This window comes from Podarcis pityusensis (assembly GCF_964106645.2).
Source record: "Podarcis pityusensis genome assembly, chromosome: 11".
NCBI lineage: Eukaryota > Metazoa > Chordata > Lepidosauria > Squamata > Lacertidae > Podarcis > Podarcis pityusensis.
This window is the reverse complement of record NC_138036.1, coordinates 35862658-35934746: the sequence shown is the minus strand read 5'-3', so window position 1 is coordinate 35934746 and position 72089 is coordinate 35862658.

The following is a 72089-nucleotide window of genomic DNA, read 5'->3' as shown; positions in this document are numbered from 1 at the left end:
TTTTTAGATAAGGTAAAGAAAGGTAAATGAGTATGCCAAAATCAAACAGCAGGCCACCCATTTATTTGTATTTAAGAAGGTTTCCGGGTTATTATATAAAGATTTACACTGCACTGCTTTTATAATTTTGGAGTAAATAATGGGAGAGAAACTACACAACCACGGTTAAAGAGGAAGAAATGGCTTAGGTTGCAATCATGTGAGTGCTTATGGGGAAAAGCTCCAATAAATGATCAATCACTTTCGTGTCACTTCCAAAAAATCAGCTCCCATGGTTGGACTTGCTTCTGTGTAATTATGGATAGGATAGGGGGAAATAAAAGTCATGGCATCAATTATCTTGGTAATCATAAGTTTCCTGAAAACATGCCAGAATCAACCAAAAAGTTGGTCATGCAGGAGGAAATTTATTGCACTTTTGCATGAACACTAACTCATAGAGTAATTATGTGTCTTTGCGGGCAGGGAAGTCCTTAACTCACAGGAGGTTTGAGACCCATCGGCTACCCTCACGTGGATTAGGCAACCTGTTAAAGCCATTCCCAGGGTGTGGCTGCTGTTACATGCTGTCAGCTTCTAGGAGTCACAGGTGGGAGCTGAATGGAGGGTGGGGACCAGAGGTGGACAAACAGCCCCAGAAGGAGCACAGTGTGTCCCCCACCAGAGGCACTACCCCTCCCCTAACACCCCAACCCCCACAAACATGCCCATTCATTGTTTTTAATGGAGCTACAGGTTTATGTTATTGACTGAGGCCAGCAGAGGCAACTGGTGTCTGGAGAGGCAACCAGGAAGAGGACCATTCCAACGAGACTGTCTGTGGGCACACAACACCCTGATTAGTCCATATTATGAGATTGGCTGGCCTCCCTGCCATTCTCTTAGGCTGGTCCACCAGAGCACCCAGACAACTTTTCCCCATGCACTACTATCAGTGACCACTGAAGTGTTTCCTCTTAAAACCAGCTCTTTTCTTGAAGCAGCATAGCACCTATTTGCTGTTTTCAACATCTGGGTATACATGATAGTTTCTGAGGTGTAAGGCAATACATGTGTTTCGTTATTTATCTGTTCGAAGCGTTTATATCTTACCTGCCCAAGGCTCAAGTCAGCTTTCAAACAGTTCATAAACATTAAAAGTAACATTAATAGCAATAATAAATAAATACCATAGAATCAACAGTGGCAGAAACACAGAGCCTCAAATAATGCCCACACAGCAGCCCCAGGCCTTTCGGAGGATGTACATTGTGCATTGTCTCTGAAAAGCTAAACAAACAGACCTGTTTCAAGCTCCACCCATGGAGTCATTCCACAGCCTGTGAGCACCTATGGTAAAGATCCTTACCACAGATAGCATTTCAAGCAGTCTGGACACATGGAGCAAGATGCAAAGATTATCTGGGCTCATATAAGGAGAGGTGGTATCTGAGGGAATGGGGGTCGCAGGCCATGAAGAGCTTTAACAGTAAGAGCCATGTGGAAATGTCACCAGGCTGCCCTACTCTTCCTAAACGAGCCTTCGGCCCTGAGGTGAGGTGGAAAATGCTGTCCCATTACTAGTGTTGAAGTAAGATTCAATTGTCAGCCTGGCTGGCCTTTGTAAAAGTCCACTTACCCTCTTTTAGGGGTGCGGCGGCTTTGCAGAACGGCCAGCGCCTCTCTTCCTGCTGACGATGCAGGACTGTGTGTCAGGGTCTGATCCTTGCTAGTGCACGAGCTCCGACTCTTGCTCCCGGCTTGAAATCCTGCTCTGTGACAGCCTGCTGAATTGGCAAATGGCAGGCTGGCTCGGAGGGCTGGGCTATCCAGGGGTGGACTTGAAGGAACAATGAGGCTTCCTTCAGGTCCACTCCTGGGGGGAATTTAAAACAGCCCGCTTCAGCCCCCGACACCCAGCTCTTCTTTGTCAGATCAAGATTGCTGGACTTCGTTGGATCAAGTTCAGCGCAAGACCGGGGGATTTTTCTGGATAGCAAGCATGGGATCTACGAGTGCGGCCAGCGTTGGAAGTAAAATTCAGCTGTCAGCCTGGTTGGCCTTTGTACAAGGATTTGGGGAGAAGTGCTTTCTTGTCCATTGCCTCAGGTGGCAAAATGTCTTGGGCAGGTCCTGCACTTTACAAAACATGAAAAGAATTAATTCCATGTTCTACATATATCTTGTCTTCTTCTTTCTAGATAAGATTAGCATTAAGTGTCTAATAATCACGAGAGAGACTGTACAACAAACACACAAATTGCTTGGATACAAAATAACTAGCAGATGCGAGCTGAAACAAGCTGAGGCCAAATGTGCACAATTGACTCTGTGTTAGTCCTTGATCCACCTACACAGCCACAACACCTCCTGCCAATTATTTGACTTAAGGTTTTAATCATCTCTTCTCCTCTTTGCTGTCCTTCATATTGACATGAATAGCTTTCACAGATGCCTGTGCAGTGGGCATTATTAACATTCAACAGTGTATTATCAACATCACTGCTGCATCTTTGAATTTTTGGGCATTCACACATATGCGTGGGATTGCCAGCATTTGCATGCTTGACAGCCACCAAATCTGAGACATTAATAGTCACACACACACACACAGACACCAGGTTCTGAATTTGTTCTACAAACAAGATAGAAAAGGTAATTTAAGTAACTTCAAAGCTACCTAGGCCAATTTGTGTGTGGTACATGCTCCCCCCAGCCCCCCAGTAAAGATTGCTTATTACTTGTACAATCTCCATTTAATTTTTGGTTGTTCTGGCATCCTGTTGCAATCTGTGCTCAGCTTCCAGACTGTGTTGTAGGAAAATGGGTGTTTTGCCAACCTAGTGTTCCTTAGCACTAGCACTAAACGCTTTGTGGGGATCATGAATAATTTTGGAAATCCCCATCTGAGTTGTTGACACAATCAGCACCTTTCAGTTCCATCTGATTTTTTTTTAAGTATATCTGAAGTTGTACGGTACATTGTTTAGGTATTTAGCCATTTCTGAGAACACCCTGCGTTATACTGCAGAAGGATAGCACATGCTGTGTGCAAAAATAAATAAATAAATCACACATTTTCCTCACTTGAATAAAAAGAAAGCGGGTGACTACAACTCCCATCAGCCAAAGCCAAAGCCATCATGGATTATGCAATGTTAGAAGTTCAAAGTTGAAAACATGTTGAAAGCATGAGAGGATACACTGAAACACTGGGTGTATTCCAGCCAAAGTTAATAACTTTTAAATCTCATTTATTTCATGGGAGACATTTGGGAACATGCTGAACTGACTTTCTGAGATGAATGGGACTTTATGCTGCTTAACATTGGCTGGATTGAGCCCACAATATCAGGAAATGAAAACTGAAAATAATTATAAGAAAGATATGCCAACACAGATGTAGTCTTTAAAGGAGGTCTTTTCATGTTTTGACTTATGCTGCTCCATACACCCACTCACCCCAGCTGATTTTGTCACACTTTTCAAGAGGGTTTCTAAACCAGAACTTAATTAATGTTTAATAAGACCACCATTTTTACTTATACTCTGCCATTAGCTATCTAAACTGACTGTACCTCATTAGGCTGAAATCTTGTGGATCAAAACCAGCTTTAAAAATGTAAAAAAAGTAAATCTCAAAGAAAACATGCACCATTAATAATCAGTAGATTACATTCAACCAACAAAATTATTATAATATTTTATTTTAAAAAGCCAAATTTGGTTGCAGTTGACAGTTAAATCTCAGTGTACTTCTGGTGTATAGTTAAAGGGACTGTAAAAATAGTGTTTTAATGGGACTGACAGACATACATTCTTCCAACTGCAAAGAATAGACATGCTGCTTACTCAAGACCCAATAATATCCTAAGCCAGCTTCGGATGAATCATACATTCAATTTAAACAGAGACACCATTTTACAAATGGGAAAGAATTCAGTGCCCTGATTTCCTACTGATCAAAACTTCACTGCTTTTTGTCAGAGGAAGACAGGGGATCCAAATAAAAGAAACACACATAAAAGTAAATCAGGCAGAGAGAATACATAAAACAACCGGTATTTTACCTGAGCATGGTTCCTCAAAATGGATTAAGGGATCAGGTCACCCATTGCCTGAAGACAATTTCTTAAAACTGAATTACTCTGGAACTTCTGTTGGTAAATGTCCTCCTGGTGGAGCTTTCTTAAAATGGGAAGCCTATCTGATTATGCCCTCTGGACAGCTGCATAAAAGTCACTGAAAGTTTAAAATACTGCTACCCTACTACTAGAAGAATAGGCTATTTACAAGTCAGTCTTTGACCAAAGGCCAAATCCCCATCTACCACTGCAGTGTAGTTCTTTAAACCTTAGGCTGGCATGTTGCTGTGTTCCCAGGCTTAAAATATCTTGCTTTGAACTGAAGAGCTAAAGTATGCAATGCACAGCCTTCCTGGAGAAATCCAAATGTGAGTTGCTTCTCCTACAAAGTCTTTTGCATTATGCACCTGGGGCATAGTGCACATGAATAAAAAAACCCCCTCCACATGGCTCCCCCCCCCCGCCCAACCTCATATATTTTTAAATCGTTCCACTTAGCAAGAACAGAAAGATTGCTTGTGAAGATCTTTGGTAAAATAGATTTTTTAAAAAATAAAAAAATTGGCATTTTATTGCTTTAGGAGTAAACAAGATACGGAGTCGTGCCTGATTGTTTATCTGAAATATTACGCCAGCTCTGCCTTGGGCTAATTCACAGATTAGACCCCACCAGAGAGCCTCTGTTTCTGCAAGCATTATGTCTCTTAAGTGGTCCTTAGGATTCCCTGTCAACGACAGAGTCCCAGCATTCATAAGCACTGGCAGATTGCTTAGGAAAGAAGATAAAAAGAAGCGTCATTAGATGGTGAGAGACAAGACATCAGGAGGTGCAATCGTTTCAATAAGCAGGTCATTTTTCATAAAATTCACAGTGTGAGAAGCTTAACAACGCTTAAATGAAAAAACCCTACAAAATGAACGCACATTACTGTAGAACTGTTCATATACCTACTGTACAGATTGAAAGTAAACTTCAGAGGCATTGCTATGGAAGATGGGAATTTTCAGAGGCTTTGAGAGGCTGGGTCTCTTCAGATAAATACCCCCTCCCCCGTTGCCCCAAACAGTTCCATGTGCTGGGCAATCACCTGCAGTCTGTCAAGTACTGCAAGCAAATAGGCTCCATCTCCAGGCCATTCTTCTTCAGTGGTGTGTGAAGATGTTAGCTGGAGAAGAAATTTGGGCACTGGGGTGAAGGATCAGGGAAGAGAAGAGTCATCGGACAATCTGCTGCTGCACTTTTAATGTCAGCACCACATGGGGATCATCTATCTTGGGTGTGGCCTCCCGCAGTTTGGTCAAACTCATGCTGGTAGCTTCGAGAACACTGTCCAACCATCTCATCCTCCATCATCCCCTTCTCCTTGTGCCCTCAATCTTTCAATCATCAATCATCAGGGTCTTTTCCAGGAAGTCTTATCTTCTCATGAAGTGGCCAAAGTATTGGAGCCTCAACTTCACGATCTGTCCTTCCAGTGAGCACTCAGGGCTGATTTCCTTAAGAATGGATAGGTTTGATCTTCTTGCAGTCCATGGGACTCTCAAGAGTCTCCTCCAGCACCATAATTCAAAAGCATCAATTTTTCGGTGATCAGCCTTCTTTATGGTCCAGCTCTCACTTCCATACGTCACTACCGGGAAAACCATAGCTTTAACTATACGGACCTTTGTCGGCAAGGTGATGTCTCTGCTTTTTAAGATGCTGTCTAGGTTTGTCATTGCTTTTCTCCCAAGAAGCAGGCGTCTTTTAATTTCGTGACTGCTGTCACCATCTGCAGTGATCATGGAGCCCAATAGAAGTATACTGTCCAAATTAAGGGAAGCAATTGTACCACTCTATTTTCCCTTGGTTAGACCTCAGCTGGAGTACTGTGTCCAGATCTGTGTGCCACAATTTAAGAAGGGTATTGATGAGCTGGAAAGTGTGCAGAGGAGGGCAACCAAGATGATCAAGGTTTTGGAAACCAAGTCTTATAAGGAACTGTTGAGGGAGTTGGGAATGTTTAGCCTGGGAAAGATGAGATAGAAGATGGAGCAAGCTTGTCTTCTCTGGCTTCAAAGGGCAGGACCCAAACCAATGGATTCAATTTACAAGAATGGAGATTCTGACTAATCAGGAAGAACTTTCTGACAGTAGGAGCTATATGGCAGTGGAACAGGCTCCAGTGAGACGTGGTAGACTCTCTGTCTTTGAAGGTTTTTAAGCAGAGGTTGGGTGGCCACCTGTCATGTATGATCTAGTAGAGATTCCTGTATTGCAGGGGGTTAGACTATATGACTCTCAGCGTCTCTTCCAACTCTACAATTCTATGAATCTATGTTAAAATGTAAATTAAATTAAAGATATTTGTGAAAATAACACAGCAATGCACTTATATTCGGAGAAATTGCTTGAAAAATGCATACGTTAATCAAAACAGCATACAAAAATTGTTCCTGTTAGGAGAAATTCATAGTAAAATGCTGAAGAATTTTATTGAGCATTTTTTTTTAAAAAAACCTTTTTGCAAATTGTTGCAGAAATGTGAAAAACTGCAGAGCCACTGTGGGCAGAGTGGATGAAAAGAGAGGGGCACATCTGCCACCCTGCATTCATTGGAAGGAGGGTGGGATGAAAAGGCAGCTACACAAATAAATCCTTAACTGGCTTTACCTCAACAAAGAAATACTGATTTTCAGGAGTGGCTGGTATGGTAGCAACACAGAATTGACCTCTCGCACCAGTGTCACTGCCTCTTATGAGGACAGTGTAGGGGATGGGGCAGGGCGATGGTGAGGTTAAACAAAGGTGGTGGAGAGGTTAGGGTGGTGAAGGCTCCTGCTGCTATGACCCCTTCCATTGCTTCTGCTTTGTCCTGCTCCCATACTACCCTCCTAAACAGCTGTGGCACCACCCCAGGGGCTGCTCTTGCTTTTTAAACCTTGGCTGCGCAGTTAGCATTTATACTACACAAACATGCTCTCTCTCTCTCTCTCTCTCTCTCTCTCTTATTATTTATTTAGTGTACAGAGCATGCATATTCACTTGGTGTTGCTTGCAAACATGGTACAAATGACTGCACCAACATATGTCTCTATTTAAACATGTGTATTTACAATGATATTGTACCTTGAAATAATCTTATATTTATGTGTTATGCTGTTGTACTGTATGCTGCCTCTGAATCAGAAATATGCACACATGGGGGTAGGCTGCCAGAGTGCCGCTGCATGCGTCTATATCTATATCATCTATATCTATATTTCTGCTGCCTGAGTATAAGCATAGCTGCCCAAGAGGTGTCTGGCACTTTTAATTTGGAGGGGCCCAATCAGCTGCTTTTACAGGAATGGCCAAAATCCACCCAAACCAACGAGTATTTCAGTCAAAGCTAAATCCAGAAATCCAGTGTTAAGAATCATGTGCACAGCACCTTGTGCATGCATTGTGTTCACTCTGGTAGGGGGGCAGAGATGTGAACTGTTGCCTCCACGCACTCTTCAGCCATGATAGATCAAGACCAATGTGTTTCTAAAACTCATGCTGAGCCCACATGGAAATGATAGATTATACTTAAATCAACCAATTAAGGTTATGTACACATTGTTGGCTTAAAATGCAGCTAGGTTGTTCTTTTTCTCAATTCAGATTGAACCTGGTTTGGGGGGAAATGCCTCAAAATGCAGTATTCCATAAGAAATGACAGGATACATATGGGATACAGATTGTGGCTAATGTTGTGCATATACTGCTTCCCAAACCAGTTCTGGGAGCCCACTGGATGCGGAGTAAATGGGAGTGTGTACACAGCCTAAAATGTGCTGCAGTGGGATTTAAGCATGTATCTGAGATTCTTTGTAAATGAGGGTTTGGTTTAGAAATGAGAACAGTGTCTTTTATTAGAGCACTTTTCTTTTGTTGAGCTAAAGAATGTCTTTATAAACAGATGCAATTTCAGCTTGAAGATTCCATAAAATGAAAAAATGTCTCAAGATTCTGCTATCTGCCTCGATAGTTAATTACATTTGACATGGAAGCATGTGGATTTTAATCATTTGAACTTGGCCCTTATAGAGTGAGTCGTTAACTTGTTGGCAATCATGGTTTTGTCACACAACTAAGAAAATTCAAACAGTTTTCTTTGAAGAAATATGTAGGAGGGAATAGCAATCTTTTGGGTGTTGCCATATAATATCTTTCAGTGAATTAATAATACTTTGGACTTGTACAGCCTCTGCTACTGGTGGTTCTGAAATAAGGAAAAGAATGACAGATTCAAGATTTTAACTGAGATACCCATGAGAATTCAACAGGCGCCATAAAAAAGAGACAAGAAAGTGAGAAGATATTTTTCAGGGTTTTTTTTTTTTTTTTTTGCATCTCAGTGAAAATAGAAGTTCTCTAGGGGACTTCTCTGCAACTTGCCAAGGAGCTGAGATTTAGTCATCCTAACCTAATGACAGCCATCAATGGAACTTGGTATCTTTCAGCTGTCAGCTTGAAGAAAGAGCCAAAAGTGAAAATGGAAAGAGAGTCTTTTTTATGTTATTTTATTTTTAGGTTGTTGGGTTATAGTTATCTGACAATTATCATTTTACAGAAAATAACAACTTGATGCCAAAACAAAATTGCCACAGTGATGTACTGCTGCCATGTTCATTCCTAAGGGGGGGGGGATATGTATAATGGCATAAAAGCAATATAGTAAGAATTTAGATGTCAGTTCCAAAGATGTATGGGGGGGACGACGACTTGATTTCCTGGGTGTTGTACACTTATAGCATTTTTAACCTCCAAAACTGTGATTTTAATTTAGCTCATGTGTTAATATGCAGATATCTGGGGCTGCCCTTGATTTCTGTGTGAAATGACAGTTCCTTGAGAACGCAGCAATATAACAGAGGTTTCCTGTGGAGTGGGGTGCATATTATTTTCATCCCAAAGCTGCACACAATTCAAGGTGCTGATTTAAATCCCCGTCTGCAATCCTAAACATACTCATGTGGGAGAAAGCAGCATTGAACTCAGTGGGACTTACTTCTGAGCAAACCTGGAGAGGATTACACTGCAAACAGCCTGAAGCCTAGACCCAGTCGTATACTCAAATGTCATGCCATGGGTGCTGAAACAAGGAAAAGGAACCTCCAAGTCACAGGTGGGGAACCTCAGGCCCAGGAACTAAATGGGGTCTTCCTGGCCTCTCCAATCCTCTGGACTCTCTCCAGGATGCCCCCCCTCACTGGCTCAGCTTCAGCACCCTGCTGGAGTGCTTCCAATTGGTTAGAATGTGTCACGTCCTCTTCAGCTGCAATGATGCCTCTTGTTTCTCTACCACTTGTAGTCTGCTGTACAAAGAAGAGAGTCACATTTGTTCCTCTGCCCACATTTTGTCTCTAGCCATGCTTCTGGAAGGTTGCTCACAAAAGAGTGTTATCCTCAGGCTGAAAACGTTCCCCCACCTCTAAGCTCTAAGTATCATATATGCTTTTTTGCTAACAGTATCTGGAGAGCGCAGATCATAGTGCTTTGTTTGAAACTGCCTAGCCTCCTTTTCTTCTTTCCTGCTATGCGAATACCCCCAGTATCCGAAGTATGGTAGGCACAGGATCTAGAGCCTTCTCAGATGTGTTGCTCCATCCATGAAAAATTAGTCAGCAAGGACCACCTGGCCATCTCTTCCTTCTTCTTTTGCAACATGATGATGCTCTTCTAAATCTTCAGTCTCAGGCTATATTTCCCCATACTTTGCCTGGGCTCTGAAATCTTCGAAGGAGGCCCTTCTCTCAGTCCCGTCACCCTCATAGGCACAGTTGGTGGGGACACAGGAGAGCATCTTCTCAGTGGCTTCTCACTGAATCTGGAACTCCCTAGAGAAGCTAGACAGGTTCCCTCCTTGTTGTCCTTCTGCCAGCAAACAGGTGAAGACCGTTTTAGTATAACAGATTTTTGTGAACTTTTTTAAAAAAGGAAAAAGCTTTTAATGATGCTGTGCTGTTTTTACTATCTGTATTTTAATAGAGTCATTTTTATATTTTAATTCTATTATAGCTTAATTACTTTTTGACTATTACCTTTTATATGTTTTTATCTTTTTGTGTTTTCTGTGTGTTGCTTTAATTTATGTAAGCCACCTTGAGTCCCGGTCTGGAAAAATGGTGGGATATAAATAAATATGATGATGATGATGATGATGATACCCTTCCAAAGTTAAGTTGATCAGGTTTTGCTTTTGTAGGTTATTGTTTGTGTGTTATGGTTGTTATGGGTTGGATTTTAGATATGTTTTTATTATTTGATTTTTTTGCATGCTGTTTATATATTATAAACTACTTTAGGTATAAGTGCAATGAAAAGCAACTCTTTATTTATTGTCTTTTTAGTCCACCCTGGCCATCTCTTAATGTTCAGTGAGTGTAATATTTAGACAAATATAATTACACATGGGGAGGAACCCAAGTGAAATACACAGAGCAACCCAATCCTCTGCAAGTGAAATATGAAGACATACCAAAATCCATCCATGGGCTTGGCAGCTTCTCAAGTGTACTCAGACTACACAAATGTGTAAACTCCTCTGGTGTACTGATGTAGCCTGATGACAGCTTCATGCAGTGATGGAGCCTGATGACAGCATCAACGTCTGCGAGCTGCATGCACAGAGAAACTTAACGCAGCTTAAGAAGATGTAATAATACAACCTGGGTGCTTTATTAAAATAATTAAAAATATTTTAATTATTATCATTTATTATTGTTTATTAAAAGTCTATACTGCCCTTCATCCAAGGATCACAGGGTAGTTTACAATATAAAAACACAAAATACATAATAACAAACAAAAACAACAGGTGATGATGGCTATGTACCACCTCTGAGTACTAGTTGCTGCGGTGTATAAAAGGAGAAGGTTATTGCACTCATTCCCCATTCGTGGGCTTCCCATAGGCATCTGATTCATCGCGATGAGTATAGAATGCTGGACTAGAAAGGCCTTTGGTCTGATCCCCCAGGGCTCTGACGTTCTTTGGCTTCTGGACCTATGTAAGTAAAAACAACAGCCCTTTTAACAGCCCCTTCAGGTTTTGAGAGTCTTAAAATAGCCATTTAGAAATCTAGTGTGGACATAACCAGTGGTGGACCTACATTTTGGGGGCCCTGAAGCTTGAACTGTTACGGGGGCCCCTTCACAACCAGCAATGAGGTCTGGGTAACCACTGTTATCTTCTTCAGTAGGGTCGTTCCATGACAGATCACCACAAATTTTCTGGGACTTTATATTTTTGGTATCCACTTAAGTACTTTTGTGAACTCCTCTAGGGTCTTGACCTCTAGCACAAAGGGAGAAAAATACATTTGCCACATAATGGCTAACTTACCATGGCACTCCACCTTTACAACACCCATGGGCATAGCCAAGGGGGTAGGCGTGGGGGACAGCTGCCCCACTTAGATCAAGTAAAGCAATAGAAATACTTAACTAATTGACCAATCATGTCAGCTTGGCCCTCCGCAGCAAAAATCCTGGCTACACCCATGACTGTGCTACCGACTCTCAGACTTTAGGGTTGTTGAAACATATACAACAAAAAATTAATCAGTTTGAGTTGTGCAACTCAAATTGGGTCTACAAGAACCAAAAATTTTAAGCAATGAAAACTAAAGTCACTTTTGGGGCCCCACAGGGATTAGGGGCCCTCAAGCCAAGCTTCATCATTTTCATAGTAGATCTGCCCCCGGACATAACAGTGGAATCTGAACCTAGAAATATGAATTTCAAACCTTTCTGAGGCACAACCAAGCAGCATTCTGTTCATCTCAATGTTCAAACTATTTCCACATCCCACAATATTTTCCAAACCAGCAGTATTTCTAAATATAAGTTTAATGTATTTGTATTTAGAGTAGGAAAATGCAAATCATATTCATATAACAGAGGAAGCCCCTTTTTCTTCCAAAAACATTGAATAGCTTATAGGCAAAGAAAAGCACTTAATCCATTTTAATATTGAGGCATGTTGGAAAAACAAAATAGATAAGAGTATTCTTACAGGTCTCTAATTAAAATTTATGCTACTCCTAATTTCTTTGTTTATAATTTATTTAATGTCACTGCTTTTTAACAGATGTCATAATTCAGACAATTTCTATAAACAGGAATAATCAACCATTTCAAATTGGTCCATATTCTGGACCAGCTGGCTTTATGTACACATGTGTTTTACTGGAAATTACAGCACACATTCTGTGGTATGTAGAAACAAATGATCAGTTTGAGCTTATGAGTCACCATTTCCATTTTACAAGTTAAAATATTTTATTTCCCTGTAATAATTGGGCTGTGCCCAAATACAAAAGCTAGATAAATGGTTACCAAAATGTGCACCAAAGGCAGAGATGCAAAAATGAGGCTACATTTTCCTGGTAATAGATTCTAAAGTTTGATGACACACAGAAATAAATATTTATTGTTACGTACTAGTTTTCAGCATTTTTATTTTTAAAATTTCTATGCCGCCTCCCCAGCTTTAATACCTGCTCTAGAAGAGTAGTGAAAATTATAAACAAATTAAATAAGCACCTAAGGACATTGGGACATGCCAACCTATAGGCAGCAAAAACAAGCAAAGGCATATAAAAGCATGTGTTATATTTTGCTTTGTTTTTATCCACTACCTTCTACCCTCAAAGCATCAATATATTCTTACATCAGAGTTTACTGGGTGGGCTCATTGCACAAGAGCTCAGACCCCAACTTGAATAAAATTAGGGGGGGCAGGTAAGACTTGCATAAGCAGTCACAATATCAAAGGTAAAGGACCCCTGGATGGTTAAGTCTAGTCAAAGGCAACTATGGGGTTGTGGCACTCATCTCGCTTCAGGCCAAGGGAGCTGGCGTTTGTCCGCAGACAGCTTTCTGGGTCATGTGGCCAGCATGACTAAACCGTTTCTGGCACAATGGGACACTGTGACAGAAACTAGAGCACATGGAAACGCCGTTTACCCTCCTGCCACAGCGGTACCTATTTATCTACTTGCACTGGTGTGCTTTTGAACTGCTAGGTTGGCAGGAGCTGGGACAGAGCAATGGGAGCTCACCCCATCGCTGGGATTCGAACCGCCGACTGTCTGATCAGCAAGCACAAGAGACTCAGTGGTTTAGACCACAGTGCCACCCCCGCCCTTGCATAATCAATCACAAGATCAATCACATAAACAATCACAAGGCACACACATCATTTGAATGGCAAATGACCACCAACAATTTTGGGGCAGCAGCCCCCTCATATTTTTTACTGGTCCTATGGTTCCCACACCTCTGTGGCAATTTATTTTAGATAAAATATGTATGCAAAGTGGCTTACAGTGGAAAACCTACAAAAACAACAATAAAAATTGAATTAATAATAATAATAATAATAATAATAAAACCAACTATAAATATTATCTTTTTTTCAAAATGATATTTATTAAGAATTTTAAAGTTACAGAAAAAACAAAAAAAAGAAAAAGAGAAAGAAAAAACAGAAGAAAAACAAACCACAATCAAACAATAACAAAGCATGTAACACAACACAATCAAAAAACAAAAATAACATTTAAAAAACAAGTCCAATATTCTCAAATCCTTAACTGTCATTACCTTCTTTCTTTGACCTCCTCAGTCCTCCCTTTTTTGTATCCTAGTTGTTAATTGTCACAGCAAATCCTTTCCATTTTTCATAATATTCTGTCATTCATTACCTTAATCTATTTTAATTAGAATTAAGAGCCCCCACAACCCCAAACATCTCACGGCCCATTGCCAGACTTGAAAAGTCCAAACATCCCTGAATAGGGGGGGTCTATCCAACCCCCCATTTCCAAACCAAACCAAACTTTATCTTTCCAAATCTGGCTTTTCCCAAGTTCATTTGTCAGATCCAAGAGCTCATGTTCCTGCTGGGCCACATCTCCTTCCATCTCTGGCGCCCGAGGTTCAGCAACATCCTCTTCCCTCATCTGATCTGTCAGAGCACACTCCTGATTTGATTCCTGGGTGGGCTCTACATAGTTTCCCACTACCTGTCCAAAATTTCTGATCGCAGCAGTCATCAAGTCCGTCCTCTCATGTAGCTGTTCCAGTAGGGCACTTGTTTTGCAGAAAGCACACACCAGGGCTTCTGGATACATTGTTCTGCAAGGTCAGAAGTCTATTCCCACGATCGTAATCTGTTGCAGCTGCAGAGCTCCCCGATTCAGATTTAGTAACAGTTTCACAGGCTACCTCTAGGGGAAGAACTTCTATTTGTTCTTTTCTTTTAAAGGCAACAAAGTTTCCTTTTTCAGATATTTTGTCAATATTTGTTCCTTTAAAATGTGAAGGAGAACAATGGAATCACTATGTTTCTCTTCTTTTAACTATCTGTCAAAGGCGTTTGTCTCTGGTCAATGAGCTTCCCAATGAACGTCAGTCCTGACACCCCGCTCCCAGGATCAAGACGGTGGAAAATTACTTTGCTTTACACTCTCTTCTGCAGGTTTAAACAGTCCGGAAAAAATCCCCCCTCTTCTCCTGCTTCCGAAGGGGGTTCAACAATTTTAAATGATGAAAGTTAATCCTTTGCAAGCGATTTTCTGAACTCTAGTTTGCCATGTCTTTGCTTTAATCTATCTACAAGAAACGGAAGGCTGACTTCCTGTTTAGACCTTCCCGTTTCAATGCCAAACTGAGCTGAATTTCTTAGTCCAATTTTCCTTTCTACTCGCAGGTCATTATTTATAGTCCAATTGTCCGAAATTAAAGTACTCACGGGTGATTGTTTTAAAAGCCAAACTGTCCCAGGAAAAAGGCAGCGCTCTCCGGCAACGGCTGTGCGGCTTCACTCCACGGAAGAAGCAGTTGACTCTCAGCACCGCGCCAGTTCCCCCTCTTCGCTCCGGAGCCCGTAAGCGGGTTCCTTTACGGGTTGGGGGGGCACTAAAGGTGCCCGCCGAGTCCCATGGTCACAGGCTTCATCCGCCTGTGATTTTTGAAAGGGTCCCCGCTTCGCCGTAGCGGGAAAGACCCGTTTCCCGTGGAGCTGGTCCCTCTGAATCAGAGGGAGTCCGCCATTACCGATGGCGCCACCCCGGAAGTCCAACTATAAATATTATCAACCAATGCCCCACACAGCCCCTTTATAGCAGAAGTGGACAACCTTTTTCAAGCCAAGAGCCACATTGACCCACGGTTGACCCTCTGGGGGCCGTATATCATAGCAGGTGTGATCAAACTGTAAGCATGGGTATGGCCAAAGTAGCAGTGGGTATGGGGGTCTAGGAAATAATTTCAATGATGAGATGATATAGGAATTTTTGAAGCCCACCTGCAAGCAAAGAGTAACGACTTACCAATTCCAAGGTTTTGGTGGGAAGGAAGCCATCCCATGGCCTCAGGGTCACAAATGTAACAGCTCTGCTTCTAGTGGTAGACATTCATCTTGCCCAAATAGATAATGAATGAAACAGGTCTGATTTGGTGAATGAAGATGGCAGGAAGGTTGAGAATAGGGAGAGATCATCTTTAAGGTAGAGCTTTATAGATTTAAACTAACACCTTGGATTGGGCCTGGAAGCATACCAACAGCCAAAAAACTCCTCACCTCCTACTGTTGTGCCTGAAATTTTGCACCAGGTTGAAGCTTCTGTATCATAACAAGGGCAGCCCCACGTAAAGCGCATTGCAACAGTCAATTTTGGAAGTGGAAAAAAAAACCCCTGGATTAGCTTGGCCTGTCCTCCAAGACAGGATGGAGACTGTGCAGCAGATGGAATTGACAGAAGGGTGCTCTAGAGACCCCAGCAACCTACTTATCAAAAAGCAAGGCAGAGTTCAGGATGTTACCATGGCAGCAAACCTGCATTGATGGGGTAACAATTGCCCATCAGTTGTTGGAATATTTAACCCTCCAGGACACAGGAATTTCGTGCTAGCATAAACAGGCCTTTTATGTATATATCTGTAGGGTAGCCGTTCTGTTAAGCCTTCTGTTGTATTTCAGAGCATGATGTGATGGCATCGTAGGTTTCACAGTATGGAAATAAATTAAGACTGTACTTAACAAAGTGTAGACTTAACTTCTTGCAATCCTGAAGCTATTTAAACTGCAGTCCTGTTATGGGGTACTCTAAATTTAAGAAGAGACCATCACTGAATAGCTTCAAATATCACATTCTTTATTAGTTTGTCCTTTTGCTCCTAGGAGCCTTCTATTCAAATATTTGTTAAGTATATCTTACTGTTTGTTTACAGGTTCCCTTTTCTTTTCCTGAGCTTTCCAAACTCTTTAGTAACCTTCACTATTTAAATATTGGACTTAGGCCAGCCCAAGGTCACAGAGGTCAAAACAGGGTTATAGATAATTTCCACCCTTGTTTCTACCAGCCAGCGTGTGGGAACTCAATTCAAAAGAATGATCTCAGTTACTATGCCATGGTTGCTCCCAGTGACTAGAGGCCTCCTTCCACCCTGCCATTTCAGAAACTGAATGCTTACGCATCTAACAATCAGCCCCAGAATGCAGGAAACTTCAGAGATGAATGTGAAGTGCTTCTGAACCAATCTTTCCACCTTATATTTACTTATTCTCCTCAACTCCTCCCCCCAACTCAAATCTTTGTATAAGTGCTTTTATATATATCATCATACCTTTGCATAGCTATTACGTACACTTTTGTCAAATAAAAATATATATTTATAATTAATACATCAATGGTATCTCTCTGCTGCCCCATAAGCAAGCCACTTTGGGAGAAACACATAATGATAACAAATTCACTTTCTTTGCTTACCTGGGAGAGTAACTCATCAAACTGCAGCAGACATCAAGTAATGTGATAGCCCCACTTTTATGGGATGTGATGGATTTATTCTAAACTCTACATTTTCCTACCACTTAGAAATCACAGGTTTTTACCACTAGATGCCATCCCTCTGTATATTTTCCAATGGGTTGCACAGATCTAGCTACTCAATTCTACACAACTCCATCTACTAAAGGAGATCCACACACAGAATGAGGTGGGGTTTTTGTTTTTTGTTTGCCATGTATCCAGTGAGGATACAGATCTACATTGAACTGGCTGGAAGGGTCTTCAGATGTGCATAGACAGACATAAGGGTTGCCACTTGTTACATGAAACTACTTATCCACAACTAGAGGTGAACTGGAACCATGGCTTTTGAATTCTGACCATTCCTGATATAATGGAAGAGATTAATATGATCACTTCCAAAGCTGGTATTTTGCCAACCTCTCAGGTACCACTGAAGGACATGTTCCAGTATTAAGTACACACCTGCAACTGGGACTCATAGGAAAATTGCAACTCTACTGATTAAATAGGTACAGATGGCGAATATGTAATTGGATTAAAATTAACCAAGAGATAGTTTAATTTTCACTGAAGCTCTTTCCTCTGCCAGCTTATTAAAGAATAGGGATGTTAGGTGAGGGCTTGCTTGAGATGCCATGATTCAGCCTGCATATTAACACAATCGAGGCCACTTAAATACTCAGAAAGATAAAAGATCTTTTTGTGAGTGTGTTTCCCAGACACCAAAGTAAACAGAGGAAAATATTGAAATGGCTATCTAAAATAACACAACCCTGTTAATTAAATAAATAGTCTATGAATCTGCAGAGGAAAAGAACCTTGCACCCAATGAAGCTATTTTCTGTTTTAAAAAACAGAGAACTTTCAAAAATAAAACTCTATAAATAAAAAACCCTGCTGCCATGATTTTTAAACATTTCAGAGAAATTCTGCTGCACTCAACAGCTATATTCTCTGATACATAGCTGGACAGTTATATTACTTATTGGTTTAAATTACACATAAGAGAACACTCATTTATGAGTGCCACAGGACTGCTGATTGAGTCACAGCTCCCTATTTCTAGAAGTTATCCTGAGCAAGACCTACTGAAATGATTTAAATGCTCTTGCGCAACTCTCATTCATTGTACCAGGGCTTTCTCAGGAGAACTTCCCAGAGAGTTATTCCTCAGGTAGCTATTGTTCACTGTCAATATATATTCTGGAACAGATCTCTTTTTGCCCCCCCCTTTTTTAAAAAAGGCAATTCCTCAACAAGTGGCCCTCCTGCATTCTTCTCTAGCCTTGTAATGCCGTGTCTTTTGACCACGACACTTTTAATATAGTAGCCTGTAATTACAACCACTGTCAAAAGGAGTTTCTGCAGGAAGCCTTCCTCTCTCCCCACAGGGAGAACTCTGAAATGCACAGGTTTCTATCACATTTCCCCTCTTATTCTTTTCCTTTTTTAAAAAAGCAGGAAATTTCTATGACATTCAGGTCAGCGCCGAGGAGATTCTGAATGGCGAATGAACAAGCCAGCCTGGTTCCAAGGCTATAAAGAATAGCTGACACCTGGTGAGGTTTTTTTTTAAAAATAGTAGTAGTAGTAATAATAATAATAATAATAATACAGCAGTTATGTAGAAGCTGCAACAATCTACAAATTACTACAAGGTGCTGCATCATTTGTGGTCTTGATACCTCTCCATTTAGTCCCCCATTTCCCCCCCCCCCCAGTGTGGCGGTTTCTCCAGATGACAGCGGTCACAATCCAGCCAGCGCAGCTGCTGCACAATCTCTATTCATTCAGTGGGGCTGCCGCGTAAGCCCGATTGAAGTGGCCTGGGGTAGCAAGGCTTGGTGGACTGCACCCTATGTGAACATTTTCCCTACCAGAGAATAAATGTTTTCTTTTTCTTCTCCTCAGGGTGACTATTGTCTCTGGTTGCTTCTATAGATAGTGAGTCATTAATTAAAGGCAGATTCTTTGTACAGGGCCTGTTTCAAGGCTGACGCTTATTCCTCCTTGTTCTCCTTTACCAAATGATTTCCCCCCTCCTCCCCAGGATTCCAGCCTTTCAAGGATTTTCTCTCTCCTTTTTTTTTTTTTTAAAAAGCATTTTTCGTCAATCTCCATTCTGCCACAAGTATTCATCTTATGAGACAGGAAAGTGAAAGGCTAGGTTAAGAAAAACACAACCACCTCCAAAGTGCTAAAACTGCAATAAACCCATCACCTCTAACAACAGCGGAGCATGAAAAGATAAAAAACAGCCTGCCAAGAATGTAGTAACCACCCATTCACTTTTAAATGCTCTCCACACTTCAATGCACAGACCTAATTACTTTTCTGCATTCCCAAATCCACTTTGCCGCACTGCAATCAGAAACCTGGCGTTAAAATATTTTAGACTCTAAGGATCAAGACTAATTATGGGCCTAAGCAGCACCTTTTGGTTTTCTTTCTCCCTCCACCTCTTATTCTCTTCTTTGGGCTACTTTAAAGCACACTCCACTGGAAAGAAAGGCTGCCCAGTCCCAGTTGGGGGTGAAGTAAAGAGAGAAAAAACAAAAAGCAACTCAGTTCAATTCAGTAAGCTTCAATGAGGCTAGTATATTTAATGTGAGCTCTGGGTTAGCCTACAGAATGCAATATTCTCAACAAAAAAAGATGTGTTTAAGGTCGGGCCAGGCCCCATAAGGCTGTTGTTGGTGTTTAAGCAGTACACCAAGGTATTTAGCTCTAAGGGTTTCTAAACATTCCAGCTGAGAAGAAAACCACAGCTTTACAGTAGCTGCTTAAAGGTTTGGGGGGCTGGGAACGTTCCCTCCCCCTTGTATTGAAAGGTCAATAAACAGTAGGAAAGATCATGTCAAAACAAAGATGAAGCCACTTATTATGGAGTATAGTGATAGCTAATGGCACTATTAGGGTAACTAATCCCATGTATTAAATGACATATTTGTTTAAATAATATTATGATTCTTAGAACATCCAAGTGAGAGACATTTTTCATTTTGAGCAAGATAAAAAAATCTATTTGTGACAGAGGTGCACTAAAAATATAGAAATATTAGCTCATTACTCCCAATAAGTGGTCATCTCTATGTTGTATCCTGAATGCATTTTTTTCCTGCATGGATGTTATTCATCTATTTTATTAAAATGCTCAAATCTCTTCTTCCTAGTGTAAAAACACTACACAGGGCAGGTTAAGTTGTATAATGTTACAGTTTCCCGAAAGTATATAAAACCATTTCAAAAAGGATACAGGATAAGCAGTTAAAAACAAGAACATGGAAACCTTGAAGAATAACAAAGTCTTCAGAAACAGATGAAAAGCAGCAAGAGAGGGAAGCAACTGTACTTTGTGGGTGTGGCAAGGTCTGGGAGGCAGTACGCCTCTGAATGCCAGGTGCTGGGAACTGCAAGTGGGGAGAGTGCTGTTGAACTTGTAGGCTTCCCATAGGCAGCTGGATGGCTACTGTGAGAACAATATACCGAACTAAATGAGCCTGTGTCCTGATGTTCTTATGGGTTCAGCCATTGTGAAGGCCCTCTCTCCCTTGCCCACCCTCCATGCTTCCACCCTAGGCAGGACACAGAGAAGTATCTCTCCTTCTCATCTTATGGAGGAGGTAAGATGGTCTAGAAATAGGTGATCCCTAAAGTTTCTTGGACCAAAGCCCTTTAGTGCTTTAAAGAGTACTCCCCAACATTTTGAATTGTGCTTGGAAGTAAATTGGTAACCAGTGCCACTGTTGCAAGATCCATTTAATGGGATTCCATGGGCAAGCAGCCACCAGCATCTTTGCAGCTGTATTCTGGAACAATTGAAGCTTCTTTATGCAGATTGCACTGCCGAATTCCAACCAGGATATAACTAAGGCACCCATGTGGGGCTCAGGAACCCAGTTATGTCACCCCTTGCCTGCAGAACTGGCAACTCCTCAACCTTTTTCAAATACCCTCCCTTGTGGAGTGTTCCCTCAGCCTCCTCTCTTCTCCCTTCTTGGAAGTCCTCCAGACAGTTGCTGCCGTCGCCATTGGTCTCTGAGCTGCCCCCCCTGCCCCAAAGAGAGGTGCCTCCTCACACTGCCCCACAGGGGTCTGGGACTTGTCTGTTCATTCCCAACAGCAAGGGCTGGTGGACCGGCTGGCTGAACTTGCCCGCTTGCTTGCTTGCTTTCTTACTCCGAGGTCGCCTCAGCTTTGGGCAACCAGCACCCCCTGGCCAGCCCCAAAGGCGCCATTCACCTGGGGAACTTGTAGGCAGGGTTGCTGCAACAAACAGCCATGTAGGCCTTTGGGAGGCAGAGACACAAGAGGGCATCAGAGGAGGGAGGGAAAGAGGGACAGAGGCCAGTGTTGTTCGCGGCATCCCTGACCATCACTCAAGGCACCCCAGGGTGCCACAGCACACGGGTTGAAAACCAATGGTCTAAGTAATAGGGCACAGCTGGTGGCCCAGGCGCTGCTGACCAAAGCTATAGCTGCCACCTGGTCATACAAGTGTAAGTAGAATCCAGGAGCACTCCACAGAATGTGCACCCCAAACAGTCTGAATCCCTATTCCAGAGTCTTGACTCCTTCCTGAACAGGAGTACCTGTGACTTGTCTAGATTAAGCCTCAGTTTGTTAGCTATCCCCCAACTCATTACTGCTTACAGGAACTAGCTCACAATAGCTCCCTTGGTATTAGATGAAAATAAGAAGCAGAGTTAGTTACCACCTTTATAATGATGATAGCATGCCCCAAATCCTCCAGTGGCATGTGGCAGGGTTGGGTAAAGTTGCAGCAACCCCCTCCCAGCAGTACTGTTCTTACCATGGAGTAGGGTATGGTACTGGCAAGGTCAGGGGAGCACCTGCAGGTGTGCACCTGTGGAGCCACCTCTGCTGCCTTGGAGCTCCCCTGACACCACCATCACCTCACCCTGTCCCATCAGCATATCGGAAAAGGACAATGCTGCAAAGAGAACACTCCTGTCTGCCCTGCTTATGTGGCACTGCTGTCCAAATCCCGGATGACCTCTCCACAAAACTACTTTGGATTATTAAGTTTCCCTGGAGTTCTGTTCTTAAAAGGCTTTCATTCGCACACAATTATAGCTGTGAAATGTGCGTGACTATTTTTGCCTCTGAGAAGTCCTTTTTGCTCCACAAATATAATAAAATAAAATAAAAGGGTACCTTTTCTCCAATGGGAAGTTCAAGTTCTATAAAACTAGTTCTATAGGAAAATGGCACACAGGGTATGGAAGGATGAGGACTCGGTTTGAATTCTTGCGGTCTTCCTCGGATTGGATCCAATTAGCCTAATTTGGACGTGAGTTTTTCAAACTTGTGCAGTGCTAGCCTCAAGCTTTAATGGGATCTGGGGTCATCTTGATGAGCTAACAGCCATCAGCCATATTCTGATTTCACTTTCTGTAGTAAATTTAGAGGGACTTCAAATGTTATGCCCACATGGGACTGTGATAGGTGTGATTTGCCACTGGAAAGTCAGAAAAGATACATTTATTTCAGACTTTCTGTCACACAGACACAGTATTGATTTATGCACCGAGAAAGAGAGATGTAAATGCCCCAGCAAAATTGGGGAAAAGATGGGGGTGGGAATAGATTGTAGCTTGCAACTTCTACTAAGAGTTAAAACAATAACGTATCCTACATGGTAATATGGTGGTTTAAAAATAATAAGGGAGTTAGCATGGAGCATGCACATTGGCCTGCAACTACCAATTAAAGCTCCTTGTTAGACAGGTAATTTATTCCACTCAGCGGCATCAAATATCACACAAAAAGGGGGCAAAACAGTAATTATCTTCATGGAATTCAAAGGCTTGAAAGCCAATAATTCCAAAGAAATAAAAACAGAGTGCTTTTCATAGAATATGCTTCATCTTAAGGACTGTAATACAAGCCAGGCCCTAGCTGTGACCCTTTACACTTCAAGGTGAAAAAGTAGGTTAAAGAAAGTGAAGGCAATAATCATGGGGCTTTTCTACATAAAACAGTCTGTGAGTTGAGGTCAAAGATCAAACACGCAGGGCACTACCTGAGTCACACAAAGATCTGATGCACAATAGAAATGAAGGGCTCGATTGACAAGAAAGGCCATTAAGGCTAATCAATTAGAAAACCATTGGGTAAATAAGGCACCAAAATACATTTTAACTCTGATTTCAAAACTCTGGTCAAGCTAAAATAAAGTTCTCCCTTCCATAAACAGTCAATGTGAATAAGAAACTTTCATCAAAGTCAGTTTAAACATTTTCATCTCATCTTTGCCTGCACACCAGCCAGTTATATCTTTCACACCATGTGAAAGAAGCTTTAAGCAGAACATTTTTTTGAAGTGGCTACTTTTACATATGCTTGCAAAGATGTCCTTATCTGAGGGTTGCATTCTGTTCCCTCTTTTTTTTTTAAAACATCTTTGTCTCATTCCATTTTTGGAGCTGTAGCAACTTAGATCCTCGTCTTGAGCATATGTGAGTTACAGGGGCTGATTTCAAGGAAAATTACATATTCCTTTTTAGCTACAGGTTTGTATGTATTTGAACCATCACAACTTATCTGCAGCGTACAAGCTGAGCATCTTGATCATGTGAGCTGAGAACATGCAACATTTCATCTCACAAGGTCAAGGCCTTGGTTCACAGATCCAGCATTTATATTTATTACCTGTTTATTTCATTAATTGTTTTAATCTCACAGGGCAGGGATGCAGTGGCATGCATTTTCCCTTTTAATTTAAAAATAAAATATAGAGAGAGGTATGTAAACCATGCTGGTAGGATGCTTTCTGGCATCTTGGTGAAACTTCATGACTGGGTCTCCTCATTACACAGACCCAGCACAGACCCCCGCCATGCACTTGGATGAAAGCCAACAGTCTGGCATTAGGAAAAGTAAAAAAGTGAAAGAAGTTCACAACAATATTCCTGGCTTTGTAAGCTGAGAGGAGGCATAAGGAATCTTGCTCTTGAACATTGTATGCAGACTAGAAAAATCATGATAATATACTTGCCCATATTTAACTGTGTTGGATGGATTATTCTGCCAGATCCAAAGCTCTGCTGGCCCATAGTGGCCAGAGCAGAGATAGGGCCGGGGGCTGGAGATTGGCATTTCACCTTGATGCCAATTAAGGGGAATTAACTATGCCAACACTGGGGCTGGCATATTTCAGGGCCTTTTGTGGTGGGGAATCATGTACTGGAAACAAGAGGCCTTAGGATTTTGTGGATCCACAGCCTTATCTGACATACTCCATTTTGGGGCTTGCCACTGGCAGAGCATGGCTAATGGAAAAACAGCAACAGGGAAGCTTTCATCCACCATAACAAAGATATCTTATTTGGTAGAACTTCTTCTCTGCCTTCAGAGAGGTAGGACTGGATAGCTCAGTTGGTTAGAGTGTGGTGCTGAAAATGCCAAGGTTGCAAGTTCAATCACTGTAAGGGATAGCTGCATATTCCTGTATTGCAGGTGTTGGACGAGAAGATTCTCAGGATCTCTTCCAACTCTATAATTCTATACCTCTATACCCAACTGCCCCTCATCTGCCCTCCCCAGGAGCTTCAGTTTGCTCTCTAAAATAGACATGCATGGACCCTAGACTCTAGCTTGATGCTTGCTTGCAAAATCTATCACTGAGTTCATTGCCACTTACAGGGGCAACAGAGCCAAAGACTGCACACTTCTGCACACAGTTGACACTGGGGTCAGGAAACTGGCATGTCAAATCGCCCCTTGCTTTGTTTCAATCACTTGATTTTGGTGGCCTGCAATGCAGGTTTCAAGCTGTACAAGCAATTCTACTTGGCCTCTGACCAGCATATTGCAAGCTGGATCTAAGCCTGCGAAAACACACACATAGAAAAGGCTTCACGGTAAGAGCTCGGTCTGTTTATTTTTCCAATCCAAAACATTTCAGTGATCCATAGTGAAATCAGAAGAACATAACAGGAGCCTGCTGGATCAAGCCTATGGCCCATCTAGTCCAGCATCCTGTTCCCATTCCCAGATGTCTGTGGGAAACTCTTAATTAGAGCGATGACTGGCTGCACAGGATGCTTTTGTCTTTTCTACTAGTACACAGGGATGCTGGGCATGGGTGCCCGTAGGGGTGGGGAAAGGGGCGCATTTACCCCTCCCAGATTCCTAAATGTATTTCTTTATTTACACACCCACTCTTCCCCAGTTAGTCAACAAGATGTTTAGAGCAATCTATGAGGCCACTCCTACTGAGAGTGGCTGTCAGACATGGACTCTCTGCAGTCTTCTGGAGGTGAGCAGCACAGAGGAATGCTGCCTTATCTGATCTGCTAATGCTGCTTCTGAACATGTTACAAGATTTGGAAAACCCAGAAATATAATGTCCATTGTTGCTGGTATTAACATTAACATTGTATTAATACAAACAAAGAGACTGTGGTGCCTTTATGAGATAAGGTGAGGAGCTTTGGGGTCCTGCTGGACCCAGTCCTACTTGTTGAAGAGCAGTTGGGGCCAATGTTTGCTTATTCATTCCATGTCCAGAATGGAAATTGACTCAGTGAATACAATCAGTATTTGTTGCTCTTGCCTTCAGTCCACAAATGATACATAATTTATTACACCCCTCCCCCAATTGTTCTGTGTTTACTTTGCACTGAAATGAATGTGGCAGAGTAGTATCATGATGATGTATGTTATGTAAATTATGTAAGTTAGGTAATTTAGGTTGCCATATTTCTAAAATGGAAAATCTGGTGTTCTTGAGCTTTTTGTGGAAAGTTATTGAGGTTTTTCTTTGTGTGTGTGTGTGAAAAATGACACTTCCGACAGGGCTTGCCATATGCCCAGGTTTTCCCAGATGTATTTTTTGAAGGACAAAATTCTGGACAGATGGAAGCCCTAGGTAATTTCACTACAGCAGAAGATGAACTGCAGTGGATCAAAAACAGTGCTGCATGCAACCAAAACAGGAAAAAATAGAAACTGATGTCATCTTACATCCCTGCTATTACAGAAAGCAGGAAGGCAACTGAGGAAGAGAGAGTAGCAGTGACAACAGCAGCACAGCCAATGAGTAGATCCATACTTACCTTTGGTGCATTGCTGGAGACATTCACAGGATTCTTAAGTGACACCACGAAAGAAAAATTATTTGGGCCAGTGACAAGTCAGAAAATAGCAATCATCTTCAGAACCACATATAGTGAATAGCATTTCTGGGGTGGGGGTGGGGGGAGAGGATGAAAGGTGTGTATAAGTATGAATATGAGAATCTAATGATGAGCAGAATCTCAGCCTAACGTAGGTCCAAGGAACTCACCTTCCCTCCTACCCAGCAAGAGGAAGAGTGAAGGGTCCTTTGAAGCTTTGTCAGCCCCTTCATTACTTTCTTTCTGCCCCCAAAGAGAGCGACAATAATAAATGCAGCAGCAACTTCTGATTTCCCAGCATGTAGGGGTAGGTGCGTTTTCTGCTTCTATACTTTTACCAAATACCAGAAAAGCTAGGAAACCCACACAAGGATGCTTGAGCTGACTGTATTTTAAACAAAAGGAGAGTGTGGGAAATGCAGAAATAGGGATTCATTGATTCATATTTTTAAATGTTGAGTTTTCTCAATTAAGCTCACCTTGCAATAAACATGGCCATTTACAGGATCTCTTCTGTAGCTCCTGTATCAAGTGTGTAAGCTTGAGGGCTCCCTGTGAGGTAATTATCACGCTGTGATGAACTAATCTAGCACACGCTACTACACCTGCTTCATTCTGCTAACAAATAGGCATCTGACTCCTAAAGACTGCCTGACCCGACTTACTGTATCTTCCCCATCAGCAGAAAGACTCATATCATCACTGGGCCAAAGGTGAATTGCCTAGAGACAAAGTTGGAATGAATTTTTTGCAGACCCATTTTGCTAGATATTCAAACCACTTCATTCCGAAGAGTGGAGACTTTTAACGATGTCACATTTATATATGTTTAGAAGACTGAGGAAGGTGCTCTCTGCTGATCTGCTCGAGATGAATGCATCAAAATAGACAATCCAGAATAAAAGAATTTTGGGTGAGTGTCCCCCCCCCATCTCCTCTCAGATGTTTTCCTCAACAAGATTATTACTTCAAGAGGAAAAAAATTATGGAAGTTGACACTTGTGGTGACACCCTTTAGCTTTGCTAGCACTTCTGAAGTTGAATATACCAGCTGTATGCTGATGCTTACATACACACATGGTTATCTACAAATTCAAAAGTTCACCTTCATATCCAGGGATCAGCTAAAGGGGAAGCTCAAAAAAAATACAGTCAAGTACACAGATTGGGTTTCTCATTCCTGAAACAGCCAAGATGTTTTCAGTGGTTTCCAGTTTTCCCATTTGAAATGTTGCTTCATATTTATAGTTTTCTTAATCCCTACAGCAAAACAGGCTAATATTCATTCAAAACCCAATAACAATTAAAACCCCCAATAACAATTAAAACCTGCAATGAGCAACTGCTCCAGCTTTGTTTATTGCAGACATAAATAATCATACTCCAATGAACATGTTAGCATCTATGATCTCTTCCCTGAATTAAGGTTGCCTGGAGACTGCTTGCTTTGGCTACTGTAAATATGACATGAATTATGTCCAGGAAATGGTGTCTTACATGCTGGGTTTGAAGTAAATTATTTTCTTCTAATATACCTACACAACTGTCACAAGGAATTACACTGCAGATTTAGTGATGTTAAGTGTCAATTGTAATTTGGTGACAGCCATTTTATTGGCTATGCATATTGCTCTGCCAGGACCCGCTTCTCAGTATGGAGGCCACCGTATCATTAAAAACCAGTGATCCTTCACTGATGACATAATTTGACTGGCAGAGATAGGAGCAGTGAGGGGCTTGCTTCCACCTGCACAGAGTCTGCTGCGTGTCAGAGATGAATTTGCCTTCAAATTAGAAACAGCACAGCAGACTAGTGGCTGTGATTTTGCTTGATTTCTTTTAAGGAGTTTCTCTGGAACGGTTACTGAGCAGCTGATAGGAGCCTGCTTTAATATGTCAAACATATATATTGTGCAGCCTGTAAACATTTCAAATATTTTTAGCCACATGGCATAAAGTGAGTTATCTGTGAAATAGTTTCAGCTGAATTGAGCCACATATCTCTCCCCCTCCCTTCTTCTGCACACTCATCTTTCCATCCCTCCTTTTGTCTGTAACTCTACCTCTGCCATAGGTTCAGGGTATTAAATTTATCTGTTAAAATGGGAAAAACATAAAAACCAGTGTTTCAACAGATAAGATAAATCATGCAAGCTGTGTAAAAATTTACAGTAAGAGCAAACCCATAATCGTACATTCTGAAAATTTTATAAACTGACAATTCAAGTTATGTGTTTTATGCTAATACACAGAATAGCAGGATCTAATAAACTCTGATATACTCATAAATAGTGAAAAACCGGAATAGTTGGAAACACACATACACACACACACACGGATGCGCTGGGCCTATGCAAAAGGAAATAGATTCCAAGACGTTCTTAGCAAATTTAAATCAATACAACAGTATTCCATTTTCAGTATTTAAATTAAATTTTTTGCTGCAAGGCACAGTCAGGAACAAAGCAAAGTACCTTAAAAGAAAGTGTTTCCCTAGTAATTTCACCTCATTTCACACCTATTTGGCAGGTTCTTTTGGCAATTGGTTTCATTGAATATGCTGACAACAGTGCACCTACCAGAGCTGTCCCCCTACATAAGGTGTATTTCGCCTAGATTTATTCTGTTAACTATTAAACACAGAAAATAACTGCCCCTCCACATTCCCAATCTATATTTGCACTCTCCTTTTTGCCACTGCTTGTTCAACTTAAAAAAACCCTTTTCTGAACAATAAACAGCATAAATTATTCAGCCAATTTCAGTCCAGTGGCATAAATCATATTCTAGCCAACATGCTACTTATGACAAATGCTTTGTCTAAGAGAAACATACCACTGAAGGTTTAATCAGAAGCCCTAAACATTTCAGTTTCATTCTTGGCAAGGAGCAGTAAGTATTTTTGTGCTACATCTTCCAAGAGTTTGGTGAAAATGTTCATCTTTCCCATGAGAATATTGAGGCCATTTTTATTCACTCTTGGATAGATGACATTAATAAAAGAATGTTCTAAAGAAAAATTCAAACTGGCCAATCTTTTCAGTTCCTGAAAGCTGGTTTTCAGATCTCCTCAGGATATTGGATGTGGTACACTCAGAATTTCAATCCGAAAAAATAAGCTGGCCATTCCCCTACTGTAGTTTCCTTGGTGGTATAACGTATTCCAGATATTTTTACTGATCACGTCCAAGCAGTTTTGTAACTGTTAGATTACATCAGATGGAGATGGTGATGATGGTGGTGGTGGTGGTCAAGGAGACACTTAGCAACACACACAATATCAGAAACTAATAACAACCCTAGATGAAGGCACACAACTCTCTTTGTCAGGATGCCCTGAAACACCACCATGGAAAGAGCACTGTGTCCTACTCTGTCGCCATTTACTGCACTCGCCTGGAAACATTAAATGTCTGGAACGGCAATCATGCTGTTCGCATCACTACAAAACCAAAAGTAACTACAGTGGTACCTCGGGTTACATATGCTTCAGGTTACAGACTCCACTAACCCAGAATAGTGCTTCAGGTTAAGAACTTTGCTTCAGGATAAGAACAGAAATCGTGCTCCGGCGGCACGGCGGCAGTGGGAGGCCCCATTAGCTAAAGTGGTGCTTCAGGTTAAGAACAGTTTCAGGTTAAGAACGGACCTCCGGAACGAATTAAGTACTTAACCCGAGGTACCACTGTACAACAATGGCTCTTCCCAAGGACCATCTATCAAGGACTAGTTCCACTGCGGCATGATTTCAGCTGTGACACAGATGCGGCAAATCTGCAACGATACTTGATGATCTGATATAGTTGATAGTCTTTACTTGGACTTTGTTATTTTAACTCATTCTACAAGCTTATTTTATGGTTTCAAATTTCCTCAGTCATTGTAATTGTTCTCTCTGTTTCAACATGTTATAAAGTGAAATAATAACTAATGTGGCATTGGTTGGTCATTGTTTGTACCCACAGGGCTTTTCTACTAAAAAACTACAGCATACTTTTCAGTTCTAAATTCTTGATGAGGTTTTGATGCTCTTAGACATTTTAGCAAGTTCGTTTTTAAAATGGTAATTTTAGACATTTTTTCCTGCTCTGCTGTTTCATTTAGTGTTTTGATTCTTAAAAAAAATGTTTTATGTGCTTCATTGTGTTTGCTTTGAATTGTAAACTGCATTATAAACTATCCTGGGATAAACATTTATGAAGGATACAACTGCTTCATATAAAATACATAAAATGGAAATAATATAAATGGATATAATATATATATGTTTATGTGTGTATATGTGTATGTGTCTGTCTATCTATCTATCATCTATTTATCTATCCATCTATCTATCTATCTTATCCATCATCTATCTGTCATCTGTCTGTCTGTCTATCATCTATCTAGTTATTCCATAAGGCTTTGAAAAAACCTCAAAATGTGGACTGCTTTGATAACTTTATATATTAATTATTTAACAAAATACCAAAATATTTCAGACAGTGGATAATTTGTAAAATATTCAAAGAAATATTGAAATTCTTTTGAAATAAAGGTGAACTGAGCCTAGTTTACTTTGAGTATTAGGCTAAGAATCAGTATGGCTAAGCTATTATTATTATTTTTACCTGTGTACATGACCTGGAAAGTATGCATGATATGCAGCAATATATAAAGGCCTTAAAATAAGTTAATCCTTCATTTGAAGCTGCTGCTTTTGCATATGTATGTGCTTTAAAAAATAACAGCTTAGAATGCAGGTAGAGAAAGAAGAATGCAAGCCATCATTCAGTCTGTGAACTTATGAGAAGCCAAAACCTAAGACAAATATACTGTGGAAACCAATGTTAGCTTTGCAGAAAAAGAGAAGGCAACTTTCTGAAATGGAAGATTGAACTGTTGCTAAAGCTACAATTGAAATCCATCTTCCTTTTATTGAGGTGAAATGCTGTGTCTTTTAAAATTTCAGCCTAGCACAAACACCAGAAATATTTAATCACTTGCCAAAGTGTCAAAGAGACAGAAGATCTGATCCATCAATGGCAAGTTCTCAGGAAAAGAAAAACATACCCTTCCAAGGGCTTCACAACAGATTACAGAAATAAGAAATATATGTATTCTGGTTAAATTATGGATTTGTATATGTCATGGAATTCAAGAAGGATGCTGTAGTGAATGTAGACGAATCTGAGAATTTCAGACACAAATGCCCCCTTCCAAATAATTTGCACAAGCTAAGTGACTGATAGCTTATAAATAGTCAGAATTTTGATGGGCAAGATAATTTATACTTTATTGGGGGGGGGGGGAGACTCTATAATTTGTGAAAGTAAGTCAACAGACAACCAAAAGTAACTTATGTTGTGGTAACAATTGTGGTAATTTACACCCGGCAACTATTTTAGTTCCTTGTGCAGAAATCCAAAGAGTCTCTCTCCCACTAATTAATAGCAATTAGAGTATAGGAAGGATGCTTTTGCACAGTTCCTATTCATTTCAGTCAAGCTGGTGCTGCAGCATTTCCTAATAGGCAGTGTCCCATGGGCCAAATTTGCCCATATCTCTCTTTAGTGCCTTCAAAGGCACCCGGAATGCACTGCCTGAAGTGAGCTTTCATGGCAGAGCCACTTCTCTATAAGAACATTTGAAGCTCCAGGAAAGCCACTGTTCCTTATTTTGATGTGCAACCTAGGTGAGTCAACTTTAAAGTTGTCCTACTTACAGCCACAACCACAAGCACTTTCATTTCTCAATTATTAATGACAGTATTACTTAGCATTTATATATCACTGCAGAATGTCGCAAGGTTTATTACACATCATCTCAGCAAATTTACCACACTATAGTGAGGGTGGGGTGCATAGTATAATTACGTCCATTTTTAATGGCGGCCGGGGGGGGGCAGATTTGAAGTAGTTGAATGCATGGTGGCTTGCATATGGAAAAAGGGTGAGTTGTGACTGGGCGACATCTGAACTTCCAACTCACAGTTCATACCCACAGGTGGGGAACATTTTTTCTGGGCAGCTTTCTGAGGGGCACAAGCCAGTGGTGGGTGGGCCAAAGGGGGAAGTGAGTCCAGCAACTAATGTAAATTTTACCTTTGTACACACACACAGCCCTCTCTAACCTCCATATTGAAAAGCAAGAGGCCTTAAGAGTTGAAGGAGATATTTCAGCCAGACAGAAACACTCACCATGTGAAGCAGGGCCAGTGAGGGGAGTGACCTGGAGTGGATGTGTGTTTGCCTGGGGAGAGTTCTGAGGGCCATACAGAGAGGTCTTGAGGGGCACATTTGGCCCCTGGGCTTGAGGTTACACACCCTTACATTACACTATGCCAGCTCTGATTGAACTGTGAGCACTTTTTTGTATTCTTTGAGAGTCAAGGAAGACACACCAAAACGTGTTAGTTAAGTAATTACTTTCATATGAATGTCAGGCAAGTAGCAGGTTTTTTTTCCTATTAAAAGTTTCACTTGGTTATCCATACCCTCCAACATGCTGCAGAGGAAAATCGGGATGTGCATCTTTCAGGGCTGCGCTCCCAGGCAGGTCATGTGACTCGCACAACAACGTGGCCCTGCAAAATGAGCATCTTTGGGGGCCCTGCTCTTGATGGAGTCAGGTGACTTGTGTGAGAGCACAGCCCCCCAAATTTGCAAATTTCAGGGTTGCATTCTGGCAGGAGCGAAAATGGGACAGCCAAGGATCTAATCAGAAGCGAGGGTGGCTTCTGTAATTCTGGGATGTCCTGCTCAAAGTGGGACAGTTGAGGGGTATGGGTTCTCTTGAATTGTACCCCAAGCATTGCACTGGTGTTTCATGAGATGGCTTGTCCATGGCTCCATCCAAGCAATATATTTAGGGCATATGGAATCAGGCTCCTAGATACATATCCCTAAGTGTATAGGGAGTCTCATACACAAATAAAAATACTGTATTTGTGATTCCATGTTCAAGCTGCATATAAAAGAAGAAGAAGCTATCTTGGTGTTTATCAGCTGTGGAGACCTAGGACTAGCAAGCTGGATTTTGTCTCTCTGAATCTCCTCATTCTGCCAAACATGATTGCGGTTTATTTGACAGAACAATGCACGCACAGCCCTGCTATGGTGGCTATTTGTGTTTACTCACAGTTGCAGCCTTTAATTGTAACAATAGTTAAACTTATAGTTAGTAATGAGGATTTCAGTATCTTAGAGGGTTTTCCTAATAAAAATCTGGAGTTTGTTAAACTGTACTTACTTCAATAAAAGTGGTTTGGCATGTACTCTGCACTGTAATACTCATTCACTTTGAGGGTGATATGCTCTTTCCTGATGAAACTTGGAAGTTTTTCCTTTGAAAAATGATGTGTCTTATAGATTGTATGGACTAAGCAATTTTAGCTATGGCAGAGCAATAAAAAACATTCGTGCCATGGATTCATTCAAGGTGCAAGGACAGGTATTAACCTTGGTAGGTCTATTAGAGCATTTATTTTTGAAGCAAGAGAGAGGCGGGGGGGGGGGGGGAATGAAAGACATCAGTATTTAAATTTCTCTATCTTTCATCTGTGGAAGAAAAAAAATCTAAATCTCGGAGAGGATAAACTGCTTACAGGGTTAGTCATCAGCTGCTATTTTAAACAACAATATTATAATTGTGAAATAAATATTGGCTTTATTCAGTCTACCAAAACCAATATTAATTAGGGAAGTCTTATTTCATTTGCAAAAGATGCCCAGGCTTGGTTTTTTTTTTTGGAGGGGGGGGTTGTCTAGGCAATGGGAATGTCCTCCCTTTATGTGCCCTTCATATTTAGACCTAGGGTGTGCATGGCTCACCTAAGGTAAATGTTAGCTCACTGGAACATAGGGAAGGACTTACCTTAGACTACCACATGGTACCAATGAATAAGGGAATGTTTATACAAGCATGTCACTATGGTGAAACTTTACTTCTACAATTCTTCCCTGATTACTTCTCAGAAACCCCCAGGTGGTAAAACAAAGGGCACAATGAAAGTAAATGCAATGTTATTATTTTTAGAGGAATTTTTGAGGGTTGTATTTCTCTGGTATCATTTTCCTGTACAAATTGCCCATATAATGTACCCATTCTAAGGCTGAGATCCTACATATACTTACTAGTGAGAAAAGGCCATTGAATGCAGTGAAATTGAGGACCATGCTGCGAGCATTTACAGCATGTTGTTGGGCTCAAACAATTTGAGCTTGGCAGATCAAAACTAATCCTTTAAACTGTAGCGGAAGGATATGGAAGGCAGCCCAAACTCTCCTGATTAAATGTAACACGTTTCCTTCAGCCTTTCACTATCAGAGGATGAGCCACAGAATCCTATGGTGGGTTTCTTTTGAAGCATAGTGCACTGTAGTTAAACATATCTATGAGTAGAAAATGACTCATCAGTTTCAGTTCTCACAGTTTTTAATTTTTCCAATTGAAATCAGGTCTCTACATTTCTGCAGCAAGTTGTGATTTTAAAAGAAAATCCTCATGAGAATTAATCAGCAGTTAGGTGCAAATTTCTCCTTTAAGCAATTTTAACTAATACAGTGGTACCTCGGGTTACAGACGCTTCAGGTTACAGACGCTTCAGGTTACAGACTCTGCTAACCCAGAAATAGTACCTTGGGTTAAGAACTTTGCTTCAGGATGAGAACAGAAATTGCGCAGTGGCGGCGTGGCAACAGCAACGGGAGGCCCCATTAGCTAAAGTGATACCTCAGGTTAAGAACAGTTTCAGGTTAAGAACGGACCTCCAGAACGAATTAAGTTCTTAACCCGAGGTACCACTGTATATACATATATTTTTTTTGCGTAGAAATTAGTGCATATTTGTATGCTAAAAAGGTAAAGGTAAAAGACCCCTGGCAGTTAAGTCCAGTTGCGAACAACTCTGGGGTTGCGACGCTCATCTCGCTTTACTGGCCGAGGGAGCCGACATTTGTCCGCAGACTGTTTTTCTCGGTCATGTGGCCAGCATGACTAAGCCGCTTCTGGCAAAACCAGAGCAGCGCACAGAAACACCATTTACCTTCCCGCCAGAGTGGTACCTATTTATCTACTTGCACTTTGATGTGCTTTCGAACTGCTAGGTTGGTAGGAGCTGGGACTGAACAACGGGAGCTCACCCCGTTGCGGGGATTTGAACCACCAACCTTCCGATCGGCAAGCCCAAGGCTCAGTGGTTTACACCACAGTGCCACCCGCGTCCCTTATTTGTATGCTACTTTCACTAATATATGCATTTTTGTACACATGACATGCAAAATTCAGGAAAGTGCAAATTTCAGAGGACAGCTATGCTTCAGTTTGCCTATTGTTTCAATTACAGCTACGTTTTGTGGAATTCAACACAGTGATAAGTGGGCTATGCACATGGGTAGCGAGGTAAAACAGCACAACAATAGTTTCTACCCTCTCCTCCCCCAGCACAACACTTAAACCTTTTCTGGGGTTTCCACCCCCCCCAACCTCCAAAACAGGTTTAGGGACGGGGAGAAAATTCATTGCACAAGTGCATCTTGTTCTGCACACACATCAACTTAGTTGAACCTCACCTATACACAGAGACCTGATTACGCCCCCTAGCAAATCACATTAAACTTTGCCTTTTGATGTTGAGGAATTGAACATAAGGATCAGACAAAGGTTCATTCAGTCTAGCAGTCTGTTCCCAGCGCCAGTCTGTTCCTGACAGAATCTAGTGCTCCGATTTTAGCCATTAAGGTGGAGGGGATCCCCAAGCCCCAAGCCCTGACTCTTCCAATGTCAGCCACATCAGCCCCCAGTCCAAGGTAGCCTTCTAAAAACAGTAGCTAAAGGAACAACAACTAGAGTAAGTGGTTCAGGGTCCCTTTAATCCTGCCTGTAATTCAAGGAGCACCTTCAGAAACAGAGCATTTTGGAGATAACTGGAAATCCTTTCAATTTTCCAGTTTGTATATTTCAAATACATATCTTCTCACTTTCCTTCTTGCCATGCAAGGTTGCTAACAGCAGTGCAGAGAACAAAGGGGTCTGCACTGCATCCACGGCATGAAGGATTCAAGAGGGAAGGATGATAACATGCGATTATAATTTCAAGAGTAATTGCCAACATGTTTCAACTGTCTTTATCAGGTATGTCTATTATGCAGTTGGCCAGGGACACAAGTGCCTCTCCTTCCAAAATACCATGTGTAAATGAGGTATGTCTCCAAATGTGTTGGGAACTACTTATTCTGTTATCAACCTTGTCCTTTGCATCTTCCTGGCTAACGCCAATGGGTGTAGTATTTGGAATCAAAAGATGTTCTCAGACAATGGTGGGGAGGTTTCTGAGACATTCAGGGCCTTTGCCATGATGGACTTTAGCAGCTTAATGAAATGGCTCTGGAAGATAACCGGCAGTCAGCGCCTCATGTCAGCACCTCACCTAAACTGAGCAGCCCACTAGTTTACAAACTACTCCAGAGGATTCTGTACCCTCAATAAACATAAAGCCTACTGCAAAAGCCAGGATTGGGGCAATTAAATTTTAGTCTGTCATTGGCAATCCCCTAAAACAATCACATTTTACTTTCACTGACAACATGATCTTAAACACATTTACGTGGGAGTAAGTGTAATGGATTGTGGTAGAACATACTTCCAAACAGGAGTTTCTCAGGACTGCACTCTAAAAATGCATATTTTCCCCATTTCGAAAATCCCATAAAATCTGACTATATTAATGAAAGATTAGAAAGAAACATCTCCTTTTTAAAGATAATTTAATTTTTATTCTCCTGCTTCTTGCTTCTGAAAATCCCATGTTGAACATTTGTGTGTGCATATGAGCAGGAGCATTCATGAAAGAGATGTAATGGGGCAGTTTACAGCTATACCTAAGGACGTCTGAGGCTGCATTGAATTATTGGTTTATGAAGGAGATAATATTATCAGGTCACCATAATGCTAAGCGGTATTACGTTTTTAGCTGATAATTTCTGGGGAAAGTGCTTACGTTTGAAATGAAAAGTAAAAGAACAAAATATATCTGGCCACACTGCTGACTGAAAAAAATATTTATATTTATATTAAACCCCCTCAGCTAGATTTTCAGACACATCACTGCTTAAAAAGCAGTCACCTGACAAAAACAGTTCTAATTATTACCCCCTTGGGCTAACATTTTTCAGAGTGACTGGCTAAAATGCACTCCAGCTCATAATTTCTATCTCTGACAGTGGAAGACATAACCTAGTTTCCTCTAATGCAAAAGTCTCTAATCTAGAGGGCAGGACCTTGTTCCGTATAACACTGAAGGGAGAAAATGCAATTTGAGCACAAGGAAATTGCACACACAGTTTGATAGTTGTACCATTCTCATATATTTTCCTCAGGTTTAAATGTCTTGTTTTATTTTATACTAAATTACATCCTAGCTAAAACCTGGATATATATTTCAGATATTTTACACTGTAATAATAAAGGCTTTCTTAGTTTAATGTCACTTATAAATGCATGTTTTTGCAATTTACCTATAAAAACAGTTCGCAGGACTGAGCTGTATGGATTTTGTTGTTGTTGTTTACTGAAATTGCACATATGCATAATAAACCTGATTTGTAAATTCCATTTAATGTCACGGTGACATTGATGAGTAAAGCATTGGTGAATTTTGACCCCGTTTCGAGAGCACACATAAAATTATTGTTATTAACATGATTCAATCATAGCAATTCAAAATTTTATCTGTGCCTGATATCAAGGTAGTGGCAGCTGGTAAACCCTGGGGAAAGTAGGATATAGAAAAATAAAATAAAACTTGGATGGCTTTAAGAGTTCCAGCAGGAAACCGAGAAAGATCTGCTTATTGGACCCTGCTTGGCTCCAGCAGAAATCAATAGAGGCTCTTTCTGCACCTTGGTGAATATGACAAATGGCAAACCACTTGAATTCTGTCTCATTGCACACACAGAAATCATTATATCCCAAGACTTCCTTCAAACGCTGCCATTTGTCTTATTATAAGCAATTGTCAATGGTGTGCAGGCTTTTGGTGCCAGTCATCATGAAGAGTATAAGAACTTTCCCTGACCTGAGAAGCAGGTATGCACAATATCTTATATGAAGGCATGGTTGGTTGGTTGGGAGGGAGGTTACATATGATCAGCCTCCCTGGCTGCTAAACAGAGTTTGAAAAAAGGCACATACAACTACATCTGTGTAGAGGTTATCTGTGCAGCTGGGATTCCTGAGCACCAGAAGTCCAGTGATAGCTACTGCAATGCCCTCCAATGTGTTGGACTACAATTCCCGTCATCCCAGAAAAAAGGTCATACTGGCTAGGGAAGGTGGGAGCTATAGTCAAACAACTACTGAAGGGCACCACTTTGCCGACCCATGCTATACACACATACCGCTGTCTATGTGTGCGTGAATGTCTTTTTAGACCTTCTTATGAGCCCAAAGCGGTCAGGGGTCCCTTTACCTTTATGAGCCCAAAGCGCTCATTTGTTGCACACAATTCTGTTTAAATCCTCCATGTGCTAGCGTAATGTCTGAAAGCAGCTTATTTTCATTCCTCTATGAAACTTCAGAGAGTTCCATAATATCCTGTCTACATATGAAAGACACTTTTATATCACTAGAAAAATATTGATGTATAATCATAAGCAATGCTTTTTTTCTGGGGGTACTCAAGCATACACAATACCAGCACCTCCCCCCCCCGAAGAAAAGCACTGGTTAAAAGTGTGGCACTAACTGTAACAACTTCATGGTGAGTACCAGCGCCTTTTTTCTGGAAGAGAATTATGAACATGTGACGTGTTCCTAGGCAGCCATAGGTGGGTCAAGAGAAGAAATTTGAGAATGGAGAAGCTGAATGGGGTGGTGGTGGAGCAAAAGGATATAAGCATTTAATTTGTTGTTGTTAGGTATAGGAAAACTAGAATGTTCAATAATCTGACAACACAAGGGAAGGTTTCATACCTTCACTGAGTTTCTTTGGGTTACCTTCTCTGATGTCACAGAAAGTCTGTTCAGTGTAGCATTGTCAAGTGAGTGATAAGGATTTGAGGGAACTGAGAATAGATAAGTTTTGCCAAATTAAACCATGTGCCTGCAGACCATGGGGCTTTTGAACAACACTTTGTTGCTCAGAGTGGTTGATCAATTTTGGAGTCTTTCAGCAAAAGCAGACACATGACACTTGCTGGTTATGAATGTGATACTACCCTGGTCATAAGATGGACAGGTATTAAAAGGCAATTCTGTTATCAAACACAGAGACAGCTTGCAAATTCTGAATGCTGCATTCTGCATGTATAGCCTTTACTTTGTCTCAGCCAGCCAGTCAATTTATTTGTTTCAACAACGGGCCATCACAAAAGCATCATTACAAACCAAACATAAGCAGAGGTGGGGGTGGGGGTGAGGAAGACTAAGTGCAAAAACAAATACATAAACCTAGGTGGGAAAGGATTTATAATAAGAGTGTCTCCACTACAGGATATCACAATGGTTTGCAGAAGCTGACTCCTAATTTTTCTAGCTGGCATGCAAATAGCATTACACTATAGGTAACAAATGTGTTCACGTCAGCTAGCAGGTAGCAATTCATTTAAAGGTCTGCCAACCTCAATAGACTAGTACAAAAGCTAGACAGGAAATGATCTCTGAGGGCATTATGCTATAAGCAGTGCAACACATAATGGGTAATAGCCTCAATTACATTTTGGTGGTATATATGAAAAGGTAAATATGCTGGCAGTCCAGTATAACTGCCATCCCAGACAGCTAAAGGCATCATCTAGACCGGCAGACTTGTACATGCTTTTCTTAAAAGCACGATACGTAAGCTCTTGAAAATACCTTTGCTGAGAATGACCCACCTTGAAAGAGTGGTATCACTGTGAACAGCAAGCATTCGGAGTGATTCCCATATGTGATAGGGAGTACTTATCAAATCATATATTTAATTACTTTTTGACAGGCTCTAACTCTATTTCATCCATCATTTTCACACACCGTAAACAGAAAGCAGCATTTCACATTGCCTTGCCCTGCTACTCTAAACTGGCTGTTCCATGAGGTATCTCTTAAAGAAGAGAATGTCCTGGTGACTTGAGCCTGCATGAGAATACCATGAAATGTACCCTGGTCTTCACTGAAAGAGCTCCAACCTCTGGATGCATTGTAGCACCATAAGGGTCTTGACGTAGACAAAGAAGATACGGTATCTTAAAAATTGAGACTGGGTTATCTCTGAGCCTTAGAATTCCTATTCATTAGAATAGCGTCTATAGAATTCCTAGCATCCAGACCTCCAGAATTATGTCCTATATATCAACTGAGCAACAGTTTTGTTAACTAAAGCTTTAATCATAGGAACTATCAGATTTACTTCTCTGGTTGTTGGGGATGGGGGGGAAAGCAAGATTTTTGCACTGCTCAGGAGGTTAGAGATTTTGTGGCAGATTTATGTTCTTGCAAGGATAAGCATTCAGTAAATAGAACTCTTAGATATTTATTGACCCACTCTATATAGAAGCCATTCATGTACTACTCTTCCTAACAGTTCCACCTTGGTTTTCCTGTAGTGGATTGCTAACTGTTCCTCTTGTAAGAAAACATTTCCTTAACAAACATCATTGCCTGATTTGGGTTAAAGGCCACATCATTTGCAAAGAACAAGATCAGACAGTCAGTTTATAATTAGAATAATAGAATTGCAGAGTTGGAAGGAATGTATGGGGTGTTAGGGGAGGGGTAGGGGTGGGGAACACGCCATACTCCTTCTAGGGTAGTTTGTCCACCTTTGGTCCCCACCCTTCACTCAGCTCTCACCTGTGGCTCCTAGAAACTGTCAGCATGCGACAGCTGCCACACCCTGGGAGACAGCTTCAAACTGGCAATAATAATAATAATAATAATAATAATAATAATAATTTATTATTTATACTCTACCCATCTGGCTGGGTTTTCCCAGCCACTCTGGCAACAAAATATTAAAATACAGTAGTCCATCAAACCTTAAAAGCTTCCCTAAACAGGGCTGCCTTCAGATGTCTTCTAAAAGTCTGGTAGTTGTTGTTCTCTTTGACATCTGGTGGGAGGGTGTTCCACAGGGTGGGTGTCATTACCGAGAAGGCCCTCTGCCTCGTTCCCTGTAACTTGGCTTCTCGCAGTGAGGGAACTGCCAGAAGGCCCTTGGCGCTGGACCTCAGTGTTGGGGCAGAATGATGTGGGTGGAGACATTCCTTCAGGTATACTGGACCGAATCCGTTTAGGGCTTTAAACACCAACACTTTGAATTGTGCTCGGAAATGTACTGGGAGCCAATGTAGGTCTTTCAAGACCAGTGTTATGTGGTCTCGGCGGCTACTCCCAGTCACCAGTCTAGCTGCCACATTCTGGATTAGTTGTAGTTTCCAGGTCACCTTCAAAGGTAGCTCCACATAGAGCGCATTGCAGTAGTCCGAGCGAGAGATAACCAGCGCATGCACCACTCTGGCGAGACAGTCTGCGGGCAGATAGGGTTTCAGCCTGTGTACCAGATGGAGCTGGTAAACAGCTGCCCTGGACACCGAATTGACCTGTGCCTCCATGGACAGCTGTGAGTCCAAAATGACTCCCAGGCTGCGCACCTGGTCCTTCAGGTTACCCCATTCAGGACCAGGGAGTCCTCCACACCTGCCCGTCTCCTGTCCCCCCAAAACAGTACTTCTGTCTTGTCAGTATTCAACCTCAATCTGTTAGCTGCCATCCATCCTCCCACCACCTCCAGACACTCACACAGGACCTTCACCACCTTCATTGGTTCTGATTTGAAAGAGAGGTAGAGCTGGGTATCATCCCCATATTGATGAACACCCAGCCCAAACCCCCTGATGATCTCTCCCAGTGGCTGCATGTAGATGTTTAAAAGCATGGGGGAGAGGACAGAACCCTGAGGCACACCACAAGTGAGAGCCCAGGGGTCTGAACACTCATCCCCCCCACTTTCTGAACACGGCCCAGGAGGAAGGAGCGGAACCACTGTATAACAGTGCCCCCAGCTCCCAGCCCCTCAAGATGGTCCAGAAGGATGTTATGTTCGATGGTATGAAAAGCCGCTGAGAGATCCAGCAGAACTAGGAAACAGCTTTCACCATTGTCCCTAGCCCTCAGGAGATCATCGACCAGTGCGACCAGTGTGACCAAGGCAGTTTCAGTCCCATGTTGAGGCCTGAATCCTGACTGGAAGGGATCCAAATGGTCCACTTCTTCCAGGCATGCCTGGAGTTGTTCAGCAACCACTCGCTCAATCACCTTGCCCAAGAATGGAAGATCTGAGACTTGGCGATAGAAATTGGCAACGTCTAAAGATGGTTTTTTAAGAAGCGGTTTGATAACTGCCTCTTTCAGCGGGTCTGGGAAGGCTCCCTCACAGAGAAAAGCATTCACCGCCCCGCGAAGCCCAGCCCTTCCCAGCTAGCTTTTATAAGTCAGGATGGGCAAGGATCAAGGAGACAGGTGGTTGGTTTCACTCGTCCAAGCTAAGCCAGGAGAAGGTAGTTGATGGGTCTCAAACCGCTTATGAGTTAGGAACTTCCCCTGTGAAGACATGCTCCGGCAGATTGAACTGATGAGACCAATAGTGGATCCAGTGGTCAAGAAGGTGATTTCTGCAAGTGCTGTAGAGGGCAGATGGGGCTTGTCAACCTGGAAACGTAGCCCATCTAGGAGAAAGAAGACTTTCCTAAACCTCCACTGCCTTGCAGGATATCTTTGGGAGAAGAAAAGACTGAGGAATAAACACTCCACAAATCCAGAGTGGAGTCCCTAAGACAGTTGGATGGTGCCTTGTATGCCTCCTTTCGGCAACTTCTTCAGCCCATGAACAAAGCATGGAATAATTATGAATGAAATGTACTGATCAATAGCATTTACTTTCAATGCTGAATATGAATTTTGTCAGTGTAGATGAAGAACAGTTCTTAACTTGCTAAAAATAGACTATGAATCAAGCAGATAAATGGGCAACCCCCTCAGATTTTAATTATTTACAGATTCAACAAATACAGTGCCAGATTTCTGAGTTCTAGGCCATGTAAACTAGAGATAGGAATAATCCCTGGGCTTGGAATATTGAATATTCCCAGGGACCTCCTCAGGTTTTAGCAATGGTTCTTTAAACAAAAATGGCTTATCTCTGGCAGCAGTCTGACAAAACTTGTGTGGCTTCTTCAAACTGAAAAATAAAATACAGGTACTTATAGAAAGGAAACAGAAAAATGCTTTTCACTGGAGCTGAAGTCTAAGTTTATAAGCCCAGTGATGATCCTTCATCATGCATAACCCTGCGATATAAGGATTTGTCTTTATTTTATACTAAGGGCCATTATTAACACATGTAAAGCTGACATTAGGAAACGTTCATCACAGTTAACATCCCTCTGAACTGTTATAAAAACCTTACTCTGGTTGCTGATGTGACAAAATGTTTTTTTTCTTCCCAGTCTTAGGATTTAAAACAGGAAAATTTGACAATGAGAACCTTGAATAAAATTAATCCACATTTGGAAACAAGATTCAGCTAAATAACTTTTCTTAAGGGGAAGTAGAGAGATATTTTCTGTTTACTTGCAATGATGGAGCTATGCTGAAGCCAAGATGCTTGAATAATTTTGTCTTTCTGAGTTCCAAATGCAAACTAACTCAGAACTTAGTTATTCACCAGCTTTCCTACTCCCTGAATGTTCTGATGCAACTTTCAGTTTTAAAAAAGTTTTAAAACGGCTATTTTCAGCTAAAATACACTGAGAAATAAATATTTTGAGTGAATAATAGTGTTGAAATGCCTGTTTTTATTTTTATTTTTTTAAGATCACAGATTGATGCAGAAACAAGAGGGAATGAACATGAGTAAACACCTGTGAAAGCAATATAGCCTTGTTCATCCATCTGTGGGTGAAGTCCAGAACATTTTCTTAATATACCCAATCTCCATGCTGGCCTTAAGTATGTAGTATATGATGGGTACAATTGCACTTTAGTAGCTACGAAAGTTGTATGCGCCTTGGTTTCAGTCATTCATCTATAACTACATAATATTTAGGCTGGTTGTCTGGCTATAACTCAAAGCTTGAACAGAAAGCAAAAGTTCATGAGTCATTATGAGCCAATCACAAATGTAAGAAGGCCTGTCAACATACTGGGATGGTCAAAGATGTAACTGTAAATAGAGAACTCCTAAAGAGCATTTTGTGGGATCTGGGTAAATTAGATTTTGAATAGGTCTCTGAACACAGATATATCTGCATAGACATACAAGAATTATATTTTTAAAGAAAGAAGTAAACCCAATGTAAAAAGCCTCTCAGGAAACTTGTTTAATAAAGTACTAAATCAACAGAAAGATGCAGGTAAAACCGGTTTTCTGTTAATGTCTGGGTAAGTGTTATGAGGGACAGAAAGAAGTTTTTAAAATTCTGCTTTGTTGATGGCAAAAACTGTCCAGGAGTACAGTATCCACTTTTAACATGAATTTAAACTGATTTGTTTATTTCTATGGACAACACTATTTGTCATCAAAACAATAACCGAAGCCTTCCAAATCTACTAGAGAAGTTAGAAATATATTCAGATTGAGAAAGAAACTACACTACTAAAACTTTATGAATTCTCTATTTCAGCTGTGCCGTATATGAACTATAGCCCTAGCTGGTAATTTTCAAGCTGCCATTTTATAAAATTCACAGTTATGAGTTTTTGTATTCAAGAGCAGGGTTCTTTAAGATAGTGGGAAACGAGCTCAGTAACTGCTCATAGACACAGTATTGTAAAATTATCATATTTCTGCAATAATCTCTTTGATTTGACTATCCTCCCTGCAACCACTTATCTACCTTATTTGAAAGTGATTCATGCGCATGTAACCCAGGACACTTTGTATATAAATCTATTTTTAGATTACTTATCATAAAAATCAAACAACCCAAAACATGTCAGCTAACAGGGAAAAAGAAAACCCCTCCTTCAGCTGAGGAAGCCTTACTCACTAGGGTAATACAAAACATTCCATGGTGTTGCCTCAGCTCGTTATTTATACTTCGTTATTTATGTCTCTTCTTTTCCCATTCTTTTCTCCGTAGTTCACAGAAGTTTTTGAAATGCTTGTATGTTGCAGGCGTGTATCCCACAATTTCTGCGTGGGCCAAACATCCCCATCACAAACAAAACGGAATGAAACAAAATCCAGAAAGTACAGAATTCCAACACGTTCCCAAACGATCAGAGTCCTGCTTCACATTCTTGTTCAATTTAAATAAACTAAACTCCACTTAGTATACTCTCCCCTAATGGGCACCCCCACTGGGGACTTTGTGAGATTACCACTACGGACAAGGCCTCGCTGCAGCTGGATATGTAAACAAGTCCATAATCCATTTGAAAGAACTCTCACAGTTTGGCAGAGCTCGCTGTGTTGTTAACATACTGTGCCAAAGCAATAACAAAGGCATCATTTTAAGTTTATTCATGGACTCGTATTAATCAAGAAATTTTCCAGAAATCACTTGTAAACGAGGGCCCTTCCAGAAATTGACCATTTGAAAAAGAATGTTTCCAGATGACTGTTTGCTTATCTGCAACATGTTCCTCAAAATAAATCACCATTTTATCCAAGTTGAATGGAGACAGAAAACACATTGCTGCTGTATAGCATAAGGGAAGTTCTTGTTTGATCTCCACCCGCTACTTGGGCTCTCAGTGGCTACTTCCACTCCCAGTTAGAATTTAGGTCAGAGTTCTCATTGCACAGGAGGTGGCCAGAGATATTTCTGGCAATACATTTAAAGGATACAAAGTGATGGATGCCAAACTGTAATCCTATGTACAATAGATTTGTATTGTTCAGCAGACATGGCCCAAATTTTTTTGCCTTTATATTTTCATTGCTGATTTTAGCCTCATTAAAATTAGAATCTTGCTCAGACAGTTTGCCTTCTGTAGCACATATGGTGATCACAGTATAATTGTTCTCTAATAGTTAGAAGTGGAATATCGGAATGGGTAAATGCCTACTATTATGCAATAAGGTGGCTATGCAACTTTTTCCTTATCCTGGAGCAAGTCAATGACTCTAGGTCTCCCCATGTCTTAGAGCAGGGGTAGGCAACCTAAGGCCCGGGGGCTGGATGTGGCCCAATCGCTTTCTCAATCTGACCCACGGACGGTCCAAGAATCAGCGTGTTTTTACATGAGGAGAATGTGTCCTTTTATTTAAAACGCATCTCTGAGTTATTTGTGGGGCCTGCCTGGTGTTTTGACATGAGTAGAATGTGTGCTTTTATTTAAAATGCATCTCTGGGTTATTTGTGTGGCAATTTGTTCATTCCTCCCCCCCAATATAGTCTGAGGGATGGTGGACCGACCCACGGCTGAAAAAGGTTGCTGACCCCTGTAAAATGTGCATTGGCTCAGAAGCCTGAAACAGTGGTGGGGAACTTATGCTGCTAGACTAGAACTTCCATGTGCTCCAGAGAGCATGGCCAATGGTCAAGGATGATGGAATTTGTAGTCCAGCATCATCTGGCAAGCCAAAGGTTGCCTGCTCCTGGTTTAATCAATATCCACACTAATGACAGTAGCAATCAGACACATGCAAGTAGCAAGAGGCTTACTAATAGACCTGGCCATGCAGAAGCAGTTATTTAATTATAAATCAGTCCATCTCTGCCCCAGTATTTGACATGGACCATCAGTTTATACTACATATTCAAAAGTTTCATTCAATATGTAAAACCTTCTTTATCTCAATTGTGCTATTTTCTTTAGAAGTGTGACATACCTAAGGGATAGTCCTCATGTTGAACACCCTCCTCCTCCAAGTCAAGTAATAATTCAGCTTTGGCCTTTGAGACAATGACTTAAATCTTTAAATAGTACTTATATATTGCTTGATGGAAACTGACAAGTCTTATCTGTTCCATTTAGTGAAGTATTTTGTTTATCACAAAGACTAAAGGAGAGCTATGCAGCTATGTTCTAAAATAACTTTGCTCTTGGTCAACACAGCCAAGAAAGAGCAAGATTATTTTGGCACATTAAAGTGGTCACATTTACAGAACAGAATAAAGAGAACTTAAACCAAGTTCTTTCCTATTTGATGTCACCTGTTCTTTATGTTTTTCAGAATCCTTGACTTCCTTACCCTACTAAACAATCTGTATTTGTAGTGAGGTGGAATACATATATATTAGTAACAATACAGCAGTACTGTGATATTTTATTCAACTTTCACACATGCACAGACATAAAATCAGATTGTGGGCATCAGTCATTACATTGTCACTAATAGTATAATTCTATAGATGTCTACTCAGAAGTCAGTCCCACTGGATTTAATGGTACTGACTTCCAGGTAAGTGTATATAGGACTGCAACCTAAGGCTGCAATCTTTTACTACATATTTTGGAGGAAACAACACTCAACTCAGTGGGACTTAACTTCTGAAAATCCACATATTAGATTGCGCTCCAAAATTCTCTCTTAATGAATCCACATGGATTTATATGTTGCATTCCAAACGCCTCTTACAGGTTAGTTAGCCTTAACTTTCCCTGTATTGATTTCATAGTAAATCAATAAATAGTTAAACTTACCATCACTGGAAAAAATGTTTCATTGCAACTTGAGGTAGGGGAGGATGAGAAAGAATTAGGTGCTTCACTGCTTTTTACATTTTTGTGTCACCCACTGCTCCCAAGTATTTTTGTGAATCTATAAAGTTACTGGAACTCTCAGAATGCAAACCTTTTATGATGTGGTAACAAGCAAATTTCTACTTGACATCCTATTAAAAGTGTTTTGGCTTGAAATCTACTGTAGTGTATACTAATTTGGAAGTAAGGTTCTGTGAAAATCAGTGGAAGTAAACCTGTTGCGGATTAGAAAACTCACCAGTATTTAGTTTCTGCAGATGATACTCATGTTTTAACTGCCGACTATACAAAGTGGAAAAAAGTGTTGTTTTTCTTAAAATTACTGAAACTGTTACAAGAGATGCTTTTACTGGCTGTAACATAATTTCAACCAGAATTACAATGTACCTTTGTCTCACAACGTGAAGAAATGGAACATATTCCTAAAAAAGTAAGGAATTTGGGAGAAATTACCATTTGAAATATTTTGGCCCTTTTGCAAGGAAGAGGTTAAATCATATTGATTTCTTCTTTGACAATATGGAAGCTGTTGGCCATGATGCATAGCCTTTGTGCATATAATTTAAACATAAAGTGATTTATCCAACTGATTTCTTGTAGAATCCTGTGGTATACATTTCTGCAAGGGAGTTTATGCATTTATGATGCACGGTAAATGGTAGTTTAAAAGGTAACATGTGCAATATATTGTATGCCCCTGTCACTGGTATGCATATTCAAGCACAGTCAATAAATTTCAGAAATTACTATCTCTTCTAGTGTTACTTTTCAGACACTTGGCATGATATCCATAACACTTTTATTGTTACAAAAATGGGGCTCAACCCACTTTCCTGCACATTAGATAGGTCCAGGAGTGGTCTCTGATTTCTTGTAATGAGAGGGCATTAAGTTTTCATGTTCTTTTTAATGCCTGTTCATTTACACAAGCAAAGCATATTGGAAATCAGTAGACCCTGCAGCAGGCAACACAACTGTTCATCCTCCAATGTTAACTTGCCCTTTCATGGATCCGCCCCCCCCTTGATAGCTCCCAGTGCTATCTCCTATGTTTCTCTGGAAGGTCCCTTGACCCTCTAGAGCAGGGGTCAGCAAACTTTTTCAGCAGGGGGCCGGTCCACTGTCCCTCAGACCTTGTGGGGGGCCAGACTATATTTTGGAGAAAAAAAATGAAGCAAGAGCACCATGAGCCCCGGTGGCTGCTTACCTGTGTCTTGTGAGCAGCAGGGGCTGGCGGCAGCGGCGGTGGAGGGGGAGGGACTATGAGTGGCACACGAAAGGGCTCCGGAGAGTGGCTGCTTAAAATGGTGGCCACTCAAGTGCTGCTGCTGCTGGCACCAACAAAGCCCAGTCCCCTTCCTCCTCTAGGCAGGGTGGGGAGAAGCCAGGAGGAGGGAGGGAGGAGGCGCTGCTGCCTCCACCACGTGAGAGAGAGGGAGGGAGAGGGAAAGAACGCATACACTGGTGATCCATGAGGCTATTCCTGGACTGTCTGCGGGCCAGATCCAGAAGGCAATTGGGTCTGATCCGGCCCGCGGACCTTAGTTTGCCTACCCATGCTCTAGAGCAGCTTTTCAGGGGAAACGTGGATGAGAGAATTGAAGAAAACTCACAGATAGTCAGGACCCAACTCCTTTCCAAGCAAATGTTGCAGCCCTACAGTGTTTCATAGTTTTAGCTCGCTCAGTGTGCCCCAGTTTTGGCAAACTCTCACTGAATTCTGAGCTCTCTTACTCTCTGTTCAAATTCAAACTCCTTCAAGTTGACTCTCAGCTCCTGCCCCAAGTTCTGATGGACATGTCATTCCAAAGGCTGTGGCCTGTGATTCCCATAAATTAAACTCCTTTTTTATGCCATCAGATGGAAGATAGTGCAGAACTGTAGCGATAGGCAGCTTCACAATAAACAAGAGGCCAAACTGTAGCTGATTCGAAATTTCTCAGAAGACATTTTTCTGAGAAAGTTTCTGATTTCCCCACAGCTCCCCAGGAAAAGAGGCATTTTTGCAGATTTGCTCTAAAGGTGGCCCTTCACTATGCATTGGAACAAACCCAGGTCATTGTGGAGGATGCAAAGTGGCAGCTAGGCTGCTGCTACAATTGTTGTTGCTGTTCTCACAGGAGCAGCAAAAATGAAAAAAAGAAAAGAAAAGAGAAAAAGAAGGTTTAGGAAAAAAGAAACTGTGCTGTTGCTGGTGCAAATAGTGAAGCTTGCCCCCCCAAGACATTGTTGGGGGGAATTTTGTCTTCTACTGGAGAAATCTGGTGATGTGGTTCCCCAAATTTCTCTGTCCAAGAGGTAAGGCAAAGTATTTTGAGAGGCTGCAGTCCAAGCTCACCTAGCTTCAAGACAAACTCGAAATTTCTAAATAAAAGAAATCCTTCCAGTAGCACCTTTAAGACCAACTAAGTTAGTTCTTGGTATGAGCTTTCGTGTGCAAGCACACTTCTTCAGGTATCTGAAGAAGTGTGCTTGCACACGAAAGCTCATACCAAGAACTAACTTAGTTGGTCTTAAAGGTGCTACTGGAAGGATTTTTTTTATTTTGACTATGGCAGACCAACACGGCTACCTATCTGTAACTCGAAATTTCTAAGACAGGATTGGTTTATCTTTGGCTCTTCAGATGCTCCATCTTCTCTGATCATTGGCCATGCTGCAAGGCACTGACTTGGACCCCAGACTGTGGATGCCCAGTGCATGTGTGCCATGGTGTGACACCATGGCATGCTGCAATGTCATGACGTTGTGGCACAGTGCGTGCGTGCTCTGGCATGGCAGCGACTGGGCCAGGGCCAATGCCTCTGCCACGGGCCCTCTACTGGTGCCCACTGAGGCTGCCAGCACATCCCGGAAGCAGGTCCACAACCACAGCAGGACCCAGTAGAGGTCCCACGGCAGAGGCACAGACCCCAGTGCAGTCACCGCAGCAGTGCTGGAGTTCCAGAGGTAAGGCAGCAACAGCAGGGAGCAGAAAAAAATTTGTGGGAGCCTGGGCCCTCAGGACCCCCTGGAGATGGCACCAGTGTCATGCTGGCTAGGGCTGTTGGGACTTGGAGTCCAACCAAATCTGGAGTCAGCTGGGATGGGGCAGCCGGGGGCCCTGCCAGGAGCCACCATTTTTTGTTTGAGTTTGTTGTTGTTGTTGTTTAGTCAGTTAGTCATGTCCGATTCTTCATGGTCCAGCTCTAAAGTTTATAACTTTATTCTAACAAGACTCCTGCCCTGGGCCTCAGACAAGCTCTGCATGGGTATATCTGGAGGGCCACAGATTAGCCACTGCTAATCTAAGACCTATGGTGTAAATGAGCCATGGGTGAGAACTAATCCCCATATTTATTTCTGATGCAGTAAGGCATTCACTAGAAGATTTCTTTCACCAATGTTTCATGGTGAATGTTTCTTTAGAACCATATCCCCACCACAGCATGTTGACAGCTGGTGTTTAGCAGCCTATTAATTCTCAAGCTTTTCCCCCTGATGTGGCTAATACTAGCTTTAACTAGATGTCGGCACATTCATAATTAATATTCTTCACCATGTGAAATTGACATTACGACTTTACTTCATAAAAAATGAACTTGGGGAATGAGCCTAATTTTGTCCATGTGAAAGTTTCTAGAACTTCTCAATGCCAGATACATAAAATATCTGAATCCTTGCTCCTCCTGCATCTAGTTTTTAGCTCTGTGATGCCTATCTCCTGCTATATCTGTGTAGGGTATATCTGTGTAGCACTATCTTTGGTGGTGCTAAAGTTGTGAATTTATATGCTGAGATTACTGTGCTGTCTACCTGGCAACAGCTAAATGGGTGTGACTGGATGGGGTAAAGGTAGACAACAACTGTCCTTCGACTCAGGGCCTGGCTAGGCTTGCTGTAAGATAATGCAAGGATAGGTGCACAGATGGAGCCTTCATTTGCACAATATCCCCAAAATTCACAAGATTCAGTCTTATGTTCAAAGTTAATCCAGTTTTGCCTTAGTTAACCCAATGCCAATTGTTCTCTCTCTTTCCCCTGCCTAACCCTCATCTCCTTTTGATGGAGAATGGGAATAAAAAGATGGCTATTTTTGGATCACCATTTTGACATTTATTCTACCACTGCAAGTCTGGTGATGTGAATGTTTATTTACAAGTAATTTCCATTGAATCCAGTGGGGTGGTTTACACAAAATTGAAGCCCAAGGTTTTAGAAATTATTACAATGGCCTGAAACAAGATAGATGAGATCAAGATACACTTTAATTTCACTGGGGGCAGGAGAAATAAACTTACGTCAATTTCAGTCCATTTAAAAAATAAAATAAAATAGTTGTATGAATTAGCTCTCTTTCAGTGGTGTATTTTGGCACATCACTGTGATACTTGGTGTGTTTTCCACTCAAAAGATTATTCACCCATCATTCTTCCAATTAGAGAGAGAAATACACGTTCTTTTCTCTTTGGCATGAATTGGGAGGGGTGTATATTGTGTCAAATGTCTACAGCTATATTTATTAAGTCACTGATGAATAAATTTATCATTTTGGTTGTTATTATTACACAGACATCTCAGAAATATTCACATGAGAAAGTATTAAGAATTTATAAGCAGGAAGACAGCAAGTTGTTGTAATACACGCTACACAGAGGTGCAAAGAAAGAGATTAACATAAGCTGCATACGAGTCTAGTAAATTAGCACTGCACAGTGTATGAATCTGACAAGAGCTTTGAACATTTGCAATGGGATCACAAATGCTACTACTCTGTATGCAATCCCCATTGAAATGAAAGGAAGTTACACAAAAGCACTGACGTGTTCTTGTGCAACTTCCATTCATTTCAAAGGGCCTAGAAGAGGAGAAGTTGCTGGTGGATTGTGCCCAATATTTTTAATGTGATGCCACAAACCAGTGGCATTATAGAATAATTTATCATCTTGGTAAAAGCCAGTAATAACACACATAAACAATTTCCCATAGCATTTTAGCTGGCCTAGAGAAGATCTTTTTTTTCTTTCTTCCTGTATCTGGTCTATAGATGCACAACCTTTGTCAATAAACCATGAACCATAGCTCTTAATGAACTTTTTTTTTAAAAGCTACTGCACAAAACCACTCCCTATTCCACTATTACCCTGCACTCTCTGAATAGATCCTAAATAAAATCTTTTGTTTGTATAGAAGAGAACATTAGAATCACACATACTATACATTCTTTCTGAGTATGGCTTGTACAGCTGTTTTGTTTTAAGATTTGTTTGAAATAATTGCTTATATGGAGTCTTTGTCTGTTCCAATTTGGACAGGCATGTTCCTAATTTGGATAAATGTATCTTGATCAAAGGGAAGAAAGAGTAGAAAATGTTCTCTGCTTGGTAAACCGACACTGATTCTTAAGGGATGGAAAGATCCAACGGCAAAAATTCCAGAACAGATAAGGAGAAAATACATTTTGGGGAGAAAGCGTTAAATCTTGCATGAAGCATATAAATATGTTAATTGGAAAGTATCTCATTTATTAAAAAAGAAAGATGAGGTGAGGAAAACATCCTGCTAACATATAGGCAATTTTTTTACTCCTCCCCAATGCAGATTATTGAATATATTCCTTGAAATATAAATAAGTAAATACAAAGAGAACTTCTATTTCTGTGACCTCCTGCTGGATTATAGTACAACTCCATCAACAACCATAAAGGGCCACAGAAGCAGTTGCAATAAATATTTCATTACATGAGAACACATCCATAAGTATTTCAAATAAATAAATGCGTGTTCTCGCTTGGTGGACACTTGCTGTGATATGTCTGTAGCCTTCATTTATAGACTCTCTCTCTCTTAACATCTGAAGAGGTATTTTCCTCACAGTGTTAAGCTTGATTATTTATAGGAAGGAGATGCTTTCATCTTTCCCTTTTTATGCCAGGCAACTAGTTCATCGAACTTCTAGCCCACCATACTCTGTCTGGACACATGAATGAAGAGATGAGAGGCAAATGAAATGACCACGACTTCATTGAGCTTTAAGGATCTGCAGTGAGCTGAAACACTGACTAAAGGCTCACCCACTCATTCCACTCGTCTAATGCCTAGAAAGCATGGGCCCAAGTGGTTTTCTGCAGTTTTGGGGGCTGTGAGAGCATGGCTCCAAAAAAGAGAGAGCATATATTTTGGGCTCTGTGATCTCACATGGATCACGTGACTCGTGGAAGCATGGACTGGAATACATGTGCCCCAGTTTTGGGACTCAACGTGTTGGAGGTTTATGAAATTACACAAGGGAAGAAGAAAGCAGCAATATTTTCTCATTAACAATAAACAAAATAGAAAAAACGGAGCAAGACCTCCTTCACACTCCCAGGCAGCAGCATAGGATCTGTTTCTAGTGGTGCAGTCCCTCACTATTGGGGATGGTGAGTGAATTTTGCAACTATTTAGATGAGGCTTATCAAATGGGCCTTTCTAACCTGATTAGCATCCGGCCTGGTGGGGTTTGTATTGGGTGAAGACCGATGTCCATATGTTTGCAGTATCAACACACATCTCTCAGAGGTGTGAGATCATAACACTACTAAACACTTTAACAAACCATACTTCCTGACTAGGAGGGAAGTACACAGATGCTTAGCTTCATCCATGCAATATTTTTTTTGTTTCATTCCAAATGTTACGAAGTTTAGTAAATAAAGGAACTACTATATTAACCTTATCTTTTAGCATGTTGTCTCTCAGCCCTGCTTGGTGGAAGTTTTTACTTCTGTGGGACTTGTGCCAGAAGAGCACTTGGAGGATTGGACTGTAAATCAATTTACAAGGCAAGAAAATGTTGGCAATGGACCAAGCTGTAATACACCAGAACAAGAAAAACACTAACCAATTTCTGTCTTTTGGAAAAAACCAATAAAACAATATTTTCTCTTCCTCTTTAGTACTCAAGAATAACAGTCTTGATCAGCTGTTGTTGCCACCAAGGATTCTAACAGGGTTGTACAGGAAGCAGCACCTCAGCATGAAGGCTTACAAGGAAGAACATTACAAAATCTAGGTGAGTCCACGTAGATCAGGGCTAAACCGTTTTACTGCTGGAAGTGGAGTCTGAATGAGATATAACCTGGGAGAGGAAGTTTTAGGGACTTTCTAAAAATGAAAGGTAAATTAGGAGGCAATGTCAACATGGTGTACCATACAGACAGCTTTTTATACACAAACTGCTTAGCAAGACAGACATTTAACTATGAAAGTGTTTTTAAAAATCACTTATATATTTTCCTGAATTTCAACTCTTTCACTATTGAACTCAGAGTAAAAGTAGCTCAGGAGAAACTGACACAGTGTCACGTGTAAATGGCACTGCAAGGCCCTGGAAAAGAGCAAAACATTTGTCCTGTCAGGCACACTTTGTGACCCAACAGCAGCAGTGTACCTAGGGTCCTTTGTGCCCTTGGCAAGGGGCTGTATTGGCGCCCTCCCAAATTACTTTACCACAATAATCACACTAGAAATTACTACATTTTACATGACCCTAGTACTTGAAGCAGGCAAGGTGAGGAGGAAGTGTGAAAAAATGCACACACCTTTGGGCTGCAGTGTGAGAAGGACAGGAAGCTTCTCCTATGTTTGCTCTCACAATGACAGTGGTGGCATGACGCCACACACATATACATCATACATGCCACAGTCTGACGGGATTTTTGTGGCCCCGCTTTGGGCCTGTGCCCTCAGCAGGGGGCTGTTTTACCAAATCTAGGTACACTTCTGCCAGCAAAGCACCAAATGATCAGGCAGGACACTAGGTGTTGGGATGAAATCAGGCCAAATCTTTACCCTGCAGTAGGCTGGTGCAATGGGATCTTTTGGGGTTGGACCATGCCAAGCCAATTTCATGGGAGTTGTTCAGTGTTAAACCTTGTCATGGTGCAAGCCAAGCTAGAAAGGTCTCACGGGGCAACTGCGGTGAGGATTCCAGCCAGGCAGAGTCCCCAAGCCGAGCTTTGAGCATGTCATCACCAAGCCTTCCCTCAGGCCAGCGGTTCAAATCCCCACAATGGGGTGAGCTCCCATTGTTTGGTCCCTGCTCCTGCCAACATAGCAGTTCAAAAGCCTGTCAAAGTGCAAGTAGATAAATAGGTACCACTCTGGCGGGAAGGTAAACGGCATTTCCGTGCGCTGCTCTGGTTCGCCAGAAACATGCTGGCCACATGACCCGGAAGCTGTCTGTGGACAAAACGCCAGCTCCCTCGGCCAGTAAAGCGAGATGAATACTGTAACCCCAGAGTCGTCCGCAACTGGACCTAACGGTCAGGGGTCCCTTTACCTTTACATACACAATGTTATTCTGCCTAATAAATTTCACTGAGGGAAAGGGGAGAAAAGAAACAACAACCGAGAGCCAGTCAGGTTGAGAGGACAATTTCCTTTTTTGCCTTGTCAACCAGTGATCCAGATTGCTCAGCGAAGGCTCTAACCTGAGGGAATGTGGGTGGGAAGCTCAAGGGGCAAAATGGTCCCAAGCCATTAGGGGAAAAACTTTTAAAGGCATCTCCCCTCTCTTGAGACCCGACAGGAGGATTCTCTCCACTCCTGTTTGCTGCTTTCTGGGTCTGATGCCGCTAGGCAAAGTTGCCTTGCATGGATTGCACCCGAAATGAGACATTTAGGGGGACAATAATAAGATAAGTGAACAGCTTAGTAGAATAATAAGAAGCCTTTGCTTAGAGGCCACAAGAGAAGAGCCAAGTGGAGTTTTTGGGGATGGGGTGAGGACAGGATTCTGTAAATGCTTCACATGCTTGGAGCAGAAAGTGGCTTTTGTTTTATCATCCGATGATTGGTACTTCCGTTTGGCTCATTGTGTATTTGATTAGAAAAGTTTCACCTTCTGCTTTCTCTCAGGTATAACACTTACTTAAGTGAATTTAAAATGAAAGCCTATATATAAATATGGGATGCATTCAAGATTCGTTAGGAAGTATCCCTGATTAATTCATACTGGGTTCTAACTTCAATACACTTGGTCTGCATTAACACACAAAAGTGGTAAAGGTTCTATACATTTTAGATGTACTACAAACACTTGGAACTCTTTCTAATGCAACAATATTGTAAGGTACTATTTCAAGGGGATATTTCCCAGTTTGTGATCTCTGGCTTCTTTCACCGTCACATTATGTTTTTTAAAAATCCTATTTTCATGGCAAATTAGCTCTCTTTCAGCTTCGAAAAATGATCACAGAGAAAATAAAATTAATAGAAGCGATAAAATCTTGTGAGATAATAAGTAAGCAAAAACCAAAAGAACAATGAAAAGTGTGCCCTTTGTTTGACATAAATCAGTGGTGAGCAAATTGCGGTCTCCAAATACTTCACCGCAGCTTATGGTGGATCCTGTTAGTTGGATCCAGTTAGTTGGATCCTGTTATGGTGGATCCTGTTAGTTGGCTAAGAATTCCACAATAGAAACCTAAAAAGTTGCCTTCTGCCATGTCACATCAGTGGTCTGTCTAGTTCAGTATTGTCCATGCCAACTCTCAGTGGTTCTCTGTGAGTTTTTTTTTCTTGACCTACCAGGACTCACCAGGGATTGATCATGTGAACTTTTGCATGCAAAGCATGTGCTCTACTAACGAACTAAGGATTTAGTTTTAAAAGTCCCTTTCTAGTAGTCCTCATAGTGGCAGAAATGCCCGAGGTCATTTTCGCTGTTGAACAAGAGACATCTCTAGCATACACAATGACAATTGCTTCGGCGTTAGGGCGGTGCCTAGATTTGTGTAAATCATTTAAAATGTGCAGTGCATTAATCCTTCATTCTAGCATCCACCATAAACTTATGTAGAATATTTTTCCAGGATTTGCTCCTAGATCCAGCTCTTTCACTAGAGCCGTCATTGTCTTTGGTGGCTAGGAGTATGTTTTAATACCTTTGCCTGGTGACACATTCCTGGGTAGCTTCACCACCATTGCCTATGCATTGGTAACCACCCGGTTGGATTACTGCAATGTGCTTTATATAGAGCTACCCTTGAGGTTGGTTTAGAGCAGTGTTTCCCAAACCTGGGTCTCCAGCTGTTTCTGAACTATAACTCCCATCATTCCTAGCTGGCAAGAAGAGTGGTCAGGGATGGCAGAAATTGTCGTCCGAAAACAGCTAAAGAACCAAGTTTGGGAAACACTGGCCTAGAGGCTGCTGCTAGTGCAGAACAGGGTACTAGGCTGCTTGTACAACCCTTGTCTGCAGGATCTGTCCTGACTGCCAATCTGCTATCAGGCCAACCATCATACTAACCTATAAGGCTGCACACAACTCACGATCAAGTTACTGGAGATATTGCCTTAGCTCTGAGATACCCGGCAGGTCACTGCATTCTGATGAAAGGGTCTCATTGAAGTCCCCAAATCACCAGAAGCCCACTCTGCGCAACTGGAGCAGGGCTTTCATTGTGGTTGCCCTCGTTTTGTTGGACAGCATCCCTGGTGAGATATAAGAGGCACCCACTACTTGCATCTTCTGGAAACAATTGAAAACATTTTTGTTTTGACAAGCTCTTCCAGCTGAATGGAAAAAATATTTAGGTCTCTGCCTTGGGCTTTTATTTGTATTGTTTTTAAACTTATTCTGAGTTGCTTTATTGCATGATTGTAAATCGCTGTGAGAGGTGATTCAGTAATAATAATAATAATAGTGGACACATTTAGAGACTGAGTTTCTCTCATATAAATTTCTGCTGCAGCATCGTGTTCCTCTGTGATTCCCCCTCCCCCTTTATCTTCATTGTAAACCCTTCAGGATGGGCACCTGATGGATCTGGTGCTTAATTTTCAAGGCTGGTAGCCCTGGGCAGATTGTAGCTGGGAGAAAAGGCTAATCAGAGCACAGCCAAAAAGGTCAAAAGCTGCTTCCTGAAGGTAGAAACATATGGTAAGCAAAATAGAATTACAAGAGTAAAATGCTGCATTAGAAAAAGGATAGGTTGGGCTTCTTTTGGATTATTTGTGAGGCTATTAATTGTCTTAATTCCTTACATTACTCTTCGAATCCCATTTCTGGATACAAACACTGTGTCATCTTGTGAAAAGGAACGGAAGGGAGGGGTGTGGAGAATATTGTTGTCAACTTGCCCAGTACAGTGGTACCTTGGGTTACAGATGCTTCAGGTTACAGACGCTTCAGGTTACAGACTCCGCTAACCCAGAAATAGTACCTCAGGTTAAGAACTTTGCTTCAGGATGAGAACAGAAATTGCACGGTGGTGGTGTGGCGGCAGCAGGAGGCCCCACTAGGTAAAGTGGTACCTCAGGTTAAGAACAGTTTCAGGTTAAGAATGGACCTCCAGAACGAATTAATTTCTTAACCCGAGGTACCACTGTATTTGTTTGATGACTGAGGCTGCAAAGCTATATGCAGTAACTTGGAGGAAGACTGCAGACATTTAAATCCCCTGTGCCAAGAATCTTGAGAAATGCAGTTTGATAAATGTTCTGGGAATTTTAGCTCTGTGAGGGGTAAACTATCATTCCTATTATTATTATTATTATTATTATTATTATTAGAGTTTGGATGTGATATCCTGCTTTATCACTACCCGAAGGAGTCTCAAAGCGGCTAACATTCTCCTTTCCCTTCCTCCCCCACAACAAACACTCTGTGAGGTGAGTGAGGCTGAGAGACCTCAAAGAAGTGTGACTGGCCCAAGGTCACCCAGCAGCTGCATGTGGAAGAGCGGGGAAGAGAACCCAGCTCACCAGACTATGAGTCCACCGCTCTTAACCACTACACCACACTGGCATAGTGTTATTATTATTAGGGAGGGAATATGTGCTTTAAATGCATTGTGTGTCTGCAGCCTAGATTCCATAGAACTCCGTGGCACTTCCTTCTCAGTAGACATGCAGAGAATTGTACTATAATTTACTTCCATTTTTAAAAACCCATCTAATTTAAAAAGCCTGGAGGAAAACAATAAATATACTTTCAAATAACAAACCAGCAAATAAGTAAAACCATCAAATTTCCAACATACATTACACCCATATAGACAACTTTGATGGCTTCACAAGAAGCAGTTTATACATTTGTTAAACATACAAACCATGCCGAGAGACAGGCCACAAACTGAAGTTTCCAAATAACTCTTTAAAGTTACTCCCATGTAAAGTGCATCAGCATTTAAAGTAGTGGATGATAGCTACTGGTACTCCATTCTAGTCCTTAGGAATTTTATATTTTTTTCAAGCCCTAGCAATGTCTACAATTTTTTGTGACTATGCAAAAGAATAGGATGAGCAAGTTGTGTGCAACTACAATATAATGGAGCAAACGGGAATTATCAGGTGGAATTCAGGAACTGAGGAACTGTGGCATGGATGAGATGATTTCAACAGCCCTGGTTAAGAGGAGAATAGCTTTGGTTGCCAAAGCTTGACTTCTTCTACATTCTGAAGTGGGATACCTTCTGCCCCACTCTAGTCCTGGATCATGTATTTGCTTAAAGTTGTGCCCTGACACATACTCAAGATACCGTTTGCTCAGTCTTGATAAAGCGTGTTCTCACTAAAGGAGAGCACGTGTTGCGGATGGGGCCAGGCAAAGCACCCCGTAGTTGCCAGGCAGGATAGATTGAAGGGGCCTGGCTTGGATTGGTGGTTGGTGTTGCTGGGGTAAATTTGATGTTGCCAATTTGGGGGTGGGAACAGAGGTTATTTAAACAAGGTTCACAGCAAGCTGCTTTCTCTTTCGCTGTGGGCACCGGATCACCCGCCCGCCCTCCCTTGTTTGGGCTTGTGCTTTGACCTTGCTATGCCTGTCATGGGGTTGTCCGCCTTGGTGTGGGGGCCTGGTAGGAATTTTTCCATTTGGCTGATTAATGTGTGCCATTTAGTTTTTGCCTACTGCGTAGCAAATCGTCACAACTTGTAAGGTTGGCGGTTAGGAATTGGTTTAAATTGGTTGGTGGAGGGGTATGGATTGGCTGTGCCTGCCCCTCCAATGCTGCTGCTGCACGGGAATTCCGTTAAAGGAATTCAGGGGCTTGCCATCCTTTCGTCCAAACCCCTGGAATCGGGTTTGGGCCGCGTAAGCCCCTGGGAGCATGCGGGGAGAAGCTGAGGGTCTGTGCCGCAGCTCCAGTTATCCCTGATCTTGTTCCTCCACACTGGCTTTCGCTGGAATCCGGGAGTCAGTGCTGTCCCCCAAGGCGGGGGGGGGGGGGGGACAGATAGTCATAACCAATGCCTAAGCAACCACTCACAATTTGTATGTTTAATAAAGTTGTGGCCAAAATTATGCCAAAAACCTTAAACAAATATTTATGAGTGATGTGTGAGTTATTGGGGTAGGGGTGTTTTGGGGGACCTCAGCACGCAACAGTAGTCTCTGCACCCTATAATTTGCTTGTCATTTGAGATTTGTATGCATTCAGTTTAATATAATCAAATTTTGGGCAAAAGAAGTCTGAGCATTCAACTGAGCATGCACCTGTGTAGACAAAAAGCTGAGCCATGCAGTTTTCTAGTTATTCACATGTAACACTCAACGCGTGCACCATGTGTGTACCTGTTTATGCAGTAGCTGATTGCATAAACCACAAGCGTGCACACAAACATTTGTACATGTGTAGAGAGTGTGCACCTGTTTTCCGTGTGATCAAGCCTTATGCCAATCTGTTTTATTGAGTCAGGAAAATAATGCAGAATCAATCATCCTTACAATGTCTTTGAGTTCCTGAGAGTCGGACTTTTGGATCCCAAATCTTCAGGAGTGAATCTCAGGAAATGCAAATATCTCAGCCACTCACTCTATTATGCCAGCCTGTCCTGGCAAGTCAGCTATTATACATACATTTAAAGGACTAATCTGTTCTTTTGGCTAATCTAAGAATGAGACCTTTGTCTTCACTTTTCTTGGACCTCTAACCTTTAAAGGTGAGTAAGACAGCTGCAGAAAACCTGATCTCATTTTCTGCCCCTGGCAAGATTTTTCAAGTTCATCTTCTTTTTCCTCCTTCTCTCAAAATCTGATGAAAAAAAAAATGAAATGTCATGAAAACAAGCTCTCAGGCTAAAAAACCTCTGTCTGTCTCTGTGACAGATGTCAGTTTGAAAGGTTTCAGGTCACCTGTCAGAAGTATGTCAGTATGATCCGTACAAACATCGACTCAACCTCTAACACTAACATTTGAGTCCTGCTTTTTAGAATATGCCTTGTAAAAGAATCAAATGATTTCAAGTCACTGCCTCCTCCCCCTCCCCTTACTTTTAACTCTGATTAATGAGCCAAACTCTTAGGCGCAAAAAAAGAGAGAAAAAAAGAGAGAAGCCTTTAAAAGGACAGCTTGACCTTTATGTGCCCCTGGCAATGAACCAATCAGCATTCGCGTAATCCAAACACAGATGCCTGGAGCTAAACAAATTCTGTAGTTGTGAACAAGAATTCCGTTTGCTGTCAAAATACAATGATGAGCAGTACAGGGCAGCTTTTAAAACCAAATATTCTGAATTAAATTAAAGTTAAAGTGATCTTGATTAATAAGTGTAAGTAATCTGAGTAACTTTATACAACATTCATAGGCGTAATAATTAAATCCAGATATTTACATGTAGCTGTTAAATCTATTTAAAGCCACAGAAAATGAGCACATGCAGGCACATCTAAACTATTCTATATAATCCCTCCACGGTTCCCTAATATTTTGTGTCAGAGATGCATTGGTTACATAATTCTGTAACTCAGGCTTTGTTTAATTAATAAGGCTGGACCTTTCATGTTGTCATAATATTTACATTATTATCCAAAGTGAAACTGTTTTATTAAAAAGAAAGAAAAAGAGCATAGCTGAGAGCTCTTGATTAAAACGAGCTCAGTTGGAAAGAAAATTCAAGGTCCGTGATAAGTTTTGCTACCCTGCTGAGTTCAGTACTGTACCATACTAAGTTCATCAAATACAGAACACACTGTTTGCGTGTCGAGGTCCCCAGGTCCACCCCAGTAATTCACACATCACACAGAATTTTTTGTTTAAGATTTTTGGCATAATTTTGGCCACAACTTTATTAAAATACAAATTTGTGAGTGGTTGCTTAGGCATTGGTTGCGACTATCTGCCCCCACCATGGGGGACAGACTGACATTCCGCACGATGCGAAAGTCAGAATAGGGGAATACACTTGGGGGTAACGCGGAGCAGGGGACCTGCCCTCACCCCAAATGCAACCAGGAGCTCATTGCTATGGCCCGAGCCCCCTTGACAGAGTGGACAAGCAATAGTTAGCCCCCAATTCCTTTAATGGAATCCCTTGCAGCAGCAGCAGCATTAGAGGGGCAGGCACAGCCAATCCATGCCCCTCAACCAACCAAATCATAAACCAATGCCTAACCGCAACCTTACAAGTTGTGACGATTTGCTACGCAGTAGGCAAAAACCAAATGGCCCCAGCCAATCAGCCCGATGGACAAAATTCCTACCAGGCCCCCGCTCCAAAGCAGACGACCCCATGACAGGCATAGCAAGGTCAAAGCGAACAACCCTATTCTAGGGAGGGAGGGATGGGCAATCCGATGCACGGGCGAAAAGAGGAAGCCCTAGCCTCGTGCAAGGAGTTTTAGTATTTCTGGCTGTCAATCAATAAATGGCAACATTAACTTCTTCCCAACAACAAGGGAAGCCCCAATCGCATCAGTGGCCAACGATCAGTTAGCCCGCCCCCAACTTTGGAGTGTCCTGGCAGCCCCCACCGCAACACATGCTCTCCATGAAGGAGAACACGCTTTATTCTACCTGCCTCTATCCTGATCTTCAGCAGGATAAACAGCTTGTTTCTCTGCTTTGAGAGGAGGATGCCTATTGGGTATCTAATGAGTCACTGCTCATCACTGAATTAAAGACTCACACAGAAACAAGTGGAAAAATAGATTTTGGGTTGCTATGATGGCTGCCCATGAAACAACTGATATATGGTGCAGATACATTATAAGGAAAATAAAATTGCTTGCAGAAGCTACAAAAGACTGAATATAATTCTGAAAAGCTTTGAGTTTTACGTATGATTACTTTACATTGGAAGACAATTGGAAAATCCCTGTTTAGGGAAGCTTTTAATATCTAAGGACTATTGTATTTTAATATTTTGTTGGAAGCTGCCCAGAGTGGCTGGGGAAACCCAGCCAGATGAGTGGGGTATAAATTATGGTGATGATGATGATGATAAAACAGGGACTAACTAGTTCATAGGTATAACTGGACTAGTGGATTCCCCCCCTATTTTAATGTTACCTTTCTGTTTGAGTTTTGCCTGTGAATGAACTCATTTTTTTGTGGGTTTTGATTTTCAGTTTGATAGGTACTTGGAGAGGCAATAAGGCACCATATGTATTTCATGTAGATTTTTATTGCACTGCAGACCTGCTACCTCATGTATTTGCAGGAAAGGCAAAGAACCATTGTCAATCTCACGAGGAAATCTTTTGGGAAGCACGTTTTCCTCAGTTCCTCAATTAATTTCATAGCCATCAATTACCTGTTGACACCATTATCCTGCCCATGTGAATTCCTACTGCTAGGTGTCATCAACATTCCTGATCTTGCCTGAGCCCTCAAGAAAGGATCAGGCTGTGCTACAAAATATGCCTCCACCCACAGACCACTTCTGTAGAACAGAGTGCCCCCGAGAATACAGGAGCTGTCCACCCAAATATTAGATGGTTAATGCTCCCATTTAACAGATGGGGCAGAGGAGGAAAAATCAGGACTCAAGGCTGGGAGTTATGACTGTCCTTTCTGGGCAATGGTGATGCATCTATGATTTTCCCAGGTCTGCAAGCTCTAGTCTGGGTTGCATAAGGCAATATTGTTGCATCTTTACTTTCTTCTTTATGATTATATCTATATATTGGTAGAGAAGGATCAGTGCTGTATGAGATCTTCCCCCTCTGATAGGCAAAAAGTGATAGTTTTCCATAGTGGTTTAATTTTTTTAAGCCACAGTTAAGCTTCACTCACAACACATCTGTGCTCCTCAGGAACCTATGGATCTGTTGTGAGTGGCTTGAATATGCCTTAAAAAGTTAATTTTTAAGTGGTATAAAGAGATTTATACAACTGTGGTTGAGCCATGACTTAAAACAGTACAAGAGATCTCTATCCATTGGGCTGTGCAGGAAATTTACTTTTCTATCCAGCATAATTTCTAGGCAGGAGTCGGATCTTGGATTATTTTGATTATTATTGATTATTATTATTTGAGTATTATTGTTGGACTTGAACTCCAATCAGCCCCAGCCAACATGACCAATGGTCAGGGATCATGGGAGTTGCAGTCTGACAATATCTGGAGGGTCACAGGTTTACCATCTCTGTTTTATGATATAAATTCAGATGTTTAATGGGGACTCTGTCAACAGGTGAAACTTCTTGTTCTAAAAGAAATTTTCTTTCTTGGTTCTGCTCCGCATTTTAGGATGACATTCTCCTTATAAATCAATGGGATATCATTGTCTTGGCTGACCTAATTCTTCTCTTCTTCATATTGTTTTGTTCTTAGAACATTTTAAACACACAATAAATCATTCATGGTAACTTTCTTGCCTCTAGTTATTCTTGATGCTGAAATTGTGGCACTTTGCTCCTACATCACAGCAATAGCTGAAAGGTTTGCACAATGCCGGCCAGGCAGCAGGCCCTTTTGGGAACCAATAAATTAATTACATCTCTAAAGAAAGACTTCCACTAACCTCCTTTATTTTCTATTGCCATTTTCATCTGACCAGCCAGCCAAATACTTAGAGGGCATTATTAAAGGTTATGATGAGAAATGTTGAACAATTATTGGTGTCACAAATAGTCCTTCCTTTGTAAGAATAGTGCTTTGATGTTCTGATCCCTATCAAGAAATATTTGAAATTTGAAAAGGGGTTAAGTAGTAATAGTGGGAAAGATGGATTTCCCAGCTGAAATTAATATTTCTGAACAGCAGTAAAATTAATTACTCTGGAGTTGTGGGCAGGCATAAGATTTATGGTAAATGACAGAATGTTTGCAAATTTTCCTGACTACTCGATTAGAAAATGCACCAAGTAGAGATGTCAGCCAAGCATGCATTATTTAAGTGGTTGGTGTCTGGCGACAATCTGGAAGCTACAATTGTGGTGGCTGCCCGCAGGAAAATTCGCACTTTCTGTGGGAAATTCTTTCACCTTTGTGTGCCCACAGCACAGATCTCTCCTCATGCAGCTGTAGGATGCACAGGAAGTCTGTGACCTGGAAAATGTGGGATAACTGACACAAGGTGACCCTTGAATGCTGGGGTAGGCCCAATTAATTTAAAATTTTGCTTGGCCTTGTCTCTTCCAATTTTCTAAATCCTCTGGAAAAATGATTAATGCGTACACTGCCAATGCGAAAATATTTTTGACCCTATTAAAGTCGACCAAGGGTAAACCAAGTGTAGGCTGGCATTGTATCAAACTAGCTTTATTAAATTTGATTGGAGGGTTGTATGAGGAAGGGACAGACAAGGACATTATTTTGCACAGCAACTCCCTTTTAAATGAAAATACTGGGAAGAATACAAAATGCCAATGTTGTCTGGTGGAGAGTCTTGCAAGATTTTATGAATAACTTAATTTTCTCTTACTTCTCTCTCTCCCCCCCCCCCCGCATTGAATTTTTTTTTGTAAATGCCATGCATTACAATATATAAACCTGTCCTGTCACTAAAGCTGATTTACTTCATTTATAATGGCATGGCTTCTTTCCCTTTCTCCTAATTATTATTGTTATGTCTCTTTCTGAGGGCTTTCTGTCTGCTTCCTTTAATATTCAGTGTTTCATACTATCTACCAAAGCATAATCCAACAGATAGTAACTGAAGCAATGTTGTAGACTTTCTCTTGGGGCAAATCCCTGCCAGAAGGGAAGGAGAAGTCTCTGTCCCTGAGACTCCACACTTATATGAAATTTCTGGATCATGAGCAGTGGCTATTATCCAGTGCAGCGATACTTAATTAAACTTAACTTCACTTATTTACTTTTGACATTATAATGCCACCCTTTCTCTATGGAGCTCAGGATGATATACATGGCTCTTTCCATCCCTCGCAAGGTAACGTGAGTAGAGATTTGAATTTGGGTTTCCTCTCTCCTAGTCAGGCAGTCTAAACCAACACAGCACTCTTCAGATATTTTGGCCACAAGTTCTACCACACCTAAGTATTGGCTGTGCTGGCTGGGGTTGATGGAAGTTGTAGTCTGCAACATCCAGAGGGCACAACATTGGCTTTCCCTGGCTTTGAGGTACCACCATGAATTTATGCATATGTAGTTATGCACAGGGTCTCAGTTTTTGTTTGGAAATAGGTCACAATGAAATCAATGGGAAGTATTCCCCACCCCGCCCCATAGTGGAATGCTCAGAAAGTCTTTAATGACATACAAATCAACCAGTCTCCTTCTCCAGAAATAGAAGTAGAAATAGAAATAGAAATAGAAATAACCCATCAATTCAATTTACTTTTATAATCCAGTTAGAGGCCATGGGTGGTATTCAACTAAGTTTTACTCAAAGAAGACCTATGTACATTGATGGGCCTAGCTGAGTCATGTTCATTTCATTGAGTCTCCCCTGAGTCAAAAATAACTGAACATCACCTGTTAGGCTCTTGGAAACAGGATTCTCAGTGTATATCATTGCTATGTGAGGAGGTGCCTGTGCAAATCGATGCTACCAATGTTTGTTCTCCCAATCCAACAGCTGCGGTAAATCACATGGAAACTGGTTAGAAGATCAGTGATAACTCTGATCAAGTTGAGGGGTACCTCCACCTCCCTGTCAATCAGCTGAGCAGCATGACTATTGTCTGGGCTCCATAAATCCACTCTACATTGGGACTATCATGTAGTAAGGTTTCTAACAGGAATAAGCCTGCAATCATTGCAGTAAATTTAAAATCCACCTTAAGACACATACCTTGGTTTTCAAACAGCTTAATTCTCGAACGTTTTGGCTCCCGAACCAAGTGAGTGTTCCGGTTTGTGAACTATTTTTGGAAGCCGAACATCCGACAGGGCATCTGCGGCTTCTGATTAGCTGCAGGAGTTTCCTGCAACCAATCAGAAGTCACATTTTGGTTTCCAAACGTTTTGAAAGTTGAATGGACTTCCGGAATGGATTCCGTTCGACTTCCGAGGTACTACTGTATTTAAAAACCAGCTTGGTACAGGCTGAAAAGAGGAAGAAACTCTAAAGGACTTTTAAAAAGTGCTCTACTGATGTGCCACTATATCTTGAATGAGGCACATATCATGCCTAAATGTTTCCCAAGTTTAGAGTATTTTAAGTTAGCATCTTGGCCCAAGCCAAAAACTGGGTTTTGTTGCATAATTTGGGCTTGGATCTAAAATGCATGTTCTTCCTTCCCATCCAAATAAGAATTTTGGTGGCTCCAGAGCTTCCACATATCTCAATGCTGTGCCAGAAGTTTGAAAATCATGCCCCCACTGTTAGCCATCTCTTCCCTTGCATTAAAAATATCTCTAGAATATATGTGGCCAAATTTAAATTTCCAAGAAATGAGGCAATCTCTGGAAATACTGATAGAACCTAAAATCAATTCAATGCTAGTAGGCAGCAGCATTATACTTGAATTGCTTCATTGCTGTAATAGAATATTATGTGAGAAGTTCAGCCCCAAGAACAAAAAGACATTATTTGCATGATTCTGAACTACTTTCAATACTTGAAGCTTCAAAGAGAAGTTCAGAAAAGGGTGAAAAGCCTTAAACCGCGTCAGTCTAATTTGCTATGGGATAAATTGACAATTTCAAAAATGGCTAATAAATGATAGTTTCTTGTTTCTTTTCTATTTTAATCTGGCTTGTGCATTTTCAAAGAGCTTGCTACTTTTGTCCTTACATACCAAGCATTATTGTGAAACAAGACAAATACCTGTATATATTACTCAGTGAAGAAAACTGATTCATTATGAGCCAAATTAATGAATTAGCAATAGGTAATTAATTTTCTTTTATGCTCATGGATTCTGTTAGAAAACAAAGCTGCAAAATAAAGTATCTGTGTCAGGGGATTGGTGCAAAGGCTAGAAATAGTTTATTTATTAGTTTCTTACATTTATATCCTGCCTTTCTTCCACTTGGTTCCCACAAGACCTGCATGTGTTCAACAAGCTGGTAGCCCTAATGTGCTTTCAGACCATATTGTTGGTGCCTCTTCATGTGTTATCATCCATCTACACCATACATTTAAAGCAGTTTCATATCACTTTAAATGGCCAGGGCTTCCCTCAAAGAATCCTGGGAACTGTAGGTTGTTAAGGGTGTTGAGAGTTGTCAGGAGACCCCTTTCACCATTCTGAGAATTGTAGCTCTGTAATCATCATCACCAACATCAGGTCTGAGGCGAATTTAGGGTAGTGAGACTAGTTCACCCACACTGGGCGCCAAACTGAGAACACATCGCAGGGGGCACCACAACAATGACTTAGAGTAGAAGGTGAGAGGCAGTGGTGGGCGCCAAATTTTGGTGTCGCACAGGGCGCTGCTGAAATTTAAAAGCCCAAAGTCCACCACTGATAAGGCTCTCAGGCCACAAAACATTCACATAGGGCCAGGAGGTCATAGGAAGAAGAATAGGAATAGCAAGGGATAGTTGACAGTGGGTAGCTCTGATGTTTCAAACCTACTTTCTGAACTTAATTTCTCTCTGTCTCATAATACTGTCTCATAATACTAGACTATAAGGCCATCCAGTGAAGGTGAATGTTGGAGGATTCAGAATGGACAAAAGGAAGTACCGTACTTCTTCACCCAACACACAGTTAAACTATGGAGTTTGCAACCACAGAATGTAGTGCTGGCCACCAATGGCTTTGAAAGGGGTTCAGAACTTCAGAAAGGTTCAAGGAGGATATCAGTGTACAGTTATGTTCTATCTTCAGTGTCAGAGGTGGGATGCGTTTAAATGTCAGTTGGTGGGACTCATAAACAGAGAGAATGCTGCTTGTGAACTTTCCATAGGTATTTGGTTGTCCATTATAAGAAAAGGATGCTGGACTAGATAGGCCTTTTGTTTGATCCATCAGGGCTCTTATGTTCTTAACAGGTTTATTGATCCTGATGCAAGATGTCTATTATCCCCATTCAAGCAAAGTTGGCTCCTACCTAACATTTAAGTGCACGTCCTTAACCCTAATAGGAGACAAGCGTTGTCATTTATAACTATAGCACTGCTGTCTTTCTCACTTCCCTGTTCAAGGACAGGTAAGAAGAAGGGAGTTTCTGCCAAAGGTCACCCATGGAATTCAATGTTTGAGCAGATACATTAACACTCTGATCTAGGTCCAAGACTCCATCCATTATCACCATTTGTTGGCTTTCCATGGTTAACATTCTATATATCTTTCCAGTATCCTTTTATCTTATTTATATAGTGAGAGGAGTGCCTCTGAAAAACAGTGTCTGGAAGACAATGGCAACTTTAAAACTAGCCAGTTTATTATAGTATAAGCTTTTATGAGCTACAGTCCATGAAACATATGCCATAATATTTTTTTTGTAATTAAGCTGCCACAAGACTTTTGGATGTCATTTATAGTTGTTGTTGTTTGTTTGTTTGTTTTTGCTGGGGGTGGGGCGGGGAGACATGTCACATATGTTTCTATTAAGTGCATTTTCCATATCTGCTGTGGTACACAAAGAAACCCACAATAGGTTTTGGGCAAATTCAAATGAGATCCATAAGACCCATCTTGTGTCATTTATCCAGGGCTTGTACAACAATTATGTCTATTCATCCTGGTCATCCAGTGATAACTCAAAGTACCAGTACACTGTTATATGCTAAAACTTCTCTAATGTCACATTTTGTTATATAGACTTACAATGAGAAGAAATTTAACAGGATGTGACATGGTGTAAGTGATGCACTGACATGTATAATTTAAAGACTACACTCTTGTTGGAAGCAGACACCTGCAATTAATTTTGATATTGGGAATTCAAAATGAAACTGATGATTAAAGCCAGAAGGGACTTGGAATATCCATTAAGCTCATGAACTGGGGCAGCCCCTCTGTTTACTAAACAGTACATTTGTTAAATGCATCCTTATGACTCAGTTATGAATATCATTGGCCTCAGAACATGCTATGTGTGGAGCTAAAATGTACCCTTTTAATTCACTTAAATGCTAACTGCTAGATTCTATGAAAGTGAAATACTTTGGAATAGTAACCGATAGCATAAATAAAATGTGCCTTTTCCTTTCTGCTCTCTCTGATTTTTAATTAACTATCTTTCTAGTTTCAGGAAATTTTAATTACCCCAACAAATGAAGGTGCTCACTAACATTTGCGCAACTAACTATCCAACTTAATTTCTAGAAAATTATGCCAAGCTATTACTACAGAAAATGTCAGGAGAAACAGCCTTGTTTAGGGGATCTGGTGCTTTTGCACTGATGTTGTTCTTTAACAGGAATTTTAACAGAACATAGTACTTTATCATGTTTACACCTCCGTCATGATGTCATTTATATGTAAACATCACCTATTGATTTTAGTGCCATTTTCTTTTCTTAGAAAGATTTTTTGTACCAGCACATAAGTGCTTAGAACAGAATGTACTGCCTGTGTCATTTCAGCTTCACAAAACAGGGTGTCATAATAGCTTTACAACGTTATTTTAATGGCTTAGGCAGGTGGGCTGGAACAATGATGTGCAATTGTGGTATTCACATAGATACATATTTTAGTTTAATATTTCTTCCATTTGATGCATAGCCTGCTCCCTCCTGAAAGTTTGAGCAACTTAACAACAGCAACAGAACCGCACACATTCTACAGAGCAGAATACAAGTAAATGAAACTCCCTGAAGTTGTTCCACCCATTCCTAGTACAGTGGTACCTCAGGTTACATACGCTTCAGGTTACATACGCTTCAGGTTACAGACTCCGCTAACCCAGAAATAGTGCTTCAGGTTAAGAACTTTGCTTCAGGATGAGAACAGAAATCGTGCTCCGGCGGTGCGGCAGCAGCAGGAGGCCCCATTAGCTAAAGTGGTGCTTCAGGTTAAGAACAGTTTCAGGTTAAGAATGGACCTCCGGAACGAATTAAGTACTTAACCTGAGGTACCACTGTATAATCCTAAATCCCACAGGCCAGATGATACAAATAAGCTTTCTAACACTCACGAAAGCTGCTCTCACTCAACCTCTGGTGAGTCTGTAGTGGTAGCAAATTCTGTAATTAATATCAGGCATTAAAAATGCATCTGTTTACTTCTATTTTGTCTGGTGGCTGATCCCTTTACAACCTGTTAATTTATCATAGAGAATTACAAGTATGGTTAATGCTGTGCTAAATGGACATGGCACCCTCAGAA